We start from the raw sequence: 58794 nt of genomic DNA, 5'->3' as shown, positions 1-58794 counted from the left end.
CTAGTAATGTTTTGTAATATGCAGGTTTGTGTTTTCTTATTATGATCTAGTTTCCTTTTGTTTTTATCACCATTGTTTAGATTTACAGTTATCTAGCAGTTTATTTGACGGAGAAAAGTTGTTAATTGTGTTATGTATTGCCTTTATATTGTTGATAGAAGCGGTGGATGAAAATGAATTTTCGAAATGGATTATGAATTTGTAATAACACGCTTTTTAACAATTCATATACGGAAAAGAGAGACAATTGCTTATTCGGTTGGGATGATAATCACACCATAAGCCAATCATTAAACTTTCTCCAGTACACAACCATTGGCAAAAAAAAAAAAAAATCAGATCTTCATATTCCGCTGAATTTCCAAGTTGGAGGTCAAAATAAGGCCTTAAACATTATAAAGGTCCTAAGAGATATGTGAAACCACTGCTATTGTGATATTAAAGTAAAGTAGTAGAAGTAGGAGATAACAAAGGTCTATTGTAGGATATATCAAAGGTCGATTAACGACTTAAGCGCCTAACTTGAAGGACTTTGTTTATGTGTCTTTTAGAATATGGATTAGAGTTAGCAAACAACCTTCGCCTATTGGTAGGAGGTTCGATGCCCCCTCCTATCCTACCCAGAAACTTAGAACGGCCGAGCCGCTTTAATTTGGATTGTAGAACGGGATATGGGAGTCGTGCCCATTCTCTCTCCGCTTCGGGCAATGTGCGCGAACATTCCAATTTCAAACTGAATATAGTTGTTACCTTGAAAAACTCGTAGAGCATGTTTGGCTTAACTTTAGAAAAAAAACTGTTTATGTATTTTGAAAATGTGTTTTTTAGTAAGTTATTTCTTGAAAAATTGTAGGGATTTGACTATTATTTTATAAAACTGTTTTTCAGAAAGTTTTTTTTTTTTTTTTTTTTTTTTTTTTTTTTTTACTTAAGCAAATGAAAAATAAAAAAAATATTGTTAAAATGATATCAAGATGAGTCTCTATTTGCAAGGAATGAAAAAATATGAATGAATAAGTATTTATTTTATTTTTATTAATTTGTTTACAGCATACAAAATTTTGACGATTTACCTCGGGTCAGGTCAACATTAGGTTAACCAAAGCATAGGTCGGTCAATTCGGATTTAAGGTTCGAGCCGTAAATAACTACTCGTAATCGAGTCAGGCAATTTCTGATCACTCTCGAATCTCGGGCTGTCTTTAACTGGTCGAGTTAGGTTTTCTAGGTCTAACAAGTACTGGTTGAGTCACGACTTTTAGGGAAGGCACAAGGCACCTCACGTCCTCTAAAGCTACTTACTTCATTTTCACACAATATTATTTTGAGATATGGATGGACATTATGACGATTATCCGTCTTGACATATTTTGATCTTGTGTTATATTTGGACTTATTTTTATGGATTTGATTTTAGGATCGATTTTCGTCGCGACGTCGATTTCGGCCCCATAGATGTTCTTATTGCAAATGAATGTGAATGATGCGAAAAAATATTATTGAACGCAAAGAAAAGTCTCATGTGTCGTCGATCTGACGCGCGCTTATCGATACATGTTGCAGTCTGATTGCCATTGTTTGTTTTTCGAGAAATAGAGAAGGAAATCCACAAAGTTTAATTAAATAACATAGTTTTCGATTGATTTGAAGCACTAAACCACAAAAAGGTTGTTGGGTTTAAGACTTTAAGTAGGGTCCCAAGGTTGTGCATATATATTGTACTTAGAGGTAGTCGATTGCACGCGTCGACCTGACCCGATTCCGCTCGTCAAGTCCTCGCTCGCAAGGCTCGGTCAATCTGCTTAGACTCTTCATGGCCTTTTGATAACTCAAGCAGAATCATGGTTCATAAACCTGGTCCCGACCAACCTTACGGTCTACAACCCACGGCCTACCATTGACCCTTCAGCCTCCTGGCTTGCCATTTGTTGGAATTTCTCTTTTAAAAAAATCAAAAAATTGCACCGAACTTGTGGGTCAGCGTAGGCCCAAATATGGGTCGGTTTAGGGCCGGTCACCCCCCTCAGGGCAGATTCAAGATCGACAACATCCGGCCCGCCTCTAAGACCATTCCCAAGCAAGGTCAATTGCTTGGTCATGACCTTGCTTGGTCATGGTTAATGGGGTAATTAAGGTACTTAATTGGTGACCAAAGTTGTTAATTTGTGACCAAAGGTCAATTTGTGACCAAACTTGGTCACTTTGGTCACAAATTGACCACTTATGTGACTCTCCCATTCAAATTTGATTGGTGGAACAATAAAAAAATAAAAAAGTATATAATATGATAGTGGGGTATGATTGGGAATGTTGTGAAGCGGAAAATGATTGGGTTGATGCGCAGGTCGCGACCTTCCTCGGCAGGAGGAGGGTGAAAATAGGTCATGGTTAATAAGGTGGAATTAAGAGTAAAATCGGGTCGTGACCTAGTTAGCGTGACCACTGCTTGGGGATGGTCTAAACCAACCCCTGTGGTCACTTCTAATTGTACTATCAAGTACACCAACGTAGCAACGGTCAACGGATAGCAAGCAAGTAAGCAAGTGACAATCATCTGTGCCGTGTCGAAGGGCTTTTGCTTCGAGCCTTTAATTCAATCCAATACAAAACTGTTGGATACTCTTCTCATCATTTTGCCTTAGTTTAGACTGCACTAGACAATGACACAAATGAAAAACTATTGATTAGCATTACACAAACACGTTAACTATATGCAATTTTCATTGCACATCACATGCATGGCTATTTTTTTTTTCATGAATTTTTTTGGCTATTTTATTAGTGTTAAATTTAATAATAACCATGATTACTTAGAGCATTTTCAATAGTTGGTAAAAAGACCTTCTAAGAAGTTGCAAGCTAGTAGCTAGCTCAACCATTGGAGCTATTCATGTAGATTAGCTTTGCTCAAACAATTTTAAGCTAGTAGCTTCACGGGGCTACTTACTCAAATGGACCCATAAAAGAAATATGACAAATAGGAAAATAATGATCCTATTAATAAAGATTTAATTTTAATTGAAAATTTAGAAATTGAATAAATAAATAGAGAAATGTGTTAAGTGAGTTCAATCAAGTTACTTGTAAATTAGCCAAACCATTGAAATATATTACAACTTGAAATTGTTGTAGCTTACAAAAATGAGGTAGCAAAGGTAAGCTAATATCAACTTAGTGGGGATCATCTGTCCTATTTGGTGTCTCAATGTGTGTGTTACTCCAATCACCTTCTAACATATCAATGAATTAATATAATTATTGCAATATTTTATTTTGCAACAAGTGATGTGTCAGAAGGTAAGTGGAATGACACACACAATGAGATACAAAAAGTGGGACAGATGATCTTTGGGGATGCTCTTGCGGATAAACTAGCTGTTGTCTATGGACATCAAACAACTACTTAACTCGTATAACTAGGGCCTAGAGGTATGTTACACACTTTATACCTGGTTCATGTAGTGTAAAATTATGAGAAGTCCAACTCTATCGACGAAATTGTTTAAAATTCTGTGAGACGTAATATGTATTATATATGGGGTAATTTTTTTTCATTAGGTAAATATAAAATAATAATTCTTATAATTTGCATAAGTTTAATGTAGCTTAATATGTATTTTCAGTTTCGGTGTTACTTGTGTCCGTAAACACTACTCCCTTTGTCCTAGTGAATAGTTTATATATTTGCTTTATTTTGTGAAGGAGAAATAAAACAAATGTAAATTATTAACGGGGACAGAGAGAGTATATGTGAACGGACAAGGGCCGACTATTAATGAAGAATAACACGCGAATTGATCCATATAAAAAAGGACTTTCACCGTAACACCAAATTATATACGTGAATTCATTATGTTATACGGAATATATGTGAATTCACTCTGTTATATATGTCCAAGCATGTGACACTGTACACAATATAAAATTTGACTCCCACCGTAAATAACGGTATATATGAGATATTATGTGATATGACTAGATATGGAAAATATTGACATCCATTGTAAATCACGGTGTTATCTATGTTAACTCACATGATATAGTCCTAAGATAGAAAAATATGATTTCACCGGTATGTATGAGAACTAACGTGACATGACCCACCATATGTGAACGGGGCAGATCCAATCGTCATTTTTTTTTTGAAATAAGGGTGTGACTTCGAAACATAAACATACTACACTATAATATACTATGTATAAAATATTTCAAAACAAATCAAACAAAAGTCGGGGTATAGAAAAAGATTGAGGGATTTAAGGAAATTAATAGATTATAAAACGCGAATTGATCCACATACTGAAAAGTTTGACTTCACCCTAAAACCACGTTATATACGTGTATTCACCATGTTATACATTCACTTGACATCGTACACACTATAAAATTTGACTCCCACCATAAATTACCGGTAATATGAGATTTCATGTGACATGCTCATATATAGAAAATTCTGACATCCACCATAATCCACGTATTATGTATGTTAACTCACGTTTTATGCTCCACTTCATCCAAAGGTAAAAAACCCAACTCTAACACACCACCACGTTATATACATGAGCCGACAGATCCACATGTCATTAGTTGTATCCTTAAACACCATATGTGAATTGGCATATCCAACTATAAGTGTGAATCCACTCTATTATGTATGTCAAATCACGTGATACTCTAGACAATAAAATTTGACTCCCACCGTAAATCACAGTCTATATGAGATCTCATGTGACTTGGTTAAATATAGAAATTTCTGACATCCATCGCAATCCACGGTATTATGTATGTTAACTCACGTGATATAGTACATTCTAAACATAGAAAAATCTGACTTTCACCGTAATTTACGGCACGTATGTGAAACTCACGTGTTATGATCCACTTCATCCAAAGGTAGAAAATCCTGCTCCAACCCACCACCACGTTAATATACGTGGCTTAACATATGCAAATATCAATAGTTGTATTCTTACACACCATAAGTGAATGGGCAGATCCAACTATAACTGTGAATCCACCCTATTATATGTATGTCAAATCTCGTGACACTCTACATTATAAAATTTGACTCTCACGTAAATCACGGTATATATGAGATCTGATGTGATATGGTCAAATAAAGAAAATCGTAAAAACCACTGTAAATCACAGTATTATGTATGTTAACTCTCGTGATACAGTCCACTCCAAACATAGAAAAATATGACTTTCAACGTGATTTACGGCATGTATCTGAAAATCACGTGTATAATCCACTTCATTCAAAGGTAGAAAATCCTAACTCCAACCCACCTCCACATTATATACATGACCTGACCAATCTAAGTGTCATCAGCTCTATCCCTATACAACCTTCTCATAAGTCATACATACACTCATACTCCTAATAAACTACTAACAAATACAATTTTTTTTATTTTTTTTGGTACAAAATAATACCAGTCCTATACTATAAAATATTTCAAAAATCAAAAAATAAAAAATCTAACGGTTTTTTTTTTCTTGGCACACTATTTAAATTCAACCTCAATCCCTTCATTTTCCCACTATAATCATAACCAACCACTCCATAAAATAAATAAAACCCACCGCAACTCCTCCAGCTTGCAAAACACACCTACAATTACAATACAAAGTTTCTAAAGTTGAATAAAAAGTCTCTTCTTTTACCTGAAACCTCTACGAAATTTCCCCCAATTTTAACCTACATACATTCACACTCCAAATTCATAACCCTAATAGAATGATTTCAAAATTCACTTCTTTTTATGGACAATTCTTTCACCCAATTACTAATACTATACTACTATAATTGCGTAATTCTGTAGTATTTTTTTAATTGTCCAAATTAATTGAATTGAATTGATTTGATTTGAATTTTGGTGATGATGATGTCAGCGTCGGCGGATGATAATAAGGGGTTTGATTTCGACTGTATGTATGATTTCTCGAGTGATGTTGTTAATCATGATGATGGTGATGATGTTGATATTGGTGGGTTATTTGTTGATAATGGTGGTGGTGGTGATGATGATTTTGCCATTGATATCGACTCATTTTTTACGATTCTTGACGAGGAATTGCCGCCACAGGAGAACCCTTTGCCTGAATTACCGGTATTTTCTAAGTTAAAATTTTGAAAGTTGTAATGTTTGATTTTGTGTGAATTATGTATTTTGATGTGCAATTTTTTTGAGTAGAATTATGGTTTACTGGGTGTTGATTAAAGTTATTTGCACGAAATGGCTGAATTAGTGCTCAATTATGGTTTTCAGATTATATTACTAAGAGTTTAAGGTATGGTATAGTACGGATTACTTAGATTCTGAATTTAAGGTAAGAGTGTACATGGAGGAATTTCGAAAGGAGCACACTTTGTGTGTCTTGGGAAAATTTGAGGGACAATTTAATGTATTAATTGAGTGAATTTTGAGAGAAATGCCCTTTGCATGAAATGACGGGTTTTGGATTCCCTATCTCTAGTGTTTCGATATGGGGCGTTTGAATAACAGTTGAGGACGGAAGGGGATGGTAGAGAGGGGAGGGGGGAAGGAAGTAAGGGAAAGTGAAGGGAGGGGGAATGGCACGAGGGGGATTTTCCCTCCAAAAACTTTCGTATGGTAGAAAGATTTTGATTTGATTTGGAGTGGGGTAAATAAATCTCTCCATTTCCCTCGTGCCCTATTTGCTAACCATCAAGGGAATTTGCATCCTTTTGCCCCTATCTTTAATTCTATTCAAACAAGGCCTTAGACTATTCATTTGTGGCTAAATACGTGTTGTATAACAATCTTGGATGCCTGTTGCCAAACTAGATGGTCCTGTTTTTTAGATATTGAAGTGAACCTTTGGCGACTTATTTATAGTGGGTGGTATTCGGCATCTCTTGTATGATTTATATTGGACGAAGTTTGTCTCTTTTGATTGAAAAAAATAGTTTCCCATTTTCTTGAATGTGATAAAACGAGTTTGGCTTGATGAACCTCAAATATTTTGAATATCAGATTGAAGTTTTTAAGTATAATAAGTTATTGCTATGACACACAATAAACTGTAAACATATAAGTACAAAAAAGATAGTTGGAGGTTTGAAGCACTTGGCTTTATCATTCGAGCCTCTAGGTTTAGTGAGAAGACATAGAAAAAGATTTATAGGATGACTGTTGTGGCTTCTCGGTTACTTGCAGGGGCGTTTTTTTGCCATAAGGATGCTGCCAATTTTGATGAAGTGGTAGAATCGCGTTACAAGGATAAGTGATTAAATTCACATTTGTATGTTGAGACGTATGAAATTAAGCTCAGTGTCCTCATTATTGTTAATATCCCGATAGTGCCTTACTTCTAGACTTATCAAAATTTGTTACGACCCGACCTATAAAGTTTGACCTGACGTGCAAACCGAAACGACCCCACTAATTTAGGGACAAAACCCGAGAGTGCTTTAAGTTTATATTTAATGTATACAGTGGTGAAGCTAGGGTATGATGAATATTTCAAAGTTTTTAGTTAAAAATTTCCAAACCTTTTTCGAGTTTTCTTTATACAATAACTCGTTAGATCTCGCTGAGATTTTTCGCCCTCACTGAGTTTAAATCCTGCCTCCACCACAAAATGTATATTATGAACATATAAAAGAAAAACAATCAACAACAACAACAACATCAGAGCTTTAATCCCAAAATGATTTGGGGTCGGCTGACATGAATCATCCTTTCGAACCGTTCATGAGTGAACGCACGCCTCAAAATGCGAATAAAAAGGGATAATGAAAAACAAAAAGGAAGAACGAAAATGTAATGGAAAGTCAAGGTAAACTTAGGGGTTTTAAAATCGAATTCCGGATTTCTTTTACAAAAACTTAAAAATTTAAATCGAGAGAAAAGATTAAAACGATTTAAAAACCGAAGTAGAAGTAAGGATCCAAATGCCTTAAAAGTAAACCAAGTAAAATCTATAAGAAAGTGGTTGGTAAAAAAAGTGTAATAAAGGAGAGAAGAATAAATAATTTAATTTCTTTAAATTAAATAAAAACACTAAATATGTCAAAAAAACATCAAATACTAAAAATCCACATGTATGCTTTCCTTCCATTGTGCCCTCTCCATCACCATACTCTCCTCAAGCCCCAGAAATCTCATATTGTGCTCTATCACTCTCAACCATGTCTGTCTCGATCTTCCTCTACCTCTAGGGACCTGTTCAGTTCTCCAATCCAAGAGTCTCCAGCCTCGTAACTGGTGCGTCCATAGGTCTCCTTCTCACATGGCCAAACCATCTTAGTCGGTTTTCCATCATCTTGTCCTCTACTGGCGCCACCTTTACCTTTTCCCTAATCACCTCATTCCTTAACCGATCTTTCCTTGTATGTCCGCACATCCATCTCAACATGCGCATCTCCGCCACACTCATCTTTTGAATGTGACAATGTTTCACGGCCCAACACTCGGAACCGTAAAGTAATGTTAGTATTGCAAATCAAAAATATGATTAAAATATCAGTTTTATACTTATAAAATATACGAAGTATCATTTAAATTGTAAAATGATTATTAAAATAACTTAATGTATATGACTCTTTCAAGAATCTTTAATTTTTTTCTTTCAAATTTAAGAAGGCAGATAAAAAGATGTCACAAACTATTTTGAAAGATTCATTTTTTATCTTACGACATTTGACCCAACCCACCTGATCCTTTTGGCAATGATATAGTTACTTTCTATAAAAGGCCCTTGCTCAAATTAGGGTAACGGGGGTTGGATGTCAACGACCTTTAGCCTACAATGACAAGCAATTTCAAACAGGCGTATAACAGAATGGGATGACCATCGACTACTAGATGAAAATGAAACAGAGAGGGTTTTGTGAGCCATTTTAATTTAATCCCTTATTTTTTTTTGAGATGAAATAACTATATTCACTACAAATGTAAAAAACCAGTAATTCTACACGAATGATAGGATATCAATGATGAATCAATATATTTTAGGCACTTAATAATGCCTTTTTCGACAATGATAAGTATGTGTTTGCCACTGTTTGGTGGTTGAGATCAACGATTGATGAAATGTAAGGAGCCTTTTATTGTTGCTTCTAGACCATGGTTTAAAACTTGGCCTATTGTTTGAAGGTTCCTTCCATAACATCAATCACTGATGGTATATCCACTTCTTGTTTTTCATTTTCATTCACTATATCGTTCAGATTTTCGCAGTTGTTTGACTTTTATTTTCATAAATGAACAATTCTCCATCTCCACGTTTTTTTGCTGGCATGGGTTACACGTTACACATATAATCTATATTGTGATGGTCTGTTTTGTTGAACTTTTGTGCTTTATAGTTAGAGATTTCACGAGATGTCTCCTCGTAAGATTTTGCGCTCCATGTTATTAGTTTGTTCTGGTATTGAGATAATTGGAAGCTCTAGTTTCTCACTGTATATTTATCTTCTTCAATACTTAATAAATATTTTCTGGTATGCAGAATAATCCATTTTATCCGGCAGTTGACTCCACCCAGGAAAGGGTTTCAGGTGCTCATGTAGGCAATAATTGTGATTCAAATTTTAGACTGGGTAAGCTTTCATAGCTGTGCGCACCTTGAAACATGCTGCGTGCTGATAAAATCTCAATATGAATAGAACAATCAATTGGAGCCTTTTAGCATTTTGTTTCGTTGCATGATTGAGGTTATAAAGTTTCAAGGTGAACCTTGTGCTGATTTTGTGGTGTACAAATGTTGCCTGATGGACCGCTTGGCTCTTGGACCTTGGTTATATCATATTATGATGGATTTGAAAGGTCTAATTCTTGGCCTTTTGTCCGAGCATTGCTGAAGTTCGAATGAACCAAACTATAATAATGAATGTTTTTGTTCCTTTTCAGCATGAATTTTGGTGTTCTTAAAAAATGTAGCTAGAGTTCCTGGTTACATTTTTTGTTGACTCTTACAGGCTAATGGTTTAGTGACGAGGTTTTTTTTTGTACACCCGAATTTTCTAAGAATCCCGTATTGTTGATAATGTCTTTTCTATCTGTAACCCTTGGTGGTGCGATTATTGTCTGGCTATGTCGGCAGCTGAGGATGTATAATTCTTAATTTGGGAGTTTAATTTTAATCGTAATAGATCAATTGAGTGCTTTAGTCTGAGTTTATGTATTACATGGTATTGAGTGTATTTGCTAACTGAACTTGCTTTAGTTCAATATTTCTATACTTTGTTTGATCATTTATGTTACCTCATAGCAGAATTGCTTTAACTTTTCATCTCACTTTTTCAATTTTGTAGAATATGTTGCTGAAAGGGGAAGTAGTGCTGAGAAGGGGGAGGCTCTTGAGCAAGTTTTTTTTACTTCGCCTCTAGATATGTCATTAACTGAAGCTAATGGAACATCACCTGGGAAAAGCAACATTGAACGTGCTTTGGATCAGTCTCCTCTCTTAATGAAGACAGAGTGTTTCTCGTCTACACAGGATTGTTTGAGCACATATGACATATATAGTGGTTTTCCAAATCAAAATTCCTTAGACGGCATGGGCTATGGTATGATGCTGACGAACGATGCAGTTACGAATGTTGTGAAGCTAAATGATTCCGTGTCTTCTCATGCATGGACTGATGAAAAAACCATCTTAGCATCTCAGGTTCAAACGGCAAATACATCTTCATCCGAGATTACACCGTATTATTTTATTGATTCAACTCTCCATGACAATTTCACTTTTGATCAAGTGAACACTTTTAATACCGTTGATAGTAGTAGTACAACTACAGACGATGCTTCAGCAGATCCATTTTGTTGGCGGCAGATGAACCAGCCATGCATTAAACAAGCTGTCGAAATTAAAGACGAAAGGGACAGGGGACTGGCTGTACTCAATGGTTTTGAGGGCACATCTTGCGTTACAAGTAAAAATGATGCATTTGGAGGGACGTCGTTTGATTTTGGTGATAGGAAATCTGTTGCATCATCTGAAACTCGTTACTCTGGAAGTCGAGTTGGTCACTCGAATAATTATCGTCATAGTTTTGTTACCGATAGAAAACCAACCAATTTGCCTTTGCTAAATGGTTTTTATGCCAATTCCGGTGGTTTGCCTTTCAATAAAGGGGTAGAGAAGGTTGTGGAGGCTGCAAATATTAAATATGATGCCTTTTGTGGCTCTAATGAGGTCTCCGGTGCAAGGTTATTAGGTCACAGGGTGTACAGTGAGGCTGATGACAACGATGATGATGATGTGTGCGTAATTGAAGACTTAAGTGCACCTGCACAAGTTCATCAATATTCTGTTCATAAAAAGTCCGTAACCTCACATATGTCAACATTTTCTCCCGCATGTTTACCGTTGGCTCTGCCAAACCATCAAGTAGCTGTTAATGCTGCCAGAGTGAAGGCAGCTGATGAACGTTTAATTTTCCAAGCAGTAGTGCAGGTATATTTGTTCTATATTTAGCCATGTTGCTTTAATTTATCAGACGAAGTAAATATTTTGCGACCATTTCCGCTTTTTAATACCCTGATACAATATTTCACATTCTACTTAATGTGTTAACTCATTGGGCTGTTCAGGAAGAGCTGCAGATATGGTACATATTCTCTAGCTCCTTGGCAGTGTTTCACGGAATCTAAACCTTTTTCCCTTATGTTTGTCACAGGATCTTTCACAACCAAAGTCGGAGGCTACCCCACCTGACGGCGTTTTAGATGTACCTCTTCTCAGGCACCAGGTACAAATTTTCATTGCTACTTGACTGATGTTAAGAACACATTTATTTTCTCAATCAGGGATTTACTATTCACCTCCTTGTTCCAGCTATTGATTAAATAATTGCATGGCTTGAGTGAAGGGCTGAATTCGAATCCTTCACCTTTGTATTTGCTTAAGTGGATTCTTTGGGTGCTACAACTTAGACAATCTGGTCCCTATTTATGTTTATTCATTTGGTTTTTCTTTAGAGAGAGAGAGAGTGGAGGTGGGTCGATCTGCAAAATGTACTGTGAGCCTGTGACTTATATATTATTATATTAAAAATCAAAGCCTAATTGTTTTTTTTAAGGGGGTGAGATCTTTTTTTTTTTTTTTTTTTTTTTTTTTTTTTTTGTTTTTGTTTTTTTTTTTTGTTTTTGTTTTTGTTTTTGTTTTTGTTTTTGTTTTGTCTTCTGTTATCTCTCCAGTGGTTTCTATATTCTGCCACCTTATACAGATAATTGAGGTTCTTTGTTTTTTTTTCCAGCGGATTGCATTGTCATGGATGGTGCAAAAAGAAACAACTAGTGTGCAATGTTCGGGAGGTATTTTAGCCGACGATCAGGTTCAGGCCGTACAACCCTTAGCATGCATTTTTTTTTGGTTTCACAATTTTTTATTATTTTTTTTGTTACGGTGTGCTTGTTACTCACTCTATCCCATTTGTATTTTCTTCAATTGACTTTGATGATTATATGAAAATAACTATTTTCATCAATCAGACATGTCAATAGTTGACTTTGGCTGACCATCAAAGTTAATAGAGGATGGTAAGTTTGGGATGGTGGGATGGAGGTAGTATTTATGTACACGTTTGTAAAACGCATCTACTTTACACAGGGACTTGGGAAAACAGTGTCGACCATTGCTCTTATTCTTACTGAAAGAGCTCCGGTGGCAAAGACAATGGGGATAGTGGATCAACGTGAGCACGAAACATTAGATTTGGAGGCGGAAGGTGACAAAAAAGTGAAAAATGGCCCAGCTACAGAGGTGCAATCATCTTCTTCCGTAAAAGGGAGGCCTTCTGGTGGAACACTTGTTGTATGCCCTACTAGTGTGCTTAGGCAGTGGGGAGATGAACTGAGGAATAAGGTGTCAGACAAAGTTAAGCTTTCTGTATGTATGTACCATGGGAGTGGCAGGACCAAGGATCCATATGAATTAGCTAACTATGATGTTGTTCTTACAACATATTCTATTGTAAGCATGGAGGTCCCAAAGCCTGTGTCTCTTAAAGAGGATGAGAAGCGAAAACGGCAAGCTGATGATGCTGGTGCATCTAGTAAGAAAAGAAAGCACCCTTCAAAATCTGATAAAAGACGCTTAAAGAAAGTAATGGATGATGGATTTCTAGAGTCTTCTGCTCGCCCTCTTGCTAGGGTAAATTGGTTCAGAGTAGTACTCGATGAGGCCCAAAGTATCAAGAATTACAGGACTCAGGTTGCCCAGGCCTGCTGGGGTCTTCGGGCAAAACGTCGATGGTGCTTGTCCGGGACTCCTATTCAGAATTCTGTTGATGATCTCTATAGTTACTTCAGATTTCTCAGATACGACCCATATTCAGTTTACAAGTCCTTCTGTTCAATGGTTAAGTTTCCAATCGTTAAAGACCCAATTAATGGGTACAAAAAGTTGCAAGCTGTTCTGAAGACCATAATGTTAAGACGTACCAAAGGTTAGACTCCATAAACTTTCACGTTTCATTCACAGAATATTTCCATGTGTCTACTTATTAAACGAAACCAAATTGACTTGAAAGCATTGGGTCTAGGATGTGAGTCTGAGCCTGCAATTTCTGAGATGTTGCTCTAGATAAAAGATCATGTGGAAACCTAGAATTTGGCTAGTCTGTTTTGAATTGCTAAAACCTTGTCTTTTAGCGATCTTTTAGTCATCAAAAATCACCTGCATTTCTTTCATAAAAATAGGGGGTAGATCCAACAAAGATTTTCTTTTTGATTCATTGTTCATCCAAGAACTGTTTTTGATCCAGTTTGCGTGTAACATGTGTAGTTTTTTTTACTATGTGTTCTAAACAGATATAGGGGCATCTATTTGATTTTGTTTGTCGCATACAGTGAATGCGATGGTTTGGGATTGGCTAACATGAATAGAACATGGTATACATGAGTGAAATCCGCAATGAAACTGTATATGGAGAGACGTTAATTTATTATACAGTAGTAAATTGAACAGCATCCAAGCGTCACATCAGCAATATTAAAATGGAATGTTAATAATTCTCTTTCACTAAATATTTCCAAGTAATTAGGTGGCATCCAAATTGTCTACCACAGTACCACCTGGTTCTTGTTGGAAGTAATGCTAAGGCTAGTAATGTCGTCTAAATACATTGTATTAGAGAGATGCCTTCCATTACCTCGTAAAAGCATCTCACAACTAAATGCATGTTTATAACCCCACTAACTCCATGTTTATGGTAGTGGTTATGCCTCTTTATAGTGCTAATTAATCACTATAAATATGAGAAGTATGTAGTCATTTGACATACACATCTTCCATATATCTCTACTACTTCTCTATGATAATTTTGAGCATACCATATGAGTTCCAACTCTTAATAGTTGAGTACACAACTTTTAGGAGTGTTGTGTGACCTTGGGGGACGACGCCTATATCGATTTGTACCGTAGTCGGGCGATTTCGTTTCTCATTCAGTGGCCTCCATACCACGACACAACAACATATATTCTCTAAATATAATTTCGCCCTTATAGTGAGACTATATTTCCAACAGTTCCTTGATAATTTTTTTTTGATATTGACCACGAGTGTGATAACGGTCTTGATGTCAAGCTATAAAGATTTCAAAGGTGTAGTGTAAGTGTAATGGGTCGCAACCAGTATAACTTAAAACTCCAAAGACATATATTGGTGCATTTTTGTACTTTCCCGGGATTAAGTTCCATGTTATTTAATGTAATGGGGACATTTTATACCATGGCCATCAGCGCCCGTCCATGAGTATGAAAGAGATAATATGCCGTAATATTCTCAATTACTTGTATAATTTGATGTTTTATCAGGAACACTTCTTGATGGAGAACCAATTATCAACTTGCCTCCTAAATCTGTGAAGTTGAAGAAAGTGGAATTTTCGCAGGAGGAGCGTGATTTCTACACCAGGCTGGAGGCTGACTCTCGTGCCCAATTTCAAGTATGTTTGTAGTCTTTTCAGTTTACTGCTGTAACATGTTGGGTTATGATGGCCCTTCTTTGTTGTCCCAAACGTGAGTTTAGAAATAGACTCCTTTTGTTTTTGTATACTTCATCTTGAAGAGTCTTATTAGCTCAGATCTCCCAAATGCCTTGCTTCAAAGTTATAAGACAGTAGGAAGTTATCTGTTGCTGAGTCCCCATTTTTGTATACGAACATTGTTGAGTCTGTCCAAGCATGCGGTTTTTTGCTGGCATAAATTCTCCATATTCTTTCATCTTAAGGCTTTACTTTCTAAAGAGCTGACAGCCTCTGATCTTTCTGTATGATATTTGTTGGGAGATCCTTGGTTTTTGGGATGGTTTCAATAGGAGGTTTGCTTAAGCTTTGTTATAACGTTGTTTGTGTGATGCCGTGTTCTGCCGGACACTCCATTTCTTGTGCTTGGCATTTTAAGAGTGTTTTGTTATATCCGTTCTTGGCATTAGGCAAGAATAGGGTAAGAACTGCAAGTATAACTGTATAAGGGAAAAGTCATTTGGTAATTGAAAACATCTGACAGTTTTAAGTAATTTTTTTTCAAAGTTAGACCTTTATTACAAATTTACAATTCCTGTGGTCCTATCTCTTCTGTTGTCATAGCTTTCATTTTTGAAACATTTCTGATTTCTTTCACTCTTTTTTTTAGGCTTATGCGGAATCTGGAACGGTCAAACAAAATTATGTGAACATTTTATTAATGCTCTTACGACTCCGGCAAGCATGCGATCATCCTTTTCTGGTGAAAGGTTATGGGTCTAATTCAGCTCTGAAATCTTCTATCAGTGCAGCAAAGAAGCTTCCCCGTGAGCAGCAGATTTGTCTTTTGAATTGCTTAGAAGCATCCTTGGCAATTTGTGGCATATGCAGGGTACATGGTTTATCTGTCATTTATTCAATTAAACTGCTTTTTGAGTCTACCATGCTTGTTATTTCTGTTTGACTTTGATGCTAATTTACAAATTACATTAGTACAGTAAATTGAAGCCTATCATGTGGCTAATGGAATTATCTATGTTTTAACAAGCAATATGCATGGTTTCTTTCACTCAGTCGTATGTTTTGTTTTTAGCCACATATTCACTATGATTTTGGATTTTGATGGTTGAACTTCGTAGTTTTAGTTTCATATAATGCTCGATATCTGTTTGCAATCTGCATTAAGCAAGTCTGCTGGTATTAAGTCAAGAAGAAGAATTTCATGCTTATTGTTTGCTGGTTTATTTATTTATATTGCAGGATCCTCCTGAGGACGCTGTTGTCAGTATATGTGGTCATGTTTTCTGCAATCAGTGCATTTCTGAGCGTCTCACAGGTGATGACAATCAGTGCCCTGTAATAAAATGCAAAACTCAACTCTGCGCATCTTCGATATTTTCCAAAGGCGCGTTGAAAAGTTGCCGCCTGTCTCCCGAGTTTTCTCGCGATGGTTCTCAAGTTTGCTCTCCTTCTGAGTCCTATGATCAAGCAGAGTTGGCAGAACTTTCTCCGGCCCATTGTTTTAATTCCTCCAAAATTAAGACAGCTCTTAAAGTCCTTAAATCACTATCTAAACCTCAAATGATCATTCTTGATAACACCTCGATGGAATCTTCCATTACCGATGAAAGCCCTGTTGCGAGCAAGGGTTCAGCTAGTTCAGGTGTTGTGGAGAAAGCAATTGTCTTCTCTCAGTGGACAAGCATGTTGGATTTGCTCGAGGACGGCTTGAAAGAATGTTCAATTCACTACCGACGATTAGATGGGACTATGTCTGTTCTTGCTCGTGATAAAGCTGTGAAGGACTTCAACACTCTTCCTGAGGTTCTAAACTATTCAACATTTTATGCCACCTTGAGCGTCTGCTGTTGATTACTTTTTATGCCCCAAATTTCACCCCTATATTTTTCACTCACACATATTCATATGCGCGATCCTTTTAGAATTTTCTGGGTTCAAACAAATTTGTGTGAAATTAAAGTGAGTAGTACTTATTTGGGACGACATTATTGTATCAACCCAGTTTTAGCTGAAGATGGCAGTATGTGTTTTACTATTTGAAATTTATGGGTTTGATCACACCGAGGAGAAATTCTTAGCTCGATTTCTTGTTCATTATTGCAGGTCTCTGTTATGATAATGTCTTTAAAGGCAGCAAGTCTTGGGCTAAATATGGTTGCAGCTTGTCATGTTCTTCTTTTGGATCTTTGGTGGAACCCTACAACCGAGGACCAAGCAATTGACAGAGCTCATCGAATTGGGCAGACTCGTCCTGTTACAGTTGTGAGACTTACCGTTAAAGATACTGTCGAAGATCGGATTTTAGCTCTTCAGGTACTTGATGTCATCTTGATGTGTAGCATAGTTCACATAGTTATTTTTGCCTGTCAGTAGGATTTTATTATGCTGAAAAGCAGTTGCTTAAAACTTGCTTCCCGTATTTTCCAACACCTCAAATCCCGTTTACTGTTTACTGACTCAATTTTTGTTTTTCACATTTCAACATTACTGAGTAAATTTTTTGCTCTATATTTTAGCCCTATAGCTTCAAAGTGATTGCAGATCATCTCCGAAATCTTCAGAAATATTTTGGGTTATGTAGCTCTAGCTCCTGCACTTCACTTTTACACACTTTTAGACACACCACCATTCTATCATGATTTGAGACTTTGACACTTTATTTTAGGCCAGAAACATTATTTATATCTTACCCATTTTCGACACTCCATCTCGCTTACATTTTGAGACTATCAATTCAAAGATTAGAGCTGTTAAAAACTTGTTGTTGCAGGTATTTCCAGTTTTGTTTTCACATTTATACTTTTTCTATTTTTACTGTGTGCAAGGCAAGCATGCTTGTATTTCATTTTGTTTGCACCATCTAGTTTAGTTCGTCTTCGAGCTGGGTAGGCCCCTCCTGCATGAGTTCAACACTGTCATGGTCTCGTAGCGTAATACTCCACTGAACCGAAGACGTTATTTGGGTGGGGTACCCCCTTGAAGAGGTCCATTGATAGGCTTGAAATCTGACTAGTGCTTAAAGGGATTGAAAGTACTACTCATATCAACAAAGTGCACTTTCTTTTCTGATTATCCATGCAAAATAACTCCACCTAGCTGAGAGTAGTCTTAGGATGGGTGACCTCCGGGAAGATTCCCGGGATGTGCATGAGTGAGGACAAAATGCGCTGGGAAAGACCCGTGTTGATCTGTGGGCCACAGCCTAGCGACCTACCGTAAGTGACCGCTCCCGACCCTAGGTTTGGGCCGGGTTGTTAGTTAGATCGGCTATTATTCAACACTTGTCCAAGTATTCTATGAGATCAAATACATTCTTACTAATTGCTGATATGGTATTTTTATTCTGGTTATGCAGCAAAAGAAGAGGGAGTTGGTTGCTTCTGCGTTTGGAGAAGATGAAACAGGAAATAGTCAGACTCGTCTTACAGTAGAAGACCTGAAGTACCTATTTATGGCTTGATGATGTCGATTTTTACATAGAGCGTCGAGAACATTCCCGAGAATAGATGACAGCAGTGAATAGAATAGAAAGATAGCACCTTGATTAAGTATAGGGTACAGCCTTACAGAGTTACAGGATAGGAAATTGATTCATTTTGGCAGTTACATTGTTTAATATGTCCATGATCTTTAGGGAGAGCATGTCAGGGTATTGCCTGTACAATGTAGCTTTGTCTAGTTTCAGATTACAGGGATTCTTTTGAAATGACAATTGATGAAAGCTCTTTTGCACAAGTTTCGCAATATAGTTTTATTTTTTCCGTTCAGTTTAATTCGTTTTTAAGCTGCGTTCTGTTCAGGATGTTTATTCTTATTTGGGATATTCTCTCGTGTATCCCTCAACTTTTTCATTTTTTAAGATGTACTCCTCTTTTCTTGCAAAAAAAAACTTTTGACCGTCAATAACTCTTGGTTACAAGTTCAAAATATGATAATTTTTTTTTTCAAATTGAGCGTTTAGAGGTCTTCAATTTGAAAAAAAAAATTCACCACCGACTCAACTCGTAGTCGGGAATTATGGTCGGTCAAAGTTATTAGTTAAAAAAGGTTTGACTAACCATAACTACTGCCACGAGTTCAAAAAGCGATCATTTTTTTTTCAAATTTAAGGTCTTAACGAGATAATTGGTTTGAAGAAAAAAATTACCGTTTTTTTAAATTAGAATGTAGAATTATTGTCGGTCAAAGTTTTTGTGAGAAATGAAGTGCACACCTTAAAACGAGAAGATACGTAGATGCGAGAGAATATCCTTTCTTTTTTCGATTGACTCAGGAGGTATCAATTCTGAAGAGGAGTCCACCACTATAGTATAGGAAGCTAACAATTTTGTATCGTAATAATCCATATTTGATGCTTTCAATTTGCGTATTATTCGTACGTTCATGTGTGTTAAATTGCCATGCAACCCTACAGGAATGCGGCGGTATCTTCTTATTTGACTTACACTTACATACCTTAATAATTATAATAATAATGTCGTGGGAGAACTTAAAGTTCGATTTTATAAGTACAAATTTAGGTTCATTGCCATAATTCCATTTTCTCATGATCTTAATTAATGTATGTTGACTAAATATTATAGGGTATTGTTCGATCTTAATATTCCTAAACTTATTGAATAATGTTAAATTATTCAAAATGCTATATTCCACCTATTTTAAAGTATTGACCAGGGGAAAGATCCTCTACCGACAATTTGGGCAATCTCCTTCAGATCTTGAAAGCGCAATTTAATGGGTTGACCCCTCTCAAGTTTGGCTTTTTTCATTCGCAAGAGTCAGGAATCGAACCCCTCACCACTTGTTTAAGAGATGAGAGCCCTTACCACCCACACCAGCCAACTTTGTTTCCTATTTTAAAGTTTAGTTTATATACATTTTAGTTTATTTTTTTTACAATAACATATTTAGATCAATTAAAAAAATTAATCGTACATTCGTACATGAGTTGTTTTCTAGTAGTGGTACTTCGAGTATTTTAAGAACTATTTACTAAGTTTAGGAGAGATAGTGACTTTTCTGTAAACAATATCACAGGGTACCATGTAAAATGAGAAAAAGGAACATACATCGGATGTACTACCTCCAACTTTTTTATTTTTTGAGCATATATGTATTTTTTTTGAGCTTATTACCTTAAATTTTATTTGTTTTTGAACATATATGTATTTTTTTGAGCATAATAAAGTTTATAAGTTAAATTTTAATATTTTTTCCGTCAAAACTCAAATTTAACTAAACTTATATGTAATGTTTTTGAGTTTTATTATAATTTTTTAGAGCTTAATGTTTAAGTGAATAAACTCAGAAACTTCATAGTGAAACTCATAAACTTTTAAACAAAACTCAAAAACTTTATTATAATGCTCAGAAACTATAGAATTAGAGGTAGTACATCAGATGTATAATCCTCTTACTGATGTAAAATTCAAAATAACAGGAGGGTATCACGCAAATAATCAAAAATTATATTGAAAAAACTATAATAATAAGCCGAGTTTATAGTTATTCTATAACTAAATGAAGAAAAAACTAAATGAAGAAAATACGAATTTTTGCATGCAAAATAACATAAATAGATTGTCGTCTTTTGTAGAGTATTTTATTAAAATGAGCATTTTTTATTAATGTTTTCCATTAACTAACCATTTTCAAATTTTGATTCTCAAAATTTTAGCTTATTTTAAATTATTTGTATAAAGTGGCTAATTTGGTATAAAAACTCTAGAAAATACCATTATAATTTCTTATGATGATAATTAGTATGTATATATTACTCATCATCACATTGATATTGAAATAGCTGTATCTTTTCTTTTCAATCTTCAATTTACTTCTCTTGTTATAAATCTCACACTTATATATGACTATATCCAATAATTTTTTAAATTAATTGAACAGATATCTTTTATAATTATTTATTATATACATTTCTATGCATGGTTAATTGATCATCTAACAACCCAATAATATGCAAGTGTGCAACACAAAATGTTTAGATATGACAAACGCAATCCTCAAAGGTAAAGGCTTATAACCAGAGATGAAGTTAAGTACAGGCTGACCAGCCGACTAGACCATGATGATCCGAGCAAATTTTTTGGAAAAAAAATATACTCCGTAATACACTATTTTTTAAAAAAAATAAAGAAATAACTATAATTCGAAATATATGTAAGATTGATGTTTATTCGGCCCCGGTAGAACTTGTACCAAGCTTCGTCTTTGCTTATAAATAGGGTATAAAATCGATCTTGAGACTCCAACCATCAACTTAAACTTTTGGTTGAGATGGTTTCTTGACATGATATCAGAGCATGTGATTAGTTCAATAAATATTTTATTAAAAATAGTCATTTACGTAAAAGACTACAAAGGTAAACTGGTAAAATATATATAGTGGTGTATACTCGATGATACATACATGCATAAGTTATTACATCTTTGCAGTTAGCCAGTTACATACAAGTTATCAATCATACAAGCTCTGGATTTTTTTCAGAACAAAATCAAAATATAACAAAGAATTTATAATTTAAATGCTTTGTTTTAAAAAAAATTGAAATCAAATAATATTACATTGAATAAAAGAATCAATTAAATAATTATGATCGAACTCACCATAAATTATACTCCGTATATGTTAAGTTTTATTCCGCATAAATACTTCCCGAAGCTAGGTGGAATCGCCATCAAAATATTTTGTAATATGATGATTATTATTGTTGTTGATATTATTATCAAGGTATTGTTGGTTTTCTTGAACTTCAAGCAAGCTTTGTAGTATTGCATCCGTTGCACTTGTAAGAAACTGTGACCAATCCCTATGGAATAAAACAAACGTATAAATGTCAAAATTATATTTGTTCATAATATATAAACTAGTGTAGATCCCGCGCAAATGCGCGGTAAATATAGGCCTTTTAAATTTTAGTGTATTAGTTATAGATTTTAGATTTATATCTCACGAATTTTTATAAAAAAATAACTAATATTAAAATTAATCAAAAAAATTGAATAATTCCATGAATTGTGTTTTTTACGAAAATATTTTAACTACATCAAATTTTTTTTAAAAATTTTTTTTCGTCACAAAGTTAATAATAGGAGATACGATTTTTATGTATAAATTATTTTAAATGGAAAATTAGTTTAATAAATGAAAATCTAATTTGTTTCCATATATAAGTTTGAGCACTTTGGAGGGAAAACTTTAGAAAATTTGTATTCTCTTAGTATATAGAAGGATTTATACTTTTAAAAATTGCACCTCAACCCTTAATATTTATCAGTTCACCCCATTGTATTTTGATATGAAACAAAAAAATTGAAATGGAAAACTAATAAAAAAATTTATTTAAGTTGTGAATTTTTTTTAGTGAATGGTTTTTGTCACGAAGCTAATAGTAAGCATGTGTAAAGTTATTCTCTCCAGTAATAATTATTGCATTACTGAAAAATTTAACAACTTATACTTTATAATTTAATATCAATTTTATTTTATTTTAATGAAAAAATCATAATTATGAATTTATTTAAAAAATTAGAGTTTATTTATAAGAATATATTCATTGGAAAGATAATATTATAATGAAAGAAAATTTTATTTATTACCTTATTTAGCTAGATGCTTTTTGGAGGGAAAACTAAGAGAATTTTTATTCTCTTAGTAGTAGGGGGATGTACTTTATGAAAAATACATTTGGCAATTTATGAAGATGCAAGAGATATAGATTGATTTGCTCTTTCATATTGTACGAATTATTTATTTCACATTTTAAAAGTATTATACTATGCAGCAGCAACAATATCAGAACCTTAATCTAAAATAATTTGGGGTCGGCTGACATAATTTATCATTTAAAAAGTTTATGATTAATATGTTTAGGAAGTTGATAATCTACTCTAAAATATAATGTGCTAGTTATTTTTAAATACTCGTATTAAAAGATATGACTATTTAATTAAACAGTTATAAAACAGTCGAGTGATGATAAAATATATTTTAGAGTAGCGTTATGATTGTTAAGAGAAGTTATGTAACTTAAGATGCAACTCAATAATGTGGCTAATGAAAAATACTTACTATTCTTAAGATGCAATTTCATTTGTCAAAAAATGATCATAAAGAATAAAGGGTTCATTTTTCTTTAATAAGATTATTTAATTAGTATACTATTTCATTTCTTTCATATTATTCAATGCTTGAAATTCTGACCATAAGATCGTTTCAGAATAAAATTCCTTGAAAAGAAATTGACAGGAGATGAAATGGAGAGACCGTTGAAAAAAAATTGACACGAGATGAATTGGAGAGGATCCAAATTGGTTCATAAGCCATAAGGTACTAGATGAGTAGATGACACAAGATGAAATGGACATGTTAGTGATTGAATAATATGTATCTAAAATTAGAAAAAAAATGCAATCATGCTGCATGCCATAGTTTCTACTAATAAATGTATTTTTTTAAGAAATGTGATTAGAGTCTAGAGATACTTTCTCCTTGGTCCTCTCCGTCTTAATTATTTGTTTATCTAATGATCTGTTTGGATAGGAGAATTTGGAGGGAAAGAGAGGGGAGAGAAAGGAAGGGATGATAAATACTTTGTTTGGTTAGCAAAATGGAGGTGGAGGGATTTGGAGGGAAGGGAAAATAAATCCCTCCACTTCCCTCCTCCAAGCCAAATTATTTCCTCTTCAACAAAGGCAAGATTTGGAGGGAAAATGACCTCCTCCATTATTATCCCTTCTCTTCCCTTCCATCCCTTTCTCTTCCCTCCTTCTCCCTCCCCTCCCTTTCCCTCCACTTTTGCTATCCAAACACACCCTAAGGCCTTGTTTGGATAGAAAAAAAGAAGGGAAAGGAAGGGGAGAGGGAAGGAGGGAAGAGAAAGGAAGGGGAGGGGAGGGAAGGGGGAATGGAGGAGATGATTTTCCTTCCAAATCTTGCCTATATTGGTGGGGAAATAATTTGCCTTGTAGGAGGGAAATGGAGGGATCCAATTTCCCTCCCCTCCAAATCCTCTACCTTCATCTTACTAACCAAATAATGAGAACGACGGAAGTAATAATTTACGCGTAACATTAACAAAAAATTAAACTTACCCTGAAGAAGTATCAAAGGTTAATCCAACGGTATACTTAGCCTCATCAAGAGCCCATTGAAATCTCTTAAGTTCCTTATTAGAACAAGTCCCATCATTCTTAATCTTAAGTTCAGACGGTTTTACGTCACAAAAAATCGGAACTATTTTCTTTTTAGTTTCCGTCATTAATGCAAGTTCATGCAAACAAAAATATGATTCACAATAACGTTGCGAAAAAACCGCTACCCCGACCCGACTTTGATCTATAGCCCAGTCAATTTTATCGAATAACCTATCACCGGGTCTCATACTCTTACTATCCAAAACGGGTTTAACCGAGAATCGAAAGATGTTGGTAGAGTAACCCGGCTATGGTTCTTTTGGTGTCGATCCCCCTATGGTTGATAAACACTTGGCACGGTTTAATAACCGCAGGTGCGGTTATTTGGGCCGTGGGTCGGATAATCCGGGTTGCAATGTTTTTGGAGATCGTCATTGAACGTTGCATGGCAATAATGTAGGGCTAAATAGTATAAGAAAGGTTTATTTTCCTTAAGGTACGTATTTTTTACAGAGATGATAATAATAATAATAATAATAATAATGCAATGTTTTTAATGTTTAAGTTTGTGTTTTTGAAATGTGTACATAAATAATTTGCCTTTTTTAATATCATTGGAAAACTATTGGCTCTAAATTATTTTTGTACATAAAAACTTTATTTTAACATTTTCTTGGGCAATTTGAAAATATTACTCATGGAATTGTCCATAAACTTTCCCGTTTCATTCGCGGCATATTTCCATGTGTCTACTTATTAAACAAAACCAAATTTCTGAGATGTTGCTCTAGATAAAAGATGATGTGGACACCTAGAACTCGGCTAGTCTGTTTTGAATTGCTAAAACCTTGTCTTCTAAGCTATCTTTTAGTCATAAAAAACCTAGAATTTGGCTAGTCTTTTAGTCATCAAAAATCAACTTGCCTCCTAAATCTGTGAAGTTGAAGAAAGTGGAATTAGCAATAGAGGTTCATAAAGAGGTTTGTAGGATGATATGTCCATCATTTTTGAGTTTTGTCAACAAACCTTCTATTGTTGGTGATGAATGTTGAGGTTCATGGATGAGAGGGGTTACAAATTAGTAACCAGGTTTGTGGAGAGAGAATGTGAGAGAAGAAAAAGTATGGTGGACCATGATATAAACCTTGAAGAAGTTTATTTGTTGTTGGTGGAGGTAGGTTTGTAGGTAAATGAGTTTGTAAATTAGCTTATGTGGCATGAGAATAAACCTCTTAGAGGTTCATCTATTGCTAATGCCGTAAGTATGGAAACCACCAAACAAATTGGCCCCCAAAAATTTATTGTTTCATGTATTTATAATATTCTGTCATTATCAGTGAAAGAGTGCCACCGGGTGACACCTAATTTGGGCGCCACCCTCTCACATAGGGTGAGTGTGGACCCCTTCAATTAAAAATGGTTGTGAGAGGGTGACACCCAATTTGGGCGTCACGGGCACCCGGTGACGCCCTATCACTATCCTTAATTTAATTGGCTGAGTTTGAAGTGTTGTTCGTTTGTTACCTTCTCTGGTCATTATTAGGCCTTTAATTTAATATCTAAATTAATTTTGTACATACTATTAAACAAAACCAAATTGACTTGAAAGCATTGGGTCTAGGATGTGAGCCTGAGCCTGCAATTTCTGAGATGTTGGCATGTTGCTCTAGATAAAAGATGATGTGGAAACCAAGAATTTGGCTAGTCTGTTTTGAATTGCTAAAACCTTGTCTTCTATCCATCTTTTAGTCATCAAAATGGAATGTTAATAATTTTCTTTCACTAAATATTTCCAAGTAATTAGGTTGCATCCAAATTGTCTACCACAGTACCACTGGTTCCTTGATAATTCAGCTCTGAAATCTTCTATCAGTGCAGCAAAGAAGCTTCCCCGTAAGCAGCAGATTTGTCGATCTTTTGAATTGCTTAGAAGCATCCTTAGCAATCCTAATTAAGGTAAAGAAAGGGAGCCTCTAAATTATTTGTTCCTATAATTACAATATGAACATATCACATGATTATGTGATTGATTGACTTGATTTATTTTCTATATTTGCAGCCTCAGAAGATTGTGCAAGAATATTGTTAATACGCCCCCTCAAGATGGACGTCGGAGGAAGGAGTCCAATCTTGGCTCGTAGATCATGAAAGCGATGTTTGTGGAGTGGTTTAGTAAGGGCGTCAGCGAGTTGGTCCTTGCTTGCAATGTGTTGAATGCAAATGTTACCAAGATGAAGTTGTTCATGGACGAAATGGAAGGATAATGCCATGTGCTTCATTCGTGAGTGAAAGACTGGATTCTTTGCATAGAGCGTTGCAGACATATTGTCACATTAAAGAGCCGGAGGTTTTGTGGTAGTGATCTTGAGTTCAGTGAGTAGATTGCGGAGCCATAGTGTTTCGGTGGTGACAGATGCTACAGCCCGAAATTCAGCCTCGGTGGTGGAGAGAGCAAGACCTCGTTGTTTCTTGGAGGACCATGAGATGGGATTACGGCCGAGATAGACGACGTAGCCGGTGGTGGATATTTAGTTATCTTTGTCTCCGCCAAGTCGGCATCCAAAGCATGAAGACATGGGGGCGAGTTGCAATAGAGTTGGATACCGTAGCTTTGAGTGCCTTGAAGGTAGCGAAGAAGACATTTCAAGGCCATCCAGTGTGTGGACGTAGGATGGTGAAGAAATTGAGCAAGACGATTGACAGGCCGAGTGAGTGAGAGATATTGAAGGCTTCCTACAATTGCTCGATAATCAGCATGGTCTTGGATTGGTTTTCCGTCTTCACGAGTCAAGTGGTTGTCAGTAACCATAGGTGTTGTATTTGGTTTAGCTTCTAACATTTTGTACTTAACTAACATATCATGTATATATTTAGATTGGTTAAGGTGAATGCCAAGGTTGTTGGGTGTGACCTCGACGCCTAGAAAATATAATAGAGGTCCGAGATCTTTGATTGAGAAACGATTAGCTAAATTGTCAATGAATTTTTGCAAATATTTTGGTTTGGTCCGGTGACTATAATGTCATCGACGTAGACAAGTATATAGATACAGGTGGTGGTGGTAGATAAGATAAATAATGAGGAGTCGGAAATGGATTGTTTGAAGCCATAGGTGACGAGATAGGTTTTGAGTTCAGTGTACCATGCTCGAGGAGCTTGTTTTAGGCCATAAATTACTTTGTTTAGTTTGCAAACAAAGTCGGGTTTGGAGATGTCAACGAAGCCTTGAGGTTGGGCCATGTATACATCATCGGTGAGTGTGCCTTGTAGGAAGGCATTGTTGACATCAAGTTGTCGTAGAGACCAAGAATGGGTGACAACAATAGAGTATGAGACGAGCAGTTGTTGGTTTGACTCTTTGGGCTAAATGTTTCCGTGTAATCTATACCAGGTCGTTGATGGAAACCTTTAGCGACAAGTCGAGCTTTGTGTTGTTTTAGCGAGCCATCAGGATTATATTTGATCCGATTAACCCACTTCAACCAATAATATTTTGGGATGGTTGACGAGGTACTAGAGTCCAAGTCGTGTTTCTTTAAAGAGCATTGAATTCATCTTGCATGGCTTGGCGCCATTGTGGGAGGATGAGAGCTTGTTTAACCGTGTTTAGAAGTGAGGAATTGGAAGCGGAAGCATAGGCGAGATTGGCATATTTTGGATTGGGTTTGCGGATGTTGTTAGCAAGGCGAGAGACCACATTACGTTGTGGTTGAGGAGGAGGAGGGGGTGGTGGAGGAGTGCGAGCGGGTGAGGTGGTAGAGGAGGGGGTTATGGTAGTGGATGAAGGTTGAGCGGTGGATGAATTAGTGTGCGAGGTAGTGGTAGAGCGTCGTGTGTAAGTGTGAGTGAGGGGAGGACGATTTGAAGTAGGAGCTTGGGAAGAGGAGGTCTCGGCATTGGTGTTATTTGTGGTGGTCGTAGAGGGTTGTAGAATGGGAACTATAAGATGACACCATTCATCTGGGTCGGTATTTGTAAATGGTGGTGGTGTAGTCGAAATAAGGTGAGAATATGGGAACTCATCTTCAATAAATTTGACATGACGGGATGTATATAACCGATTAGTTTTTGGATCGAGGCAGTGAAACGCACTTTATGTGGACAAGTATCCAACAAAGATGCACGGGTAGAACGATAATCCATTTTATTCTTTGTGTATGGCCTTAGCCATGGGTAACAAAGACAGCCGAAGTTGTGGAGTTTGGTGTAGTCGGGGTTAGAATTATGCATTTTTAGGTATGGTGTTTGACCATTTAATGTTTTAGTCGGGAGACGATTGATAAGGTACGTAGCCGTGCTAAAGGCAAACGACCATAACATGGTTGGTAAGCCCGCGTGAGAGAGAAGAGCAAGCCCGGTTTCAACTATGTGACAATGTCGTCTTGCGGCATACCCATTATGTTCCGGGGTATGGGGCGGAGATGTAAAGTGGCTAATTCCATTATCTAGTAAGGTGGGATTTAATTTTTGGAATTCGCCACCATTATCAGAAAAGAATTGGCGAATCAGTTTTTGGAAATATTTTTCGACTAATGCTTTAAATCGAAGAAAGACTTGCGTGGTGTCAGATTTCTTTTTAAGCGGGAATAACCATATGTATTTGCTAAAGTGGTCTACAAATACAACATAGTATTTGTAATTGTCTCGTGAGAGGACGGGACTTGTCCATAGGTCGGAGTAAATTAAATCGAGAGGCGCATTGGTTTTAAATGACGATACTGAGAATGGTAATTTCTTGCTTTTACTAATTTGGCAAGAATCACAAAACGAGAAATAAGTAATAGGAAACGGTGTAATTTTATTGATTAATTTCATTACATCAATATTAGGGTGACCTAACTTGTGATGCCATGATAGCGATGTTGAGCCTTTTTGGTTCGAATAGACTTGTGGTTGCGATGGGCTCAACTCGTAGATGCCGTTTCTAGCCTTCCCTTGGAGGAGCGTTGCACCCGTCGTTATTGCCTTAACAAAAAAAGAAGATGTAAATATAACGTAAGCAGTGTTATCTCGACACAATTTCGAGATAGACAAAATATTACGGGAAATGCGTGGTAAATGTAATACGTCATTAATTTTAAGCAATGAAAAAGGTAATTGAAAAGAACCTATGTTGGCAATGTTGAGGGCACTTCCATCTCCAATTATGAGGTCATCGATGCAGAGGTAAGGCGAATGAAGGGCAAGGGTGTCGAGATCATGGGTCACATGGTGAGATGCCCCTGCCCGGAGGTAGTTCGAGGTTCGGGTTGGTGTTGCCGTGGACTGCAAGATGGGCTTGTGGCGGGTTGGTATGTTGACGGGTTGGAGGTTCAGGAAAGATAATCGTTGGAAACAGTTTTCGAAATATGGACGATGACCAATAACATGCCTTATTTGCGGCACCATTGGCGGCGTCCCTTGAAGGGACGTGAGTTTGGATTAGCTAATGATGAGGCATGATTAGGGTTGGGTTGATATGGAGCAGCGGTTGTGGTGGTGTTCTGGCGGTTGTTGCCACGAAAATGGGTGTTGTGACGGTAGGAATGGTTAGCAGTAGGTGAAAATATGTCATTCGTTGGTTGGTGTTTTATGAGCAATTCGTGTTGAAGCAATTTTTCATGTAGTGCTTCAAACGAAATTGGGTTATGGCGTCTTGTGGACGGTATCCATTACTGGTTTATAGAGGTTGTAATCAAGGCCTTTTAGGACCTTGGAGACGATATCTTCGGGGTCGAGGGTTTTGTGAAGATGTAGTTCCTCCATTGATGACTATCTTGAAGCTTACTAAGGTGTACAATTATAGAGAGAGTTTGTTATAGAAAGAGAAATAAGAGAGAGAAATTATTGTAATATATTGTAATGAATGATCTGTATAATACAATGTTGATTCTTCTATTTATAATGCTCTGTCTAACAACTATAACAAACTCCTAACTAACTGCCTTGCTGTCATCATACATACGTCAGCACTAAGTCATATGTTCACATCCCCCCTTCAAGCTTGATTGTACCATGATGCTGCAGTCCAAGCTTGGAACTTAAGTAGTCATGTTGTTGTGAACCCAAGGCTTTTGTTAATATATCAGCAAGCTGCAACCCTGTACGTATGTGTTGGGGAATTAAAAATCCTTCCTGCAATTTATCTCGGACATAATGACAATCAATATCCAGATGTTTAGTACGCTCGTGAAAGATGGGATTCTCTGCTATGTGTTGCGCTGCTTTGTTGTCACAAAAGAGTGGAATTGGCTTTGGTACTGTAATACGCAAATCAGATAGTAGATGATCAATCCATACCATTTCACTTGTTGTAACAGACATACTACGGTACTCAGCTTCGGCTGAGCTTTTACTCACGGTTTTTTGTTTCTTAGTCTTCCATGAGACTAGGGAATCACCAATAAAGACACAATAGCCACTTAGAGATCTGCGGAAAACACAGATTTTGCCCAATCCGCGTCAGCGTAAGTCGTCCACAAAGTCAAAGGAGTATGAGCAGGGTAAAATAACCCAGAACTGAGTCTTCTTCAAATAACGCACCACATGAATTGCTGCTTGCATGTGAGGAACTCGTGGTTGCTGCAAAAATTGGCTCAAGTGCTGAGTAGCATAGGAAATGTCTGGCCGTGTCATGTTTAAATACAACAGTTTCCCAATAATGCGTCTATATTTTTCTGGTTCAGGTAAAATGTCACCTGCATCAGTAGACAATTTCAAACCTCGTGGTAATGGGAAATCCGCTGAGGTGCAATTCTCCATCTGCATATCTTTAATGATGTCCAAAGTATACTTTAGTTGATTGAGAAGTATTCCTGTATCATTTCTAGCTATTTCTAAACCCAGAAAATAGCACATAGTACCCAAGTCTTTGATAGTGAAGGCCTTGTCAAGTCCTTGCTTAAGTCCCTCAATCTCTTCAACTGATTCTCCAGTTAAAAACACATCATCAACATAAACAAGAGCAATAATGAACTTGTTTGTGACAGGATTAAACCTAGTAAACAGTGAGTAATCCTGCTTTGATTGAATGAAGCCTTGATTTTGTAAAAATTTGGTCAATTCTATATTACATTGACGGGAAGCTTGTTTTAATCCATATAGGGATCTCTTGAGTCTGCAAACCTGCCCTGGTTTGGCCTTATCATAGCCCTCAGGAGGTTTCATGTACACTTCTTCGTCTAAGAAGCCATGTAAAAAAGCGTTATGAATGTCTAGTTGGAACAAAGGCCAACCTTTTGATGCTGCTATGGCAGGCAACACTCTGACTGTTGCAAATTTCGCAACTGGTGAAAAAGTATGAACGTAGTCTTTATACTTCACTTGATTGAACCCTTTGGCAACTAATCTGGCCTTGAAACGTTCAACTGAACCATCTGCCTTATGTTTAACTTTATAAACCCACTTGGACCCTATAGCTTTGTGACCAACTGGTAAGTCAGTTAGTATCCAAGTGTTATTATCTTCTAGGGCCTTTATTTCTTTGTCCGTAGTTTCTAACCAACGAGGATCAGAACTTGCTTGAGAGTAGTTAGTAGGCTCAACTTCATTTATGACCTTAGCTAAAGAATTGACATACTCCGTGGAAAATTCCACCATATTATTCAACACAGAGGCCTGAAAAGCAGTAACTTGTGATGAAGATTTCCTGTGAACAGGTAATTTCTGAGTACAATGATACCCTTGAAGTCTTGTAGACAACTGAGTTGCCCTTGTTGATTGCCGGACTGGTTCAACAGGATTATCTGGAGTCTGTATTTCTGTCTGCACAGGACCACTGTTAGTTTGTCTCTGTGTCTGTACTGCTGGTGTATCAGATGTATTTTGCACATTAGTGGTAGAAATAACAGAAACCTCACTATTAGAAATAGGATCATCAAAGTGAAATAAATCAACGAGTTCACTATCAGTAGAACCTGTATCTTCTGTAGGAACCTGTTGATCCCTATAAGGAAAAACATCTTCTTTAAAAATCACATCTCTAGCCACAAAAGCAGTATGAGCTTGGAGATCATAAAGCTTGTATCCTTTTTGTCCAAAAGGATAGCCTATAAAAACACATTTCCTCCCTCTTGGGCCAAACTTATCCTTGTGTGAAAGTGGCATGGGAGCATAACATAAACATCCCAGCACTCTTAATTCATCATATGTTGCTGGTTTACCAAATAAAACTTCAAATGGTGTTTTCCACCCTAGGATTGATGTAGGCATCTTGTTGATTAAGTAAGTTGCAGCAAGGACACACTCACCCCAAAATTTTATTGGTAAGTTAGCATGTATCCTAAGTGCTCTCGCTGTTTCAATTAAGTGCCTGTGTTTCCTCTCCACACGGCCATTTTGTTGAGGCCTGCCGACAATGCTTCTCTGAAGTATAATGCCCTTAGCACTGAACAAATCACTGCACTGTTCTTGTAAGAACTCTGAGCCATTATCACTCCTGAAAATTTTGATTTTCCAATTGAACTGTGTTTCAATATATGCAATAAAAGCTTTCAATAAAGCTGCAACCTGGTATTTATTTTGGAACATATAAATCCATGTGACCCTTGAATGGTCATCAAGGATTGTTAAGAAATATTTAGCTCCTGTTATTGTGGGTGTCCTATATGGACCCCATAAATCCAAGTGAATGAGGTCAAATAAACCCTGAGCATGTGACTGACTCCTCTGAAAAGGTAACATATGAAGCTTAGATAGATGACAAGTATCACAACTGAATTTTTGCATTGAACTGACAGTCAAATGTTTTACATGCTGCAACTTATCAAAAGAACTATGCCCAAGCCTAGAGTGTAAGAGTTCAAGATTACATTCTTTATTACAAGCATTAGATTGAGACAAAGTGCTTGAATTCTCCAAAAATCTTGACTCTTCTCCTCTGGCAGTCTTATTCTTATTATCCAAAGCTGGTTGAAACCAGTAGAGGCCTCTTTTCCTTTTAGCCAATCCCAAGGTTGCCTTATTGATAAGGTCCTGGAACACACAATACTCAGAATTAAACAAAACAGTCATTGGTGTATGATGAATCAGCTTGCTAATGTAAAGCAAATTCTGCTTAAAATCTGGAACAACCAAGACATTTTTCAACTGTATAGCATTTGTTAACATAGTATCTCCCACTGTGTGAACTAACTTTATAGTGCCATCAGGAAGACCTATTAAAATAGGTTTGCTCAAGGACCTAACATTGGAAAGTATATCAACTTTTGAGGTCATATGGTCAGATGCTCCTGTGTCTACAATCCAATCCAACTGACCATAAGTTTGTGCTACTGTGTAAGCCTCAGAATATAACTTTGTACCTGCAAAGTTCACAGTGGATGTCCCAGCAGAAGACTTATCAGCCAAAACTTTGTAAACCTGCTGCACAACATTCTGTACAATTCCATTCACCACAGCCTTGTCAACTTCTATGGCAGGAGATTCTGAAATACCTGCAGGATAAACATCAAGTGGATTGTCATTGTGCATGACAATATCAGCATTGTTAGCTCTCTTGTGGTAGACATTAGATCTGCCACCAGAGTTGTATCTTCCTCTGCCTCTACCAGATTTGTTAGCAAGATGTCTGAGCCTGATATAACAGTTTGCAATAGGATGTCCTTTCTTTCCACAATAATCACATGGTTTACCATGGTAGCATTCTTCAGTAGTATGACCGGGCTTCTGACAACTGTTGCAAAACTTGGGCGAGGGTTTATCAGTAGACATATCTGATTTATGCCTTTTCCAATCTCCCTGAGACACATCAGAAGATCTAGCAGAAGCATAAGCATTCACTTCTGTTGGGACAACAGTTTGCTCAGAAATCAATCTTTGTTTCTCAATTTTTTGGAGAAGTCTTAAAGCTTTGTTCAGTGGTGGTAAAGAATCCATGGTTAAGACATTGGTCTTAACAGACTCATACCCATGGTTAAGACCCATGAGAAACTGAATCAACTTGGAATTGTTATCTCTGTCTAATAATCTTTTCAACAACTGACAGGTGCAACTAGTCATTGCTCCACAAGAACAGTAAGGAATAGGATCTAACTCATCAATGGATTCCCAAGCAGTTTTCATCTTGCTATAGTACTCAATCAAGCTAGTGTTTTCCTGAGAAATCTGTCCTAACTCCTTCTTTAATGAATAAATCTCTAATCCATTAGTTTGACCATATCTGTCAAGCAACTCTTCCCACATTTCTTTAGCATTGGAACTGTATTTCAAAGTCTCACCAATATGTGACTCCACAGAATTAGTCAACCAACGCATCACTAACAAATCACACCTCCTCCATTGATGATAAGTATTGCCAGTTTTATCAGGTGTCTTACAAGTTCCGTCAATAAAACCTTCTTTATTTTTAGCGATTAAAGCATTATAAACTTCACGTTTCCATTGAAGAAAGCTATTGTTTCCATTGAACTTTATCTCAGTCAACTTTAATGTCGGTTGATCAGTATTGGAAATGTATAAGGGATCATCAAGAACCGCATAAGGCGCAACAACAGAATTTGCAGTATCAGATGACATGATTATGATGAATTTTTAAGCAGATTGAAAAATTGAAGAAGAAGACTAAACAAGAATTTCAACCAGATAAGCAACGAAGACGTAATCAAGAATGGAGAAAATTATGCGGAAGCTGGAAAAAAATAGGAAAGAAGAAGAATTATTCTCACAATCTGAAGAATTCAACACGTTAGGAACAGAAAAAATGAACCAGAATCAATCCCCCGTGTCTCCTGATACCATGTGAAGATGTAGTTCCTCCATTGATGACTATACTGAAGCTTACTAAGGTGTACAATTATAGAGAGAGTTTGTTATAGAAAGAGAAATAAGAGAGAGAAATTATTGTAATATATTGTAATGAATGATCTGTATAATACAATGTTGATTCTTCTATTTATAATGCTCTGTCTAACAACTATAACAAACTCCTAACTAACTGCCTTGCTGTCATCATACATACGTCAGCACTAAGTCATATGTTCACAGGTTTTGCCTAATAGGGCAAGTTGGTCAATGCACGCTTTGATAGCGTTCATATAGTCTCTTATTGATTGTTCACTGGTTTTAGTAATTGAATCGAAACGGTCTTTAATTTGTAAAATGTGTGCGCGCGAGGGATTGGCATATGTGCGTGCCAATATATCCCATGCCTCTTTCGAGGTCTTAGCACGCACAATGAGTGCTTGGACAATAGCCGATAAGGTGCCCATGAGAGCACCAAGTATCAATCCGTCTTGCTTTAACCAGGTAAATTATGCGGGGTTCGGTTTCTCGACTTTGTCATCACCGGTTATGGTTGTTGGTGGTGATGGGTGAGAGCCATCAAGAAAACCGAAAAGTCTATATCCAAAAAGGATATGAGTGAGTTGAAAATGCCATGAAACATAGTTCATGGAGGTTAGCTTCACGCAGTGATTGAGGTTGAGCGTGACGAGAGGTTTGTTTGCATCGTGGGGTTTTGGGATGGTGGTCTCAGGGTTCGACATTGGCAGGTTTGGGGTGGGAATGGTGATGATGGTGGAGGACGAGCGCTTGAAGGTTGCTGGTCGTGGTGAGAGAGGGTTGGTGACGGATCTTTTATGAGTCTTAGATATCATATAAGACTTAGAGAATGATGTGTATTGAATGTATTGTGAATCAACTGCATACATGAGTATTTATACAAGTTTAGCAATCCTAATTAAGGTAAAGAAAAGGGAACCTCTAAATTATTTGTTCCTATAATTACAATATGAACATATCACATGATTATGTGATTGATTGACTTGATTTATTTTCTATATTTGCAGCCTCAGAAGATTGTGCAAGAATATTGTTAATAATGATAATGTCATTAAAGGCAGCAAGTCTTGGGCTAAATATGGTTGCAGCTTGTCATGTTCTTCTTTGGATCTTTGGTGGAACCCTACAACCGAGGACCAAGCAATTGACAGAGCTCATCGAATTGGGCAGACTCGTCCTGTTACAGTTGTGAGACTTACCGTTAAAGATACTGTCGAAGATCGGATTTTAGCTCTTCAGGTATTTGATGTCATCTTGATGTGTAGTTATTTTTGCCTGTCACTAGGATTTTATTATGCTGAAAAGCAGTTGCTTAAAATTTGCTTCCCGTATTTTCCAACACCTCAAATCCCGTTTACTGTTTACTGACTCAATTTTTGTTTTTCTCATTTCAACATTACTGAGTAAATTTCGGTTTAGTTCATATTCGGGCCGAGTAGGCCTCTCTCGCATGAGTTCAACACTGTCATGATCTTGTGGTTGAACTCAGGACCTCTGTTTAAGTTTGTGAAGAAACCCAAAGTTCCACATGTGAGGGTTGTCCCACATTGATAAAAGAGGAGAAGAATTACCACTCTTTCTCCTCCGTTTGGGTGCGGCCCAGGTCCGTTGTTGAATTTAACAAAGTTAGATCGACTATTCAACACGTGTCCAAGCCGTGCTGGAGCCGGGGGATGAAATTTTCGAAGTTTTAGTTAAATTTTTCGAAATTTTTGTGAGTGTACCTTATGAAATTAGTTGTTCGCCCTCCCAAGTTCAAATCCTGGCTGCACCACTGTGTCCAAGTATTCTATGAGCTCAAATACATTATTACTAATTGCTGATATGGTATTTTTATTCTGGTTATGCAGCAAAAGAAGAGGGAGTTGGCTGCTTCTGCTTTTGGAGAAGACGAAACAGGAAATAGTCAGACCCGGCTTACAGTAGAAGACCTGAAGTACCTATTTATGGCTTGATGATGTCGATTTTTACATAGAGCGTCGAGAACATTCCTGAGAATAGATGACAGCAGTGAATAGAATAGAAAGATAGCACCTTGATTAAGTATAGGGTACAGCCTTACAGAGTTACAGGATAGGAAATTGATTCATTTTGGCAGTTCCATTGTTTAATTTGTCCATCATCTTTAGAGAGAGCATGTCAGGGTATTGCCTGTACAATGTAGCTTTGTCTAGTTTCAGATTACAGGGATTCTTTTGAAATGACAATTGATGAAAGCTCTTTTGCACAAGTTTCGCAATATAGTTTTATTTTTTCCGTTCAGTTTAATTCATTTTTAAGCTGCGTTCTGTTCAGGATGTTTATTCTTATTTGGGATATTCTCTCGTGTATCCCTCAACTTTTTCATTTTTTAAGATGTACTCCTCTTTTCTTGCAAAAAAAAACTTTTGACCGTCAATAACTCTTGGTTACAAGTTCAAAATATGATAATTTTTTTTTTTCAAATTGAGCGTTTAGAGGTCTTCAATTTGAAAAAAAAAATTCACCACCGACTCAACTCGTAGTCGGGAATTATGGTCGGTCAAAGTTATTAGTTAAAAAAGGTTTGACTAACCATAACTACCGGCTACGAGTTCAAAAAGCGATCATTTTTTTTTTCAAATTTAAGGTCTTAACGAGATAATTGGTTTGAAGAAAAAAATTACCGTTTTTTAAATTAGTAACAGAGAATTATTGTCGGTCAAAGTTTTTTTGTGAGAAATGAGGGGTACACCTTAGAAAACGAGAAGATTCATGGGTACACGAGAGAATATCCCTTCTTTTTTCGATTGACTCAGGAGGTATCAATTCTGAAGAGGAGTCCACCACTATAGTATAGGAAGCTAACAATTTTGTATCGTAATAATCTATATTTGATGCTTTCAATTTGCGTATTATTCGTACGTTCATGTGTGTTAAATTGCCATGCAACCCTACAGAAATGCGGCGGTATCTTCTTATTTGACTTACACTTACATACCTTAATAATTATAATAATAATGTCGTGGGAGAACTTAAAGTTCGATTTTATAAGTACAAATTTAGGTTCATTGCCATAAATTCATTCCATTTTCTCATGATCTTAATTAATGTATGTTGACTAAATATTATAGGGTATTGTTCGATCTTAATATTCCTAAACTTATTGAATAATGTTAAATTATTCAAAATGCTATATTCCTCCATTATCCCTTCCCTTCCCTTCCATCCCTTTCTCTTCCCTCCTTCTCCCTCCCCTCCCTTTCCCTCCACTTTTGCTATCCAAACACACCCTAAATAATGGGAACGACGGAAGTGTTGAACAATCAGTTGCTACACCAACGAAACACGAACCAACTCCTAGTCCCCCTCCTATTATCTAGTTTATTGTCTAGCTATTGTATTTTGTCACATGTGTATTTATCTTATTCCTATTCTTTAGCAAGTAGTTCCTTGTTATTAGCAGTGTAGTTTAGTTTACTGTAACTATATAAACATAGATTGTAAATCATTTTAATTATCAACATACAAACACTTTCATTCACAAACTGAGTATTTACTCTTATATGGTATCACGACCTACATCGATCCTAACCTTCATTCTCGTTGTTCTTCACGCATTCACCATGTCCAACCACAACAATAGCACCATTCCCAACACCGACGAACCAACCAAACCACTCATCTCCCTCTCCTTCCCTACTTGCATCAAACTTACTCCGTCAACTTATCGTGCTTGGCAATATCAAATCACCCGGCTTCTTCAAGGTTATGGACTGTTTTCCTATCTTGATGGAACCAAAACCGCACCACCCACCACCATCACCCCACCCGCCACTGATGCGAAACCTAACCCGGATCCCGTACCCAACCCGGCATACCACACTTGGTTCAAACAAGATAATCTTATCCTAGGAGCCTTAGCCGGAACCCTACATGAATCCGTCTCAACCATTATCCTAGATGCTACCACTTCTCATGAAGCATGGCAAATCCTAGCAACCACCTATGCCAACCCCTCTCGAGGACACATCCTTCAAATTAAGGATCGTCTTCGTCACATTACACTCGGTGATGGCACTATTTCCGTTTATATGTTGGCCATCAAAGCATGCACCAATCAATTAGCCCACCTCGGCAAACCCATGGATGCCGAGGACATCACTGCCCAAATTATTAGCGGCCTCCCCGCTGACCAATACAAAGACGTTATTGATGGCGTCCGTGCTCGTGACACACCAATTTCCTTTGAAGTCTTTCATGAACGTCTTATTCAACATGAATTAATTGTCAAAAGAGCACCTACCAATAACACCAGTGTCTTTCAACCCACTGCCAATGTTGCATCTCGCAACTTCAACCAAAATCGCACCACCTACAATAACCAGTCCACCAACTACAATCCACCCGCCTTCCACAACAACAACCGTACCTACCAGCCTCACCACAACAGCAACCGTACCCAACCCACTGCACCGCCTAATACCCAACACACCCCAAGACCTTTCAAGGGTCGTTGCCAATATTGTCGCGAATCAGGCCATGTGATTAGTGACTGTCCCAAATTTAAGCGTGACTATCCTATGGTTTCGTTTCCACCACCAAAACCGTATAGACCCCAAGCCCACACCGCCACTGCCTCGCAACCCTCCACCTCTGCCTACCTTGTTGACAGTGGTGCTAGTCACCACATAACCAATGACCTTGAAAACCTTGCTCTTCATAGCCCCTATGATGGACCGGATGATCTCATCATAGGAGACGGGTCAGCTCTTCCAATTACGCACCATGGTTCATTTACTACTCCTTTCTCTTCTCGTTTTCTTTCCTTTAATAATGTAATACCCCGTATTTTATTATCGATTGAGCGAGATATTATTATTTAATAGTAGCGTAAAGGTAATTAAATCATGTTATTATGGTAATGGTAAAAGCGTAAAGGTAATTAATTGATTCATATTGTAAGATGAGTCGGGTTTATAGTTTTAGGTGGCATTTTGGGTCAAGGTGTTATAACCCATTTATCCACTTACCCATTTACCTTTTTACCTCACCAAAACCCTAAAACAAACCCTAATTCAACCTTAAAACCCAATCCCCCTTCCTACCGTCATTTTGCACATCATCATCATCACCCCCTTTTCTTTCACGTCGCAAGCCTCATTTACAGCCAACGAGCGCACGCCGGTGAGTGTGGAGGGAGTAGGGTCTGCCGTGAGTCTAGGGAAGCCGTTGTTGGTGGACGAGGGTGGTTGTACTTGCCGGAATAGCACAGATCGACGGCCGTCATAGGTAAGGTTCCCTGTTTTTCATTTCTGTCACGCTAGTTTGATCTGAGTTGTACGTCGTTTAGGGACTATTGTAGCAGTCGTCGGGGTGTGGGATGTGTTGCTGGTGGTGAGTCGAGTCGCGTGGTGGTAGGTAGAGTGGTTGTCGTCGCTGTTGGTGGTTGCAGTGGTGGTGTTTAGGTGTCGGGGTTGATATGGGTGGTTTTTGTTGCATTTCAGACGTGGGGTAATGGGGTGGCACCACCGTGGACTCGGGGGAGGTCGAATCGGTGGTGCCACGTGTGTCAGGGTCGCCGTTCGACGGTGGTGTCAAGGGTGGTGGTTGGTAAGGTGGCAGGGTTGTGTCGTGGTGGCAAGCGAGTCGAAAAAGGGGCTGTTGTGGCGTTTTGTGGCGGCTGGGTTGCAAACAGGGGGTGTTGGTGGTGGTGGTTCTGACCACCGGCGTGGGTCGACCACGTTGGTGGTGGTTGGAGGTGACCAGGCCAGACCTGGTGTCAGGCCTGGTGGTCGGCGGTGAGGGCTGGTGGCGGTTGAAGGGAGTTGTGTCGGGTTGAAGGGGGTGTGTTTGTGTGTCGGGTTGAATTATTGTTTTTGGGTAATTTTGTTACGGTTTCTATTTTAGTAAGTCGGAAAATATGTATATTTCTATTATTTCTATTATTTCCATTATTAGTTTTAGTTATTAAGTCAATATTAAGTAGCGATGACGGAATAATATATTTAAGCTTTGAGTCGGGATTTTATTTCGGGAAGGTTACTATTTTTAGTAACCTGCTATTTTTGGTAATTGCTATTTTGGAAACTTTCTATTTTGGGTAACTTATATTTTTAGTAACTTCTAAATTGGGAAAGTTTCTACTTATAGTGACTCTTGAGTATGGGAACGGGAATAGTTAAGTGAATTAATTATGTTATGTATATGTTTAGGTGGCGAGTTTCGGGTGGAGTACTTCTGATCTGCAGTTAGCTTATTACCGCTATTTGAGGTAGGGGAATACACTGGACTTGATATAGTACTATGTGACTGGATTGATTGAATCGGTGATTTACATGTTATAATATGATTGTCTGATTTAATTCCGTTAGGTATTATCGTGAACTGTTTTAATATATTATTGCATCGGAGTTGGTGGAGGTGGAGGTGAGTATGGTGTGGTGATAAGGCCCAGGCGGGTTCTGCAGGACTTGCCCTGGTGTCCTCAGCTGCGAGCTGGCAGATCGGCTACGGTCGATGTATAGTCTACCGGGGATCGGTATGGCTGGGTTGTCCGGGTTATGAGTTGTGATGGCGGTGGTGGTGATGGAGGAGCATGTGTATTATGTTGCTGTTTTATTGTATTACCTACTCAGCTTCGCGGCTGACCCTGTGTATTCGTGTACGCCTGTGATGATCCAATTATTGGTGAGCAGATTGACAGGTATTTCAGAGACTGACGGGAGCTGGCCGGGAAGAGAGCTTGGATGACTGACTTAGTGCCTAGCCCACCTTAGTCTTTTAGTAGTTTTATCAGACTTTATCTTTTGGTCGTATTTTGAGACTTTGTTTTATTTCCAGTTGTAATCTCACTATAAACATTTTAATAAAGTACTGTGTTTTCTTCCCTTTGTTATCTACTGCCTCGGGTTTCTGAGATGGTAACACCGTCATTTATCTGAGGAGTCCTAGTTCAGGTCCTTAAATAAATGGGGGTGTTACAAATAATGTGCTTGTAGTACCAACAATTGCTAAAAATCTTTTATCCGTTTCGCAATTTTGCTTTGATAATAATGCTATAGCCTGTTTCTCACCTACTTCCTTTTGTTTTAAGGATCGCTCGACGGATGAAATTCTTATCCAAGGACCGTTTCAAGATGGCGTCTATCAATGGCAACCACCCACCCACAAACCACGTGCTTACACCAGCCTTAGTTCGTCTCCCAGCAACTTGTGGCATGCTCGACTGGGACACCCATCCAATGCTATCCTTAGGCAATTAAATTCAATTTATAATTTTCGTATTTCCAATTATTTGCACTGTAATTTCTGCTTAGTCAATAAAAGCCACAAATTACCCTTTTCTATTTCCACTTTACATTCCGCTGCACCACTAGATTTAATATTTTCTGATGTATGGACCTCACCGGTACTCTCAACCGATTCATTCAAATATTATGTCATTTTTGTTGATCATTTTTCCCATTATTTTTGGTTATATCCGATTAAAAATATGTCCGACACATTAATAACCTTTAACCGCTTCAAAAATATTGTTGAAAAATATTTCCAACGACCCATTAAACAATTTTATTCCGACAACGGGGGGAATATAAAAAGCTTACCCCAAACCTCCTTGATGACGGAATTAACCACCTTACATCACCGCCACACACACCCGAGCACAATGGTTTTGCCGAAAGACGCCATCGCCACATCGTTGAAACTGGTCTCGCGATTCTTACTCATGCCCAAATGCCCAATAAATTTTGGCCTTATGCTTTTTCAACAGCCACATATTTAATTAATCGGCTGCCAACAACCACGTTACAAAATAAAACTCCCTATCAAATTCTTTTCGACCAAAACCCAAACTATAACAAACTAAGACCATTTGGTTGCCTTTGTTACCCATGGCTCAAACCATACACCAATCACAAACTTGACCCGAAATCAATCCCTTGTGTCTTTGTTGGTTACTCAAATACTCAAAGTGCGTATTTGTGTTATGACCCCGTCACTCAAAAACTTTATACATCCCGTCATGTACGTTTCATTGAGCATGTCTACCCTTACACCCATCTAGCCAAAACTAATCCATCACCTGTTCCCTCTCCTGATAAATGGTGTGAACTTACCATTCCCTTACTTGGACCCACCTCTTCCTATTTCCCACACCCCTCTTACGCCTCTCCCACCTCCCCCACCCGACACTAACAACAACTGTCCCTCCTCCACTTCGCAACACCCAACCCCACCCGAACCAGAAACCAACCTAGCCTCACCCGTAACTCCCTCTGCCACATCCTCTGCCACACTATCTCCCACCACGATACACCCTGCCTCCACCACACCTTCGGCCTCCTCCCCTACTCCACCACCCCCGCCCCCACCTCCACCTTCCCGTGCTATAACTCGACTATGCAACAACATTGTCAAGCCGAACCCGAAATATGCTAAACCCACATCAAAACACGCTAAAACAGCGACAGTACCCACACCTCATGTCACACCCACCACCACAAAACAAGCTTTAGTTGACCCACGTTGGCGCAATGCCATGGTTGACGAACACCAAGCCCTCCTTCGTAACCAAACCTGGACTCTTGTCCCTCATTTCCAAGCTCAAAATGTTGTTGGTTGCAAGTGGGTATACCGCGTGAAGTACAACCCGGATGGCACTCTCAAACAGTATAAAGCTAGACTCGTCGCCAAGGGCTTTCGCCAACGACCCGGCGTCGATTATTCGGAAACATTCAGCCCTGTAATTAAGCCTGCCACAGTTCGTCTTGTGCTATCGATCGTCGTTGCTAATCGATGGTCTCTCCGTCAAATTGATGTAAATAATGCTTTCCTACAAGGTAACCTCACTGATTGGGTCTTTATGAACCAACCACCAGGGTTTGTAGATACGGAAAAACCCGATCACGTTTGTCACCTACGCAAAGCCATTTATGGCTTAAAACAAGCCCCACGAGCTTGGTACACCGAGCTCAAAATATATCTTTTGAGTCTACACTTTAAAAATTCAGTCACTGACCCATCACTATTTATTTTAAACACCAAACAGACCACATTATTTGTCCTAGTCTATGTCGACGATATAATCGTCACCGGACCAAACCCGTCACACATTCAGGCCTTTATTGATGAAATATCACGAAAATTCTCATTAAAGGATCTTGGACCACTTTCATTTTTCCTTGGAATTGAGGTCACTCCAACCAAAAACGGCATTCACCTCAACCAAACCAAATATATTTCCGACTTACTACATAAATTTAATATGCATGAAAGCAAACCCGCCACCACCCCCATGCTAGCTCATTCTCCACTTGTTAAGGAACCCAATGCACCAATTGAAAATATCACTGATTATAGAGCAATTGTCGGGAGTCTCCAATATTTATCATTAACTAGACCCGATATTGCCTTTCCGGTTAATAAGCTAGCACAATTTCTCACACACCCGACCTCCAACCATTGGCTCGCTCTAAAGCGTGTCCTCAGGTATTTAAATGGTACTCTTCACTTGGGTATTCACCTTCACCACTCCACCCCTCTTAATCTCCACGCATACTGCGACGCGGACTTTGCGGGAGATTCCGAGGATTATGTCTCGACCACCGGTTACATTGTTTACCTCGGCAAAAATCCCATTTCGTGGTCTTCCAAAAACAGCGTGCACTGTCTTGCTCCACTATAGAAGCCGAATTCAGAGCCGTCGCTGCTACCTCCTCGGAGGTCCTCTGGCTCGTCTCTGTTCTACACGAGCTTGGCATAGCTCATCCCTCTTCGCCCGCTATTTACTGTGATAATCTTTCTGCGACAACCTATTCGGCAAATCCAGTGTTCCACTCGCGAATGAAGCATTTAGCAATCTCATTTCACTTTGTCAAAGAGCAAGTTCGCAAAGGTCTTATTCATATCCAACATATTAACGGTAATGATCAATTAGCTGATACGTTGACAAAGTCGCTGCACAAATCACGTTTTCTTGAGCTGTCTTCCAAGATTGGCCTTCGTCTCCGACCGTCCATCTTGCAGGGGAGTGTTGAACAGTCAGTTGCTACACCAACGAAACAGGAACCAACTCCTAGTCCTCCTCCTATTATCTAGTTTATTGTTTAGCTATTGTATTTTGTCACATGTGTATTTATCTTATTCCTATTCTTTAGCAAGTAGTTCCTTGTTATTAGCAGTGTAGTTTAGTTTACTGTAACTATATAAACATAGATTGTAAATCATTTTAATTATCAACATACAAACACTTTCATTCACAAACTGAGTATTTAGGGGGTGTTTGGTTCACCGAAAAAAGGTTTGAGGTATGGGTTTAGAATGAGCCAAACCCATACCAAGTGTTTGTTTGGCAAATACAAGGGTTTTATGCCCATACCTCAAACCCATGAGGTATGAGTTTCTCATACCCAAGGAGGGGGGGTGGGTATGAGTTTGATACCCACGGGTATCAAACTAAATTGATCAAAAAAATGAAAAAACAAATTATAGCATATTGTAAATCCAATTTTTTATATACTTATTTGATTAACTAATCATTTTCATGATTTTATAATATTGGAAATTATTATTTATAATACTTTAATTTACGCATTTTAACCTTAATTGATGTTCAAACCCATACCACTCAAAAATGAACCAAACACAAGGTATGAGGAATCAAGTTCCAAACCCGTACCACCCGGGTATGATTCCTGATTCCAACCCCATACCCGTGCACAAGAGGTGTTCATTCGCGGTTCGGTTCACCGAACCTCTAATTTAATTCGGTTCGCACACGGTTCGGTTCGGCAAAACTCCGAACCTAAACCGCACCGTAGAAACGGTTATAAACGGTTCGGTTAACCACTTTAAACGGTTATTAGCGGTTCGGTTACCGGTTAACCGATAATCGTTCTATATTACTTTTTTTTTTTCAGTTTTCGTTAATTTTTGGGAATTTTTTCTAATAGTTTAATTAAATTTTCATTATATATTATACCGAACAATAAAGTTAATAAGCTAAACTTTAGCATTAATCAATTTAAGAAATTTTAAATTTGGATACACTAAGAAAATTAAACGAACGAACAGTTTTTTATATAATATTTTAATTTTTTGCTTACTTTTTTTGTGAAACGGTTCGGTTCGCGGTTAACCGGTTATCTAAAATTGCGAACCTTAACCGAACCTTTTCCATAATAAAGTTAACGGTTCGGTTCAAAGAACCGCTTTGTCGAAATGGTTCGGTTAATTGAACCTTAAAAATGGACGGTTTTTCGGTTTTGCGGTTCGGTTATTGCGGTTCGGTTTATTCTGAACACCCCTACCGTGCACGAAACAAACGCCCCCTTACTCTTATAGGAAGTAATAATTTACGCGTAATATTAACAAAAAATTAAACTTACCCTGAAGAAGTATCAAAGGTTAATCCAACGGTATACTTAGCCTCATCAAGAGCCCATTGAAATCTCTTAAGTTCCTTATTAGAACAAGTCCCATCATTCTTAATCTTAAGCTCCGACGGTTTTACGTCACAAAATATTGGAACTATTTCCTTTTTAGTTTCCATCATTAATGCAAGTTCATGCAAACAAAAATATAATTCACAATAACGTTGCGAAAAAACCGCCACTCCGACCTGACTTTTATGGATGGCCCGGTCAATTTTATCGAATAACCTATCACCGGGTCTCATACTCTTACTATCCAAAAACGGGTTTAACCCGAGACTCGAAAGATGTTGGTAGAGTAACCCGGCTATGGTTCTTTTCGTGTCGATCCCCCTATGGTTGATAAACACTTGGCACGGTTTAATAACCGCAGGTGCGGTTATTTGGGCCGTGGGTCGGATAATCCGGGTTGCAATGTTTTTGGAGATCATTGAACGTTGCATGTCAATAATGTAGGGCTAAATAGTATATAAAAGGTTTATTTTCTTCTATTAAGGTATGTATTTTTTACAGAGACGATAATAATTAACAATAATAATAATGCAATGATTTTAATGAAGTTTGTGTTTTTGGAATGTGATGTTTTTTAGGTTGATTGTTGCATGTCTTTATATAGGAATTAGATACTCCATCCAATTTCCTATTATCTTCCCTCTTTCCTTTTTCACACAAGTTTGATGATATTTCCTCTTTCCTTTTTTGGTAAGTTTCATTCATTTTTTATTAATTTCTCTCTCCTAAAAAATCAACAACTTTCATTACTTTATCTATTCTTTATTCATCATTCATTCTTTATTATTTTCTCCCACCTATAAATTTCACAACTTACAATACTTTATTCTACCTTATTCTTTTTTTCTTCCCCCTTTTTAATTTTTGTGCCAAAAAAAAAGGGGAAGATATAAGGAAATATGAGGGAGTATTTGGTAGAGCAGATCACTAGATTAGTGGTGGGTACAGTTTTCGATATTTTGACAATGAAACCGAAACCTACGTATTGCATAAAATGCTTTGAGAGAGAAAAAAATCGGATATGGTGTTTAGTGTTTACACATAAAACTTGGAAACCACTAAACAAATTGGGCCCCAAAAATTTATTGTTTCATGTATTTATAATATTCTGTCATTATCAGTAAAAGGGCGTCACCGGGTGACATTCAATTTGGGTGCCACCCTTTCACATAGGGTGAGTGGGAACTTCTTCAATTAAAAATGGTTGTGAGAGGGTGACACCCAATTTGGGCGTCACCCGGTGGCGCCCTATCACTATCCGTAATTCATCATAATGATCCTGCTTGAGATGGGCACAATACTTAAGAAAAATGAATAAAAGACAAATGTGGGGTTTGTTGATAGGAGAGAAATGGATTATTAGGAGTTAAATAAGGAGTTGTGGGGCAAAACATTAAGGAAGGTAATAAAATAAGTGTAAAAGAGTTGTGTGGAGTTTGATAATAGGAGAGATGAATGAATAAAATAAGAGTAAAAGTTCCAAAAAAAGGAAAGGGGAATATTACTTGAATAATCCGTTTCGGGAAAGAGGGAACATTATAGCGAATTGGAGGGAGTATTAAATAACTACGGTAATTTGATTTAAAATTTATTAAAAAAAATATTTTGATAAAAATTCTAAAATGTAAATAGTAACATTCATTGTGAAAAATGCTTTCTATTGAGTATAATTTTCATTATATATATAGAAATATTTTGAAATGTAGAGATGATTAAAGTGAGTGTCTCACAATGTTTTATGTTTACATAAAAAACATTTTGAGAAAGTTATAAAATTTAAACCATTAAATTCATTAATAAAAATATATTTGGAAGAGTCATTATATTTATTAAAAAAATTAAAGAAAAGTACTAAGAAAAAAGTTTTTATAATTTGGGAATGAAAAAAAATTATATTGCAAGAAATTGATTACATATGAGATTTCGAGAGGTTTAATAGTGAGTATTTGTATGAGTATGTATGTATACAGTGATCCCGAGTGCATTTGAATAATCAAAACAATAGTAATGATTATGAAATAATACAGTATAGTATTATAAACGACATAAAAAGTAGATAATGTATTACATTTTTTAATATCTTCAATTAAATATGTATACGTCAAGTATAAAATATTATGACTAACTAAATACTCCCTCCCATTCACAATAAACCTCCCTATTTCCTTTTTCGGTTATTCACAATAACCTCCCTATTTCCTTTTTTGGTAAGTGTTTGTGTGGTCCAAATTTAATTGTATGGTGGGGTAGTGTATTTGTGTGGTCCAAATTTAATTATATGGTGGGGTAGTGTGTTTCCTTAATTTTTGTGCCAAAATGAAATGGGAGGTTTATTGTGAATGGGAGGGAGTATTATTTTTAGTTAAATATTTTATATGTTATCTTTTAAATACTTTTGAAGTTAAACCTCAAAGATTATTAGTTGAGAAAGTTCAATTCATTTTATTTACAAGTAAAAACTCTTAAACAACATTATATATAATTGTTTAAAAAAACAAAAGGTGAAATTTCTCATAGATATGTTTGACACATAGCACATGCAACACAACCAAAATATTTGTATAAGTTGTGTTTAGACCATGTATGTTTGATACAAAAATATGTCACGTTATACTTAAAAAGTTCATAAAATTATATACACATCATTTTGAACAAATATCAATTGATTTGGAGCATAGCGTATCATGAAATGATATAATTTGAGAACTTATTGTTGATTGTTACATTATTCGAACAAATTTTATTTAATTAATATGATATTTAATCGGTCACAAATTTATTTATAAAACGTTGGTAATGCATAATTAATTATAACTTATTAATTTTAATTGAAATTGCATGTATTTTATTTTAAACATTAAAGTTATACCTAAAAAAGTTATATTTGAGAAAAAATAATTTAATTTAATTTATTTATAAATAAAAATATTAAAGGCCATATATGAATTATATTATTTTTCTTCAGTTATAATAGTAAAATTTTAAAACAGGTCGCGCGAAGCGCGGGATACTACCTAATATGTATCTAAAACTATAAAAAAAAATGCAATCATGCTGCATGCCATAGTTTCTACTAATAAATGTATTTTTTTAAGAAATGTGATGAGGGATTAATCCCTCCTTCAGTCATCCATCCCAATCATTTGTTTACTTTAATGATCAGGACGAAGGAAGTAATAATTTACATAACATTAACAAAATATTAAACTTACCCTGAAGAAGTATCAAAGGTTAATCCAACGGTATCCTTAGCCTCATCAAGAGCCCATTGAAATCTCTTAAGTTCCTTATTAGAACAAGTCCCATCATTCTTAATCTTAAGCTCCGACGGTTTTACGTCACAAAATATTGGAACTATTTCCTTTTTAGTTTCCATCATTAATGCAAGTTCATGCAAACAAAAATATGATTCACAATAACGTTGCGAAAAAACCGCTACCCCGACCCGACTTTTATGGATAGCCCGGTCAATTTGATCGAATAACCTATCACCGGGTCTCATACTCTTACTATCCAAAAACGGGTTTAACCCGAGACTCGAAAGATGTTGGTAGAGTAACCCGGCTATGGTTCTTTTCGTGTCGATCCCCCTATGGTTGATAAACACTTGGCACGGTTTAATAACCGCAGGTGCGGTTATTTGGGCCGTGGGTCGGATAATCCGGGTTGCAATGTTTTTGGAGATCATTGAACGTTGCATGTCAATAATGTAGGGCTAAATAGTATATAAAAGGTTTATTTTCCGCTATTAAGGTATGTATTTTTTACAGAGACGATGATGATAATAATAATAATAATAATGTAATGTTTTTAATGTTTAAGTTTGTGTTTTTGGAATGTGATGTTTTTTAGGTTGATTGTTGCATGTCTTTATATAGGAATTAGATACTCCATCCAATTTCCTATTATCTTCCCTCTTTCCTTTTTCTCACAAGTTTGATGATCTTCCCTCTTTCCTTTATTGGTAAGTTTCATTCATTTTTTATTAATTTATCTCTCCTAAAAAATCAACAACTTTCATTACTTTATCTATTCTTTATTCATCATTCTTTCTTTATTATTTTCTCTCACCTATAAATTTCACAACTTACAATACTTTATTCTACTTTATTCTTTTTTCTCTTCCCATTTTTTAATTTTTGTGCCAAAAAAAAAGGGGAAGATATAAGGAAATATGAGGGAGTAGTTGGTAGGGCAGATCACTAGATTAGTGGTGGGTACAGTTTTCGATATTTTGACAATGAAACCGAAACCTACGTATTGCATAAAATGCTTTGAGAGAGAAAAAAATCGGATATGGTGTTTAGTGTTTACACATAAAACTTGGAAACCACTAAACAAATTGGGCCCCAAAAATTAATTGTTTCATGTATTTATAATATTCTGTTATTATTAGTGAAAGGGCGTCACCGGGTGACATTTAATTTGGGCGCCACCCTTTCACATAGGGTGAGTGGGAACTTCTTCAATTAAAAATGGTTGTGAGAGGGTGACACCCAATTTGAGCGTCACCCGGTGACGCCATATCACTATCCGTAATTTAATTGGCTGAGTTTGAAGTGTTGTTCGTTTGTTACCTTCTCTGGTCATTATTAGGCCTTTAATTTAGTAATCTAAATTATTTTTGTACATACTATTAAACAAAACCAAATTGACTTGAAAGCAATGGGTCTAGGATGTGAGCCTCAGCCTGCAATTTCTGAGATGTTGCTCTAGATAAAAAAAGATGATGTGAAAACCAAGAATTTGGCTAGTCTGTTTTGATTTGCTAAAACCTTGTCTTCTATCCATCTTTTAGTCCTCAAAATGGAATGTTACTAATTCCCTTTCACTAAATATTTCCAAGTTATTAGGTGGGTCTAATTCAGCTCTGAATGTTGGTTCCTTGATAACTAGTTTTAAACCCGTGCAAAATTGCACGGGTATGTATTTGGGCCAGTATTAATGTTTTTAGATGTATATTTGTTTTTGCATTTCTATTGTACTTATCTAGTTGATCTAAATCTACGATCTACATAATTTATGTTTAAATTTGTTACAAACACGTGTTCATACACTGGTTTATAAGGAAATAACGTAATCTAATCTTGTAAATAAAAATTGCATACATAAAAACTTTACATCCGGATAAAAGAAATATAATCTAATATAATCAACTTTAACATATGTATGTAATTCATTTGCGTTTTATGTTCGATCCTGTATATAAATGTTATTCCTTCTTGAAATTATGTAATTTTATTATTATGTAATTTTGTTTTAAAAATTATGTAATTCAATTTCATTTACTCGCATTTTAATTCATTCTGCGTATATGTTATTAATTTATTTACACAGAATGTATAAAATTATTTCATAATAGTATTAATTCATAAAATTTTTTCATAATATTATTTCATAGAATTTGTTGTAAGACGGAACTTATCACATGTTTGAAAAGACGGAAATCTGAAGAAATAAATACATTGCACACTCACGGGTCCCACCATAACATGAATTTCCAAAAAAAAAAAAAAAAAAACTGAATTGATGACGTGGCGCGCTGAGGATTGAGTATTGTCTTTTGTATTAATATAGATAAGATTTCAGTGGTTCCTTGATAATTTTTTTTGATATTGACCACGAGTGTGATAACGGTCTTGATGTCACGCTATTGTGAAAGGTTATGGGTCTAATTCTCTGAATGTTGGATTTGGACTTCCATTAGTCAGTTTTCTTATTTATGAAAAATGGGTTGAATGTGACCGATAAAGCCCACTAAAGTTATATAATCCATTAGGCATAGGTTTGTCTCAGTCAGTACGGTTAAGTACATAGTGTGATGGTACTGATAAGTGTAGAACCTGTTTATTATACGGTGGACAGCCTGATGGGGGGCCCAAATACAGTTCTATTATGGTTAGGTCTCTCTTCCTATCTAGAATACTTCTAACCTATATAAATAGGTTATTGGGTTGACATGCCCCATTGATTGTCATCATAAAGGAAACCTAGAAGAGGGAGGAGAAGATCCTAGTATACTAATCATCTTATTACTTATTATTATTATTATAAGCTACAGACGATCTGACTGTTGCTTCCGCTAAAGCTATGTACCCTATACAATGATCCTATTAATTTATCTTACATGTGGTATCAGAGCAGGATTGTATTAGGGTTTATATAAATAATATTTTTCGTCGGATCAACGATAACAAAAGTACCGTCATGGTTTGATATTACAGTCGCTATGGTTTGTCCATGTTTTGCTATAAATTATGATGGAAATAATGATCGACTTTATTGATGATGTGCTAAAGTACCTTGTTTGTTTTCTAAGTCCGCTTTTATCAAAGAGGTCATAGTGGCATTGTACTTTTTTTTTTGAGGGGAATAGTGGCATTGTACTTTTGGTTTAATTCTAATCTCTCTTTTTACACAAATTCTTGTTTGTGACGGAGGGTATCCGTCACAAACAAGAGACGGGTACCATATTGTCTCACAAAAAACCCATAGGGGGTGAGAGAAGGAGCACATGGGGTGGGTGCCCACCTTGTCCCCTCTACCCATTTCCACTCACAAAATATCCGTCGCAAGATCCGACCCGTCACAAGGGAGACCTACTGCTCTTTTTATATACCCACTGCAAGTTTACCAAAATTTCCATGCTTCTGATATGTTTTAATGAGGATGTGGTATAATTATTGGACAAAGTGCACCTAAACACTGGGTAAAGTCGCAAACTATATATGCATACACCAAGATTAATTGTTATTTTGCAGATTTAGGTAAGAGAAATTATAAAAAATTGTTGTTGATACAATGTTTTAATGCTACATATTTTTTTTTATGTTTATTTACGCATATAAACTGTACGTATTATCATGTGTCGACAACAAACTAAAGATTATCTAAGATTTTACTACCATGGTGTAAAATATGGGTATAGTTTCGGTGATTTATTTTAATTGCAGTGGTTAGCTTGGCCAAAGCGGGCTATCTACTAATATTTAAATAAATCGTAAGGATTCCGGAATGTTTGTGCTTCTTAAATTAGTTTCTATAATTTCCTGCCCAAAGGGGGAAGTTGTATAAGTTAATTTGAGTAAGTGGTTGAGTAAATACAAGTGTAAATAATTTGATTTCTTAGAAATTTATCTGCCCAAAGGAGATTTATTTTTGAGAAATTTCCTTGTCTATTTACTTGGAGGTAGTTATTATGTCTTGTGTATTCTGCCCAAAGGGGAATGCATAAGGTATAATATGATTCCTGTTGAAGGTAGTTATTGTGTTTTGTGTATTCTGCCCAAAGGTGAATGCATAAAATATAATATGAATTCCTGTGAGAATATTGCGACTCCCCTAGCAATCTAGCATATTGATCTTGTGTAAAGTTATAAAGAATATACTCATATCATGCTAATAGTGGCCTTGATCTATTGTTTTTGTCAACAAATTTTCTTTGAGCAATGAAATTTGTGCTATTAAGAGTATAAATGAGAATACTTTTGTTAAGTGGAAAGTGATGTTAAGTTGGCCATTGGTTTATTTGATTAATATATGTATATATCGACTTAACTTGGCACAAACCTCTTGCACTCGTACATGAGAGTACTCAAATTTAAAATATCTATCACCTTAATAGGTGGGAAATGGTACATGAATTGTGTATGTTGATATTAAAGAATTCGATGTCCGGGAATTTTAAGTTTTTCTAATGGGATTCAATCTGTTTTGACGCTAAAGAATTTAAAAAAGTCTGAAAATTGGGGAATTAATGGACTATCTCATTAATCTAAATCATGTATGATGGGACTAGTAGTATTAAAGTGCATATTCTTAAGGATATTGAAAATCGTCTTACTAAAGATAAAGTACCAGTTGGTTAGTCTTCCCAGAAAGGAGTCACTTCAAAATAGCTTACTGTCCCAAACTGCTACATGGACTGACATGGACTTATCGTATATGGGTGAGTATTGAAAAAGAAAAGGAGATAAAGTAAGAAGTTGTGAACTTATTCATTAAGCAATTATTTTTAAAGGGGAGGTCAAGTAACATTTATATAAGAACACTAAAGAGAATAAGTTCCAAAAGAACAAGTCTAACCCTTAGCACAAACTTGGTCTCTATCAAAAGTATAGTCCGTGCCATACTTCTAAGGGTAATGTGATTAAGAGTAATAAACAATCTAGTATTACTATTAGACTTACCTATTTGTTTTGCGACCAAACTGACCATAAATTGATAAAAGTATTTAAAATACAAAGTCTAGTTAGCAAGGATAATGACAGATAATTTATTGGCCTTAGTTTGTTTTGAATCACGTTTAGTAGATGTGTCACCTCATTTTTGATGATTAGATAGTGGATCATTTGTTTATATTTGTATTCTCCTTAAAGGGTTCCAAAATAAATAAAAACCAAGTGAGGTTATAGTCACCGTGTCCGCAATGAATGACGGGAAACTTGATGTGGATTTCATCAGAAAAGTTGCCTTAAAGCTTAGTTCAGGATTTTATTTGACTCTAGAAAGTTTTCTTTATGTGTCGTATATGAGACGAAATTTGATTTCTATTTCGCATTTTGACATGTGTGAATTTTGTTTGGTCACTTATAATTAAAAGGTTGAATTATTTTATAACTCTCATATGATTGGAAATGTTTTCCTTTGTGGTGATTTGTATTAATTGGATTGGATTTGATTTCCCATGATATTTTCTTGAATGTTGAGAGTGTTGGAACTAAAAGAAGATTGACCAAATAATTTTTTTTTTCTTTTATTTTATGGCATAAGATTCGTAGCCATGTTTCTAAAGAGAAAATTCATGGACTTGTCAAATGTGAAATTGGACTTAATTTTAAGGAACTCTTAAAGGATATTCACACTAACATTAGTGAACCACTACTATTTGTGGAAAGACCTCATATATCATGTTCATTGATGATGATTCTAGACGTGGTTATGTTTACCATATAAGTAGTAACTCTAAGGCTCTTGTTAAGTTTAAAATATTTATTGTTAAGGTTTAGAGCTTATTATGTATGACCATTATTAAGACTGAAAGATGATACCGAGTTGGAAAGTTATTATGTCAAATTAAACATGATGATTCATGGTTGTATATGAGTTTTTTGTTTTATAGTTATTGATAGACAATATACGATGCCAAGTCTTCTTGAACAAAATGGCGTGATTGAGCGTTGTAATTGTACTTATAAGGATAGGGTGAGGAGTTTGATTCGAGATACAAATTAACAGTTTATAGGTAAAGTAAAGCTTTTAAATCTGCCTTATATATCTTGGACCCAATACCTGAAAACTTTGTTTTTATTTTAAGTGTCTTATGAACTATGGATGGATGAAAGCCAAATTTGAACTTTTTTTTAGGGTGTGTGGATTGTCAGTTAAGTTGAGAATTTATATTTATAATCTTTCTGGAAAATTTTGATCCCAAATCACTTCTAAATTATTTGTTACTTATCCTGTAGATTTTTAAAGTTTAAAATTTGTAGAGTATATAATAGTTAAATTTCTAGAAAACTGCTTAGAGACCTGTTGTTTTAATAGAAAGCCCGTTTGTCTCATCATGAGTTTGTTAGTCTTTTATTTATGCATTAGAAAAATATTTATTCTTCTTTTTCTAATGGGGGAAGTATGATGACCAGTAATGCTATTTCACACAACCCGTATGTTGTTGCATATTTTAAAGTGTTTTCAAAAAGGCATTAAGCATTTAACTATGTTGATTTTGTTGCCTATATCAGGGAAGTTGATTATGACTTGAGTGAAATATTTAGGGTTATAACCTATAAATAAGGTATTTATTTTGTGCAAGCAGATAAATGAAAAGAGGTTATATATGTATGATGAGATGTAATCGATAAGACACATAATAAAGTTTAGGAGTTAATTGTTACTCCAATAGGTTTTGTTTTTTAATCCAATCGGGTGTAAAGTAAATCTCTAAAATAAAGTTGGATTTTGAAGGTGTTGTTAAGAAACATAAGGAGAGATTTGTGACAAAGGGTTATACTAAAAGAGAAGGTGTGAATTTCAATGAAATAGTTTTACCTGTTACTTCAAAGGATTCTTAGGTCTTTCATTGTTCATGATTTAACGTTATACTAAAATGAATATTCTCATTGTTCTTTTTTGAATGATTTTGCTGAGAAAGTTAAAGAACATATGGTATGTAAATTGAAGAAATCAATTTATGAATTGAAACAAGTTTCTTGTGAGTGGTATATATAAAGTTTCATAAATTTATGGAGTCTAATGGACTTGCTGAAAATATTAATGATATTTGCATATACTACAAGATCAGTGGAAGGATATTGAATTGATATTCCTTGTTCTTTATGTTGATGTCTTTCACGTGTTTGTAATGATCTTGGTTTGTTGCATGACACAAAAGCAAATCTTTTCATTGTCTTTGACATGAACGATTTGGGGGAAGCATGTTTTGTGCTTGGTATTAAGATTGTGTGTGACTTGTCTAACAGAATGTTAGGATTATCTCAAGGGAGAAATGTTGAGTAAATCTGGTGTAACTCTCATAATTAAAAGTGACAATTTAAGTAAGAATTAATGTCGTCCTTAAAGTAGACTTGATGAGAACACTATGTAGGATATTCCTTATGATAGTGTTGTTGGTAATTTGATGTATACTGAAATTTGTATTGGACCTTCGAGGCTGTGTTTGATGATATGAAATCCGGTATAGGATTTATTTTTTTATGTTAGCTGGTGGTGTTATCTCTTGAAAGAATATGTCCAGTTGTCTACCTCTGTTATGGAGGCAAAGATTACAGCCTGTTATACATCCACTCATCATGTCAAGAAATGGAGAGATTACATTTATAGCTTTATGGTCATTCTTCATATCACGCAAGCTATCACTATTAGTTGTGATAATAGGGATTTAGTCTTATGCACTAAGAAGAATGTAAAATCTGGCAAATCTAAGTTTTTGATTTGAAAATTCATAAAGTTAAAGAATGGGTTGAACTTGGAAATATCGAGTTTGTGTCTCTTTTAAATGAGGAGATGATTGTGGATCCATTAACTAAAGCACTCATGGTTATCGAGTTTTGAAAAACATGTTAAAGATATGAGTATTATGATTTCTTTTGATGCACTGAATTAGTGGGAGTTGTAGTTAAGATATTTTGGTACTTAAGGTACTGTATGATTCCGGTAATAAAATTGATATTCTAATTCTCACTAAGTGTATGCATGTTAAATATAAGCTTAATGCATGTATGATTATTGTTATAGTTCAATTTGTGTCACGTTAAGAGATGTTCTGCATTAAAGCTTTTCCCCTTTAGTGGGTGGATTTATCCTGAAATGGATGTTGGCTGTTGAGCCATTGCCAGTTATGGTGTATTTGCCCATTAGTGGGTGGAGTTATCCTTTAATGGATGTTGGCTGTTTAACCATTGCATGTTTTGGTGTATTTACCCTTTAATGGGTGGTTTAATCTCTAATGATTATAAACATACCTTAAGTGGTATTTACCTTTTAAGATAATTAAGGGGAATACTTCTTTAGAAGTGAGTCTCAATTGAGACTGTGACGGAATGTGATTAAGCATGCTCATCTTAAAGTTTGGATCTATTATGCTAAACCACACTACACTTTGTCACACTTGGGACTCATGTCGGTAAGCTTTTAGTGTTGTGATCATGAAAGGTCTTGTATGACTTAATTGTACTATGTCCGCTATGGTTCACATTAAATTGCTTATTGGACCGAGTTCTGTAGACCGAGATATTTTTTATGGCCATGTTGTTCAACCCGAGAGTCGTTTTACAAAATAAAAGTTTTCGAAATATTTCTTGAAACAAAACATTTTAATAAAACCAACAATGTCGCCCAAGTGGGAGAATGTTGGATTTGGACTTCCATTAGTCGGTTTTTTTATATATGAAAATGGGTTGAATGTGACTGGTAAAACCCACTAAAGTTATATGATCCATTGGGCCTAGGTTTGTCTCAGTTAGTACGGTTAAGTACATAGTGTGATGGTACTGATAAGTGTAGGACCTGTTTATTATACAGTGGGCAGCCTGATGGGGGGGCCCAAATACAGTTCAATTATGGCTAGGTCTCTCTTCCTGTCTAGAATACCTCTAATCTATATAAATAGGTTATTGGGTTGACATGCCCCATTGATTGTCATCATAAAGGAAACCTAGAAGAGGGATGAGAAGATCTTAGTATACTAATCATCTTATTACTTATTATTATTATTATTATACGCTACAGACGATCTGACTGTTGCTTCAACTAAAGGTATGTACCCTATACAATAATCCTATTAATTTATCTTACACTGAAATCTTCTATCAGTGCAGCAAAGAAGCTTCCCCGAGAGCAGCAGATTTGTCGATCTTTTGAATTGCTTAGAAGCATCCTTGGCAATTTGTGGCATATGCAGGGTACATGGTTTATCTGTCCTTTATTCAATTAAACTGCATTTTGAGTCTACCATGCTTGTTATTTCTGTGTGACTTTGATGCTAATTTACAA

The 58794-nt window shown here is 36.3% G+C and overlaps 4 protein-coding genes and 1 pseudogene across 6 annotated transcripts; 1 reads left to right on the top strand and 4 right to left on the bottom strand.

The window, feature by feature from the left end:
• The first annotated feature begins 5330 nt into the window (after window positions 1–5330).
• Window positions 5331–37138, top strand: LOC141592926 (helicase-like transcription factor CHR28). 3 transcript variants are annotated; one of them, XR_012521258.1, is made up of 12 exons: window positions 5331–6116; window positions 9484–9574; window positions 10289–11433; window positions 11657–11728; window positions 12236–12313; window positions 12589–13426; window positions 14799–14929; window positions 15618–15839; window positions 16208–16771; window positions 17072–17281; window positions 18324–18523; window positions 36926–37138. XR_012521258.1 is itself a non-coding variant. In XM_074413815.1 (11 exons), the coding sequence occupies exons 1-11, from the start codon at window positions 5886–5888 to the stop codon at window positions 36829–36831; spliced, it is 3687 nt and encodes a 1228-aa protein (XP_074269916.1). In that variant the 5' UTR covers window positions 5543–5885; the 3' UTR covers window positions 36832–37138. The 3 variants fall into 3 exon arrangements, 2 of the variants coding, with proteins under 2 accessions (XP_074269916.1, XP_074269915.1); XM_074413815.1 differs by lacking the exon at window positions 18324–18523 and having other exon boundaries at window positions 5543–6116; window positions 36727–37138; XM_074413814.1 differs by lacking the exon at window positions 36926–37138 and having other exon boundaries at window positions 5543–6116; window positions 18324–18712.
• LOC141593139 (putative 2' cyclic ADP-D-ribose synthase BdTIR) lies at window positions 21645–24565 on the bottom strand (annotated as a pseudogene).
• Window positions 32850–34925, bottom strand: LOC141591354 (uncharacterized). Its single transcript, XM_074411665.1, has 2 exons — window positions 33400–34925; window positions 32850–33070 (listed from the first exon to the last, which is right to left on the bottom strand). The coding sequence occupies exons 1-2, from the start codon at window positions 34610–34612 to the stop codon at window positions 33057–33059; spliced, it is 1227 nt and encodes a 408-aa protein (XP_074267766.1). The 5' UTR covers window positions 34613–34925; the 3' UTR covers window positions 32850–33056.
• A 7845-nt stretch (window positions 37139–44983) lies between the features above and the next one.
• On the bottom strand, window positions 44984–46712 carry LOC141590696 (putative 2' cyclic ADP-D-ribose synthase BdTIR). Its single transcript, XM_074411264.1, has 2 exons — window positions 46225–46712; window positions 44984–45038 (listed from the first exon to the last, which is right to left on the bottom strand). The coding sequence occupies exons 1-2, from the start codon at window positions 46710–46712 to the stop codon at window positions 44984–44986; spliced, it is 543 nt and encodes a 180-aa protein (XP_074267365.1).
• A 2777-nt stretch (window positions 46713–49489) lies between these two features.
• On the bottom strand, window positions 49490–49981 carry LOC141591353 (putative 2' cyclic ADP-D-ribose synthase BdTIR). Its single transcript, XM_074411664.1, has one exon. It carries the CDS (start codon window positions 49979–49981, stop codon window positions 49490–49492), a length of 492 nt encoding a protein of 163 aa, XP_074267765.1.
• Between the last annotated feature and the right edge of the window lie 8813 nt (window positions 49982–58794).

This window comes from Silene latifolia, chromosome 7, assembly GCF_048544455.1.
Source record: "Silene latifolia isolate original U9 population chromosome 7, ASM4854445v1, whole genome shotgun sequence".
Taxonomy (NCBI): Eukaryota; Viridiplantae; Streptophyta; class Magnoliopsida; order Caryophyllales; family Caryophyllaceae; genus Silene; species Silene latifolia.
This window is presented reverse-complemented; position numbering and strand designations above follow the sequence as displayed.

What these genes read in the sequence shown, in the direction of transcription:
- LOC141590696 (XM_074411264.1), bottom strand. Translation starts at nt 46,712, where the DNA reads ATGCAACGTTCAATGATCTCCAAAAACATTGCAACCCGGATTATCCGA. An exon ending in ACCTTTGATACTTCTTCAGG is followed by an intron (nt 45,039 to 46,224) that starts GTAAGTTTAATT and finishes ATGTTTATATAG; the next exon opens with TTACAGTAAACTAAACTACA.
- LOC141591354 (XM_074411665.1), bottom strand. Translation starts at nt 34,612, where the DNA reads ATGTCATCTGATACTGCAAATTCTGTTGTTGCGCCTTATGCGGTTCTT.
- LOC141591353 (XM_074411664.1), bottom strand. Translation starts at nt 49,981, where the DNA reads ATGCAACGTTCAATGATCTCCAAAAACATTGCAACCCGGATTATCCGA.
- LOC141592926 (XM_074413815.1), top strand. Translation starts at nt 5,886, where the DNA reads ATGATGATGTCAGCGTCGGCGGATGATAATAAGGGGTTTGATTTCGAC. An exon ending in AATGTTAAGACGTACCAAAG is followed by an intron (nt 13,427 to 14,798) that starts GTTAGACTCCAT and finishes ATGTTTTATCAG; the next exon opens with GAACACTTCTTGATGGAGAA. An exon ending in ACTTCAACACTCTTCCTGAG is followed by an intron (nt 16,772 to 17,071) that starts GTTCTAAACTAT and finishes TCATTATTGCAG; the next exon opens with GTCTCTGTTATGATAATGTC.